Below are 72,089 nucleotides of genomic sequence, written 5' to 3' on the forward strand. Positions count from 1 at the left end.
TAATCGCGATATCGCATGTGACTTTACTTATTACAATTTAGCCAATAACAATCAGGCCTTTAGCACGTGCCATATATTCCCTCCACACCAGAGGATAATTACAATGTTGTGCGATCCATGGACGATCAGAAAGCGCCCGCGATAACTCGCCCACGTGCCGGCCACAAACACGCCGTGAAATTCAAAAGCGGCCGTTCACGTGGGCCACGTGGTGTGTGTGTCGTGTCTGCCTCTCACGCTTTCACGATGTGTAACCGCCTTGACACAGCGGGTCATCGCCCTCTCGGTATCGTCGTGTATGCAGGTTGTGTAACGCGAACCCAAACAATATGTAGGTCGTGCCTATTTCTCTTGCTTTTGCCCGCCTCGGTTCACCTCCCCCGATTACGTCAACGATCGGCGCAGTCTGTTGACCGAATAAAAAAAATGTCGCGCACAAGATAGTCTCCTCTTTTATGGTTACGACTTTACTTAATTGGACGCTTCCTGTGTTCGCGTTCTAATTCTTCCGCTCTTAAACGCTTGACTGACAATATCAACGATTACGCTGGCAAATTAGGTTAAAATGTGTACAGTTGTCGAGTTACATAATTTTTGTACCAAATATAACAAAACTATTTTTTCTTTTATTGACATTGATCAATACTCGAGATAAGATATCGATATCTAACAATCAGTATCCATATTTAAACAAAATAATACATATTCATATATATGTATATATATATATATATAATAAAATTTATTATATATAGCCCAAAGGCGGTGGTGCTATTTTTAACTTTATAATCACAATCCAACTATAATTATACATACAATCTCTGTTAATTATATTGCTCCAATAATATGGTTGTAATATGGTATCTATTCCACAAATATCGTTTTCAATTAATACGATGAAATCCGTGCATATATATGGCACGTCGATACAAATAACGTCAAAAGATAAAGGCTTGACCTTGTCAGGCACAAAATTGATAAGAGTTGTAATTCACAATCGTAACCTTGGACTACGTGTGTACAACTCGTACATATGTATATGTACCACCGTTAATTGATTAATTTGAAATAAATTTGTCGAAATAACCTTGAGATTAATTTTAAAATATTCAGTCACGGAATAGGTATTAGACGATATCAAAATTTCGCAAGATTCAAACTTCAATGATTCGCGATATCATAATTAACTTTAGCGCTTCTCGGTTAAAGTGAAAAAAATTTAAACTAAAACAATTATAAGATAAACTATTATAAAATGATATCTGAAATGCGAAAAATAATGATAAAAATATTGTTGCAATTTCATTGAAGTTAGGAATATTGTTAACATTTATCAGAAATCGTTATTAACCAGGCAGATATGTACCATTTAATCTCTCTGTATACATATATGTATAGATAAACAACATGCATATGTATATGTATACGTGTACGGATATATATATATATATATATATATATATATATATAATATTAAAGTAAATTTAACTCACTAGTACAATGCGCAGCAGCCAAGTTGTCGTAACAATGTTGATCTGTGAAATAAAAATAAATTCAAACTTTATATAAAGCAAATAATGTAACACGTGATAGTTAGAAAAACACATTGTTCAAAAGTAATTAATCTCTCAAAGGATAATTATTACGTACAATTTTTTATTCGTTGCTTAAATAGATATTTAATTATAAAATTGTATATTATTATCAAAAAATAAATTTTTGGGTATATAAACTTTATATAAAATGTTACAGACAAAAATTAATTTTTATATTAAACCATAAGGTTATTATAATAATAATATAATAATCATAATAATAATAATAAATAATATTGTACTTATACATCTAGTAAAAAAATCAAATTTTACTATACTTTATATAAATTTTATGTTTACATAGAAGAATATTAGTTATTAAAAATATTTTACTAAAATTTTTAAGTATTTTAAAATAAAATAAATCTAAAGTATTTATATATACATATATATATTCTTGAATATAATAAATATTATGTATTATGTCATATATATTATTTCACAATAATGGATCATCGTCATGGTAATAAGTGAGCAATTACTTTCGTAAGAGTAGCAAATATTAAATAAATTATAAGTTGCTCCGCTGTCGCGCCTGACTTTCTCGAGCTTCTCCTCTCTTCTTCATCCTTTGTTGCTTCAAGGCATTCACGGCGAAAATACAGATAATAAGTCGATAAGTCACGCATGAACTAAGAATGGGATCATCGCGCAATATTTTACATACCATTCCTGAAGCTAATCGCATTACGCACATTTTATTATATTATGAAAAAATAATGTGAAAACACACGAAGCTTAATTATTGTTCACTCAAAAATCGCGCGGGCAGGCAGATGCTCGTTGTGTCAGTGCTACTTTCATTATTAACAAATAGAGAGTTTTAGAATAATTTTATTATCGCACGTTATGTGACATAAGTAATAATAAATACATAATTAAAAAAAGAGTATTATTTCTTATTATTTCTTGAATTATTCGCGGTGACTGTTTTTTCAAAATACTAGAGGACGCCAAACGTGATCATTTTCTATGAACAATTAAAGATTATCTGCTCACGCAATTAATTAACTCCCGCGATTAATCCTTTGTAAGCCGAGATATCTATACAGCGGATATTTATTAATTATCAAAGAATATTTTTTGCGCGCATATTGCGATCTTTATAACCAATAAATAATTTTTTCGACAGTATAGAGTTTCTTTAATGATATTATTATTTTTTAGATTAATGGCATGAAAATATGAATCGCAAGAATGATTAAATTAAAGTAAAAAAAGATACAAAACCGTTTAGTAGATAATTTAAAATTCAAAATAAATGTAAAATATTTTCTACTCTTAAATGGAATTAGTATATTATCAATGATAATCAGTGGTTTTTATTATATAAAACAAACACACACAGACACACACACACACACACACACACACACACACACATAATATTCACTGAAAAATCAGCCCTTATCAGTAATTAATTTTTCTTAGTAAGATTTCACTGCTCACAGAGTGCTATATTTATATATTATTCAACATAGTGCATTTAAATATAGCACAAAGTGCTTTATTTATATATGTGAAATCTTACTGAGAAAAATCAATTACTGATAATGGCTGATTTTTCAATGAAATCTTGCTACCATAATCAATAGAACATAAAATGAGAATACAAAACACGAGTGTTTTCAGAAGATCAATGAAATACTCACTAATCTTTCGTGAAATCTTATCACTGCTTTAATATATGACAATTTTCCTTGGTTGAAGACGCCACGTCATTTTATTATGTTTCATAAATGACATCTTGATATGAAGTTAATGGCTAATTAAAACATTATATTTTCATTAAACCATCCGAGAATATATTTTAAAAAAATCATCAATAGAAGCATATTTTATATTTAACCCAAAAATCCTGTGAAATATACGTATTATTAATGAATAATCAATATTATATTATAATTTTTTATCACCTGAACCAAACGACCTTATCGCCGTACAATACATACTTTTGTGTGACATTTATCATAGAAACTAATTAATTGCGTGGGATGATAATTGCTAATTCTAATAATTGCTAGAAATACTCTTTTAATACGAAGATATACGCAGCGACTCATGCTGCTGCCTACCCGCTCGAGTGTCGTCGTACGAATGCCAACAAGGCCATGGTATGTAAACAATAGCGCGCTATACGTCACAAAAACAAGTTGAACGCTATGTGAAGGCTTGTTTGTATTTCGTTGATAATATAAAATATTTAACGAATTACAAAATTAAATTCACATAAAATCTTCTACTGATTGAATTTCAAATTAATTATATTATGTTAATAAATTTTACATCTTATTACTTTAAGCGCTTCATCTTATGATTCATATGTGTTAATTAATGTTGTGTTAATTAATTATACATTAATACATTATTATTATTATTATTATTATTATTACTTTATGATTTTAATCTAAGAATGTAAGAAATATAGAATACGCAGCGTGAATTTATTTTGTAATTCGTTAAATATATATTTCATATCGATAACCAAATAACTATATTATATAGTCTTTTTGTTTAAGACAATTTATTATAGAGCGTTAAGATATTATTATTATTATATTAACGATTATTTTGTTGTCATTTATACGTTCAAGCAGGTAGTGATATTGCTCCGCATATATCTACGTACTATCTTAATTAAACATACTGACATTTGCTTGTATATTTTCGGTTGTTTTTTAATTGCCCATCATTTCAATTCACATAACTTCGCGCGGTCTAAATGTCATATTACGTCTTTTACTATTCAATTTTGCGATTTGTATATTTCGAGTTTTCAATCCAAAACTGACGAGCAAAATTAAATTGATGACAAATTCAAAGCGCAAGATGAAATATATTCGTTTTTAATAGAAATATTTAAAAAATTACATTGTTAAAGAATATATTATTTATTATTTAGATAAAGATAGTAATACAATGATAATTTATAATTATTATTCTTATCGCTTCGATTCTTCAAATGTATAAATTGCGTAAAATAGCCGTTACTGCTATATGGTTATCTATCTGGTCTTATGAGTCAATCGCGGGAGTTAATTGATCGTATGATAATTTCTATGGCTGATAATCTCTAGTTTGTAAAAATCTATCGCATTTAACGTCCTAATATTATAAAATGATAAAGCTCTACTCTTTCATCAAATTATGTATTTATTTATATAACGTGTGATAATAAAACTGCTCTAAAATGTGTATTATTTGTTAACAATCAAAGTAGCATTGCCGCAGCGAGTGACACGAACCTGTTCCCGCGATTTTTAAAGTGAATAGTTTAAGCTTAGTGTAAGTTTTTTGCGTCGTTTTTTTTGTAATATATATAATAAAATGTGTGTGTATGCGATTATCATCAAAAGTGCCGTGTAAAATACGATGATCGCCATGTGAAATATGATGATGTATAAAAGTGCGAGGATCACATTCTGTTAATAAGCGCGCGGTTTATGGTTTATTATCCGAATTTTCGCGAGTGTCATAAAGCTGGATGAAGAAGAAAGAAGAAGCTAAAGGAAGCATTCACGCAAGCGAAACAACCATGTGAGGTAAGTAATTTATAACTTATTTAATTTATTATTTGCTACTTGTAAAAGTTAATTATTATTATTTATTTCTATGATGACAATCCATTTTCTATCATTTTTTGAAATATATATATATATATATATATATATATATATATATATATATATAGAATACCTTCAATTTCTTTTATTTTAAAATACTTAAAGTATTTTAGTAATATTTCTATATAGAAATATTTATAAAATATGGTAACATTTTAATCTAAATTTATAATTATTTAAATTATCATTACACACACAGAACTATGTAAGAGTTAAATTTTTATTAATATTATATAGAGTAATATATATTAAATTGCCAGAAACTGATTAGCGTAGTGTAGAAAAATAATTGAATTTAACATTTGCATTAAAATAATGAATTAAATAATTTTTTCCAAAAGAAGATAATTTCTAAAGAATGCATCTAATATGTAAAACTATCAAAAATTCGTTGTGCATATTACGGCTATAAAAATTTCTAATAATTGTCCTCGCATTTTGTACAAAAAACTGTGAGTATTATAATTTTAAAAATATTTTAGGGTGAAAATTTTATCAAAAAAAAATTTGCTAAAGTATTTGTAAGAAGCTTTGTTTTGCTTAAAATATTTGTACGTTGTTAAAGAAAAATATTAAAAATAAGCTATTTTTGACCTAATGGTGGAGCCTACATTAATTATTGAAAATTGTTTGTAAGATTTTATAGAAACAGCAAATAACAATTATTTCTTCTTCTAAGGTCAGAGAAAGTTATGAAAATCGGAATTGAAGAAGTAGTATGAAATCGTATGAAGTCATATGAAGTGTTTTTAAGCTTTGTATCAAGGAAAGTTTGAAAATCAGGATTTATTATTGATTGTTGAAGTAGTATGAAGTCATATGATGAAGTCATATAAAGTGTTTTTTAAGCTTTACCCTTGATATGTCATTAAAATAAAATTAATTGTCAGGGTGTCCACTCAAATTTTGTAAAAAAATTCTCTGAAAATTCCCTGATTTTCTAAGTATTTTTGTTTAAAATTCCAAGTAAAAAAAATATTTCCAAAACTTTTTAATACTTTCTCTAAAATAAATTTTTTTATTACATGCATTTTCTAATCTTTTAAATTTCAATGTTAGATTTATAAATGTTATATGTACTAAAAAAGTGAATAACTTTCATAAGATAATTTTTCATTTATATAAAATCATTAAAATGTTATGTCTATAAATCATGAGTATGTCTCAACATAAATGTATTGATATGTGCATAAATTCATTTATAAAGGCATTAATAACGCTTTCTGTACATATATGCACAATTAATTTATTATAGACGAGCGAAGATATGAGCGTCTCAATACTTATATGTCCGGTATCTCGAACAATTTAATTGTTTAATTAATATTCTAATAATTTTTATATATAGAACTTTTTGCAAAACTATCATAGAATTTTCAAGCGCTTAATTTAAACGTTTCCTAGTTAAAGTCTTTTTTAAACTTGTTACTCGTTATTAATTTCAAACAAATGTTTCAGACAAAAAGTTGTTTATTAAAATAGGAAAATCCTCGTATATATCGCACTCGCGTAACAAGAAACAGCAAGTTTAAAAAATAGAAACGTTTAACTAAAATTTGGCTGATAGAAATAATGCGATTATTCTCTTCTCTTTACAATTTTGCCCTCAACCGTCAATCCGAACTGCCGACTTAGCTGTTTTAATTGTGATCAAAGGGGAATTATTTTTCCTCTGTCAATTCGACTGATATCTCTTGCAAAAGCATACAACTTTTGTCTGAAACATTTTTTTCTAAAACCTTGTAATATATTTGAGTGTCAAAATGGGACATCTTATATATTATGGGAACTAAAAAGTCATATTCTCTACTACTCACTTCTCAACGCATAAATGTGCGATTAATTTTATTTTAAAAACATATCAAGCATACAAAGCTTAAAAAACATTTCATATAAAATTACTTCTACAATATTTTAAAATAATAAATCAATAATAAATCCTAGTGTTCATAACTTTCCCCGAATCAGAGGATATATTATATAATAATTGTGATTTTCTGTTTTCAATTGATTTAAGCTCCGCCGTTTAAGCTAAAAGTGGCCAATTTTTAACATATTCTCTATTCTTAAAAATGTATTATTTTTCTTGCGTTTTATACAAAAATATTTGTAAAAGAATTTTATTCCGCATTTATGTGTGAAAATAGCAATATAATTTACTCAAATATGTATTTAATAAAAATTATTTAATAAAAAATGATTTAGCGGAAAGTTTTTGCAGTCTAAACATATAAAGAATGTTACAAGCGCGTGACGTTTATAAAATCGTGCAAAATAAAAGCCTGTGTAGAATGAGTATATGTGAGAGACTTGCATATTTATTGCTTTATTATTTTATCTATGAAGCAAACGTCTTAGTTTACGAAACTTGTTGATGCAATCGTAACAAACCATAAGTTATGCAAAGAGCACACTTTCCGAGATATTTCTGTGCCGATCAAGAACATCCTTGACGTCGAAATTTAGAGAGATGAAAACATCACGTAAGGTTTCACGAATCGTCTTTACTCATTGACCATTAGGTCAATCGGTTATCCACGTCTCGATCATTTATGTTCTATCGAAATAAACAACTTAATCAAATCGAGAGAAAGAAAGAGAATGGAAGAAAAAGAATTCTGTAATTCTGATAACGAGATATATTATAAAATCGTGCACTTTCTCTCTCTCTCTCTCTCTCTCTCTTTCTCTCTTTGTCTGTCTCTTTCTCTCTCTATTTCAAATATCGTTAAGTCAAGTCAATAGTAACTGATTTACAAAATTTTTTTACCATTGCGTTTGTAAAAAATACAATTTTTGATAAATATTATACAACAATAATATTATAGAACAATAAAATCTATATTTACAACGTGATGCAATGCGCCACTGCTGTTATTGCAACCAGGAAATGAATCAGATAAAATTGAAAATTTCTCGCGATCGTGACTATTGCAAATACGCCAAGTTATAAATGAGAAAAGGGCAAAACTGACTGATGAAGTAGATACAATCGAACACGAATCTTTACGAATGCTAAAAGGTTGAATACTTTACGCGACTCATAATTAATGAGTTATGTAAATTCATTAAAATTTCATAATTAATTTAATAATTATATAATTAAATTATCTACTTACTTAATTAACATATTTTAAATACTTTTGATCTCCTTTATTTCGTAAGTTCTTTAATATAATTTGTAAATTGTCTTTTTATAAAAGTATCCTTTTATATATATATTTATATAAAATAATCATGTTTAATAATGTATAAATAATCAAGTCCTAAAACAGGTAAAAAACAGAGCTGCAAAAGATGCAACGAGCGTGTTACTTTCTCTCTAGTAAAAGTAAAAGTTGCGATATCACCAACGACAAATGTAATTCAACGAGTTCAGCATTTTACTTATTCAGAGTGCTTTCTCTTATGCATGGCTATAAATTGACTAAACTAATAGTCATATCGTCTTTAGAGATTATTTAGAAATTTTCGCTGTAATCGATAAGTATTTCGTATAATACAAATGCATATAAAATTAATCATTAAAATAATCAAAATGCGCTATTATTCATTTTATTGACGCATTGCCAACTTGTTATATAAAATATGTAAAAGAATATTTCTGCATTTATGTTTTATTAATTATTATTATAATTTTCAATTATAATTATCATCATATATGACGCCTACAATTGACGCACACGGGATTTTTCGGTTTGATGCCGAGCGGAAATAGCTTGTAGTCTAAAAAAAAATTGTATATATGTATATATATATATATGTATAAACATATGTATATTTGCAAAAGTTCAGAATATCAAAAAGATTGTTTCCGCCCGGGATCGAACCGGGGACCTTGTGCGTGTGAAGCACACGTGATAACCACTACACTACGGAAACGTTATACTTCTGACTCTGTTTCGAGAGCATGAATATTGAGACAAATATAGTCCTCGGTTAAAACTTAATAAAACATCGTATCTTTTTCGCTTAACCCTTTGAGTTACGAATTTTTCTAATTGTCAGTATTTTATAAAATTTGGTATGTAAGGGTTTTTGGGGTCGCTGATTACGAATCCGTTGTCAGATTTTCAAAATTCAAGATGGCGGAAAATTTTTCTTTTTTTTCAAAATTTTACTTTCGCTATATTAAATTTTGGAAATCAAATTTTTTTTTCTTTAGATTCAGCGATCTAAAAAAACCTTCAGAGAAAAACTTTAAAAAAGAATACAACTGTTGCTTTCAATTTAAAACAGAAAATATTGTTTTTTATATATTTTTTATCAAAAAAAGGAGGATTTAACAAAAACAACACGGTGGAAAATTCTAGAAAAATTATGAAAAATACTTTAGAGTGTACTAAGATTATAAAAAAATTGCTGTATTTATTGTCATAATAGATTAGTAGAAAATGCATTTTTTCGTAAAAAAAAAGTACTAATTTTCACTGTTTGTTTATATATAGTATTTTTGCAATTAACAATTAATGACTGTTCATATTTTTTTTACACTTATTGATGTTCTAGAGATTCTGTAGAAACAAAAAATCCGGTATTTGTTGTTAAAAAAAGTAGTTAAAACAATAAAAAAAAACTGGGAAAAAAAGGTGGGTCTCTGGGTGACCCGTCTGTGACTCAAAGGGTTAATATTAAAAAATGTTTTCAATATTTATAAATTTTATGCTGGTACTTATCAAATATATATGTAGAGATTCTGCCACCAGCTATTCTCTTGGAAATATGCGAGTTTCGTTATTTACTGACGGTGTAGACGTGAGATTTTATTGGTAAACTTTCGCACAAAGACGAAAGTGGAAGGTGGAAGCTGGATTTAGGAAACGTCGATCTTTGTGTGCGCGAGAAATTTCATATGATGGTATGGGAAGGCCGGATCGCCGGGATAGGGCAGGTCGAGCCGTCTCAAGGCCAGTTAGGCACAAGGGCAGCTTCAGTCTAGTGTGAACTCGACCGCGCCCTTCGAGGTCGTGCCATCCCATTCTTGCACACGCATCTTTATTTTTCCTTCGACAAGTCAACGCGACCAAAGTTTGCTCAGTCTTTGTGTTTCAAGAGACGGCGAGATGAATGAGAATGAATCAATCCAGAAAGATCGATGAGGCGAATGAATTTAATTAAATTATTATTTAATATTTGCCATTTATCAATCATCATTATTTATCTATCATTATTATATTGATACCTATCGTTTTTTTATACGATTGCATGATCATCGTATAAAAAAAAGATATCGATACTACAGTGGATGATAAATAATGATGATTAACGTATGATAAGTAATGATTTAATTAACCTAATTATACAAAAAAATTACCGATTTCTGAATTGACTTCTTTTCATTCATTTCGTCTTGTAAAAACAATGCAGTTGAATATAATTCCAGTTGAATCTCCTATTAAATTGTAATATGAATAAATTTCTTATTCCAACGTGATAAAAAAAAAAAAAAAAAAAAAAAAAAAATCAGTTTATCAATTGTCACAATATGGCAGTCTTAATCATGCCAAAAAGACTCTTTCTCACTGAATCAAAAGGTCAATCTTGATTAGTATGAGAAGCTCAACGAGCATTGTCATTGAATTAATTGCTCGTTGGGTACGACAGATAAGCCAATAGACGTATCTCTCTTCGCTCCCCACGTTCCCCAGAAGTACCGAATCATAATTGAACGTCACGCGATAGGGAACGAGGAACAGATCAAGGTTTTGTCGATGAAAGAAACAAGATTATTTCGTCGAACAACTTGACCTATTTCGAATTTATGTGAGCAGAATAAATAATCGATTACAATGGAGCCCATTTTTTTCAGATTACAAGAAAGGAAAACTCTGATAAAAACTTGATGTTTTCAACGTGCAACAACTGCAGAATAAAAATTTGGCCACTATTGTTACTACGCGTAAATGAAATTATAATCGATTTTTGAACAAACAAAATTTGATTAAATAATTCTTTCGATTTTTTCTAATTTAATTAATAATACATCTTTGAAAGAAAGAAAAAACCGTAGTGAAAAAGAAGGTACCATAATACAAATATTGCCTTTGTCTGGAGGCCATAATATAAATACGAGGCAGAAAATTTCGAGAGTTCGCGCAAAGGGATGGAGATAACAGATTCCCGACGCAAACATGGCTGAACCGAACCTTGACTGAGCAAAGAAGCAGCAGGATAGAAAAAAGGGCGGCGCAGTTCAGCGAGAGAAGGAGGGAAAGGGAGACAAAGAACCAAAGGAGCCCTCATTCCTTTAGCACGCTGCACGCCACGCTCGTTCTCAGCTCCCGGGGTTAACGCACTACGGTAGACACAAAAATCCCCCCAAGGTCGGTGCATCCCTGTTTGTCGGTTTGTCCGCTCCACATCGGTTGACCGTCCCCTACCCCACCCCTCGGACAACCCCCTCGGCACTCAGCGCCCCTCCAACAGGGCAGACTCACCCACGCGACCGATCTGATTCGACTCCAGGGCCGTGCGAACGAAGAGAAATCGTGTTTCGACAAATCGTGTAAAAGCATCGATCGAGTTAAATTAATTTTCTAAATGTGCAAGACAAGTGTGTGAGACATTACAGAACTTTTATATAAAATAGGGAGTTTGCATGATTTTGAAAAACAATTGCATTTTATAATTTATATATTATTAGTTTTAAATGTAATTATTTTTTTCGCAATTTTTTAATGCAAATTAAGCGAGAAAATCAATAATCAAAATTACATTATTTGAAATTGTCGAGTACGATCCGGAAACGACCGAGTCCTTTCAAACGCGATGTGACGTCACAGTGCAATATCTACATTCGGGGAGACGCTAATAGCGTCTCCTCAAATCTAACCAATATATACAGTGACAACACACTATTTTTATTTATTAAAATATCCAGTTATTGTGAAAATGGGCAAAGGTAACACGTACAAAACCTGTTTTGTACCTCTATGTAAAAGTACAACAATTAAAACATCCAATAAATTGTTTTCCTTCGTACCTCGAGATCAAGAATGACCGAATATCGCAATACAGAATACAGAAAACAAACATTTGAAACTATTGCCCTGTGACGTCACGCACTCCAACCAATCAAAATCGTTTTCTTACAATTTAAATTTTATTAAATTTTTTAATACTTTTCTATTGATTAAAATTTAAAATTTTCTTATAAATAAATTTATAATAGTATATATTTAAATTACATATATAAAAAAATGTATTTTTTTTCAATGCAAACTGCCTATTCACGATTAAAGTTTTTATTGTCGGAAATAAAATTCGACTTGAAGGGAGCATGATTTGTATGATATCGTAAGAGAAAAATTACTCATATCGAGTAAAATAATCTCAAAGAGATATTTAGAATGAAGAAACTGTTGTTAAGATTGAAAATTTGTGAATGCGAAATTGTCGCTTTATCAATCGCGAATGTTGCATCGTGAACGCCGTAGAAGTAAAACGCAGAGAAGGAAAGAAGAGGAAGGAGAGAAGAGAAATAATCGAGAGCAAGGATTGCGAGCGTATGGATTGGCGTGAAGCGACGAGTGCATCGGGTGAACGGCCGGCCGTGCATCCAGACTGCAGACGTCCAATAAAAATATCTTACGTTAGTCTTTCTCTCTCCTGACCATCGTCTACCCCCTCATTCATCGCTAAATTATTTTTATTACCAAATAACCGTACGCTGCTTCTTAGCAAACATCATTGCCCAGCTGATGCTTTTTTATCGAACAAAAGTGATAATTTTCATTATGCGGAAATATTGTGAAAAATGATTTAGATGATAGGAAAGATGATTCGTGACAAATACCCGTAGCATTTTCATGCAAGAATAATTTGGAAAATCCCTATATCGTTCTATATTATAGTGAGATGTATATAATTAAAATCTGTAAACAATTAAAAAAAATTTTTTGCTTATGATTTAATAATTTATTTTAACAGCCATGTTTGGTGCTAAATATTGTGGTAAGGGCCAATGATCTAGATGGACTTTCGCTCTGCCAAGTTGAGCCGAGCGCATTATCTCCTCGTTATTGATACGACCGTAGGACAATGCACTCATTCGCTGCGGACGTATAAATAAGTACACGAAAAGACGACAATCGAAGTTTTTAACTCGCATGTCGGGATCTATGATTCGCTTCTGTAGATAAATTCTTTCCATCTCTTCTCGCTAACGCAAAAGGCTTCTGATTCATTCTAAATTATTACAAGCCAGCCGAAGAACGGTGTATTCTGGTCGAACAGTATATTGTTTCCTTGCGACGCGACGTCGATCGCAGATCTTTAAAACGGTTCAACGTTAATCCCGCGTCCCGACTTGATCCTAAAAATATCGGAAAAAGCACAGTCGATGTGTCCCGCTAATAATGCTGATGCGCAAATAAATATCTTAAATATTTTCTACGAGATAAATTTGCAAAAGATTCAAATTGGTACTATCTTTAATACAATACAAATCAACATGAGGAAAAAAACATTTCTGATCGCGAAGATATTTCTTTTTTATGTTCGATCATAAATTTTTGAACAAATTTTAACTTGACATTTTCTTAAGGAAATCTTTCAAGTACAACTATTTAATTATTAATTATGATAATCTATTCTCTACTAAGTAATTTAAATATTGTATAAATAGATTTGTTAAAGCTGTGATTTTGATCCGTTTTGGCATGATCGTATATTGCTCGGTCGCGACTGTCGAGACGATTCACGACATGAGTCACTGAAAATATAATCCGAATATACGACCAGCTATGACGCACAAGGTCAAGGTCTCAAATGGTTATCGAGAAATAAATTAAAGTACGTCCTCTTATATCGCCTATGGCATCTAACCAACGTGACGAGCGAATTAAAGATAACAATGACTCTATAGCTAAAAGTGTGCACAAAAAATTGCATCAAATTATTTTTCGATTATTTTCAATATATGCAAAAAAAAACAAATTTACTTACACGTTCGCTATGAATAATTCTTCCTAGATATCTAAATTTAACACATTTATTAGACTTATAAAAATATATTAATCGAATATAACAGTACTGTTGAGAACCATTTTCAAAGTTGATATTTATAACAACTATTTATTTTGTTCTAGGCAGCGTAAATTGATTAGAAGCAGTATAGTTTAAGTTGAACTGTATTAATCCTTTGAGTCACAAATTTTTCTAATTGTCAGTATTTTATAAAATTTGGTATATAAAGGTTTTTGAAGTCGCTGATTACGAATCCGTTGTCAGATTTTCAAAATTCAAGATGGCGGAAAATTTTTCTTTTTTTTCAAAATTTTACTTCTACCATATTGAATCCCTATATTAAATTTTGGAAATTAACTTATTGATGGAAATCACTTATTAATGTTCTCAGAACCTCTGTAGAAACAAAAAATCCGGTATTTGTTGATAAAAAAGTAGTTAAAACAATAAAAAAGTAGGAAAAAAAAGGTGGGTCTCTGGGTGACCCGTTGTGACTCAAAGGATTAATCACGCCCAAATTTAGAAAGTTTCCTCGCATCGAGTATAATTTGCCGCGCTAATCTAATTAACGACTCAATCTGGCGAATCTATTACACGGAACGATATAACAACATTCTAGTGTCGTGCCCGTTTGTATCTTGGTAAACATCGTCCTGGGGTCGATCGCCATTCTGAGGTGATTCCCTTAACAGAGAAGGTAAATCACTCCGGGTGACCTCCGATTAAACAGCGTCAGTAAAACGATCACGGTGACCCTCAACTTGCTCTTACTTCGTTGAAGAACAAATCGATGCCTCGACCAGTGTCAATGTCAGCCGTAGGGCAGATGCGACCGGCGCGGCGCCGGGAAAGCAGCAGCAGTCTTTGGCATTGCGTCATCGTGACGTCAGTTAACAACCCCTTCGCCGCTAGACTTGCTCTCGCTTGCCCTACGAACGATCGACCCTCCATCCTGCCCTAGATTCTCCAACCTGCGGTGTGGACGCACCTTCGCGTCAGTCCAACCTGTTGATCTAGCTGAGAATAAACTCGATCTCCCCCCCCCCCTCCCTCTCTCATTATGGAAAATGCCGAGATCTTGAAATAAACGTTCTCAAGTATCGATTTACATTCGTCATCGAGAATGAAAAAATAATAAGGCGTATCGTTCATTTCGATTCATAGAAGGTCAATCTCATTCTCATTTCTCTGACAGACTATAAATCTGTGGGAATCAGATAATTTAGCAATGAAAAATTTATGAAACTATATACGTTACGTTTATGTTATAATATAAAGTGAAAAACTGAAATATTATTTTTTTGCCGAAGGCTATCGTAACAATATAATTATTAAATTCCAAGTATCAATTCTTCGGAGAGCACTTCTTCCGACAACTTTGTTCACATTGGTTTATAGATCGTTCCATCGATTCTCAGAATGACAATTAAAGCACGATGGAACAAGATTACGAACAGGACGCCGAGAAGACAGAATAAATAAAAGGAAAGATGGAGAGAGATGCAGAGAGATGAAGACACATGTAAAACAACAAGAAGGATATTGTACCAAGGACTCTCAAGAACATTTTTCCTACAGTCGAAAAGCATGCTTTTTCCCATTCAATGACAAAGCTCTTTTGCAAAGAACACCATAACATACAGTATATCAAGTACCACATGGTACTTTGGTTTTACTAGACAGAGGGTTTTCGGGTGGTCGAGGTGATCGAAAAAAAAGCTGCATGCGAAAAAACTCACGATCGAACTCAATCCAAGCTGCCAAGGTGGCTCTCGAGTTTTTTTTTTTTTTTTTTTTTTTTTTTCGTTTTGCGAATCATATTTGCGAGCACCTGTCCAAATTCGAAGGCTCTCCGCTTCTGGCTTGAAAGTAATATAAAGCTGAATTAATTCCAAGCGATAAGAAATAAAACTCTGCTCTCCAACGAAAAATCAAAAAGATGAATGTTACGTAGCGTTTAATCTTGACTGCGAGATTAAATTCTATTCGTTTAACAAAATATCAGGATGCCGCAAACCGCAGACGGCGAGCAAAGGTGGCAAATATACGGTTCTTCCTTTTCGAGGTCATCCATCGCTCGTGCCGCATCACCTGCCTGTTGATACAGCCGAGCTTGCACACTTCTTCCATCTTAATGTTTATTTTGTAACGGGAGATAATGACTTTTATGTAAGATAAAATATAAATGACACTCCTTGATAAAAGGGAGATATAAATCATGGATTAATTCAATATTAATTACATAATAAATAATAATTAATTTGCATCAATATATCGAAGATTTGTGAGCATACATAAATAATACGACTAAAACGACTAGTAAAAAAACAATAACCCGTTTATTTTGGCGCCGCATTGGAAGCAGGAAATGCAAGAAGGCAAATTCAAATGTGACAATTTAAATATTATTTTAATAAAATGGGGTCATAACGATCCCCCGAGACCGATTACAAACCACATGCAACCGTCTGTCGAGGGTCACGTAAACGCGGGTGCGCCGAGAGCCAGGTGTTCCAAGGCGTACGCCGATTTTGTAGGTCGTCATGGCACACAGACACCCCGAGTCCTGCGTTTGGCATATGACTGGCGGCACATGTTTGCCCCGTTTATGTAGGTCGCAAACTATGCATGGGGTTATAACATTTCAGGGCCGTACGAATTGAAACAGCCGTCCCTCCTCCCCCCCCTTCCCCGAGCTACTTCGCTATATATTGTCTGATATATCCAGAAAATGAAACTTTGAATACGCTTCCCTCGATAGATTTCCGTCAAAGACAGATGGTTATATTAAGAAAATTCTGAAGCAAAATTCAAACCATCTGGGATACAGACAAGAGATAATTTATCTTTAAAGTGATACTACTATTAAATAAAAAATTACTTAAAAAATTAAATTCTATAAAAAGCAATCGATAAAAATATTTGACGACAGTTCTATGAAAGTGTTTTCAAGTTTTTGTTTGTAACGAATCGCACAAAATAAAAGTCTCAATCTGAAAGAAAATTCTATGAAGAAATTTCATCATCGCGAGCACGAGCCTGATGTAACGAAATGCGGTTTATTCGAGCAGGTGTTACAAGTAACGAAGCACCCGTTGTCGAAAGAACCGAACCACCTGTCCATTTTTATCAAGTATATTACACACATTACATTCACACTTCGGAGCAGCGTGCCCGCTCCTCCACGTGCAGTAGGAAATGAGGTAGCTGCAGTCCACATGCTCGGAAGCAGACCGATCTCTTTGTATATGTCCTTTATTTACCGATCTTTTTAACGAGGTTAAGGAAACTATTAATTATATTATAATACAATATATATTATATAAGACACAATGAGTGACGTATATACAAATGAACGATATATACAAGATACAAGTCAATAATTTTTAATTACGACTAATGAAAAAAATATTATTCACATAGATTAAAGTAAATTTTTTTTTATTTATTCCTTAATTTTATCAATATATATTATAATTAATTTTATTTTAATTTTTCGCGTTACTCAACTAACTCCTTTTAGGAAATTTTACGGAATCAGATTGAGTATCTTAATTTGAAAACAAAGAGTATCTTCAAAATAATAATAAATCGATTGCATGCAGGTGTGACCTTTTCATTAAGTTTTTTCTGTTTTTTTTTTTTTTCCGTTCTGAATTCTCAAGGTAAACTAAAAAAGAGAAATCGTCCTTCGTTTTTGAAATTAATCATCAGCTCCATTGATGAAATAGCCTTCCGATCCTTTAATCGACAGATGTTCCCTTTTCTATAATCATAAAGTTGTGAAGTACAAGCTAAAGATGGACGAAAGATGACGATTGAATGACAAAGAGCCAGACTTTAAGACGTGATTATTACGTTTATTGTTAGAAAGGACCTTGAATAATGCGTAACGCAGTTGTTCGTTGTATACCTCCTAAGGACACAAAGCGACTTGACTCCTTAGAAACTTTGTTGCCATTGAAAGGCTGATTATGAGACAGGTCAATCTATTGACCGTATATATATATCTCGTTTGCACATACTAATATAAGAAGTATATAGAGTACATATACTGCTACCCGGATCGTTTAATTTAATTAGCTGCTGACAATTATCATCATTAAAATTATCTACGATTAAGAATCGCAATTTCTCAGATTATAACCTTGTTGGTATCCTTGCCAGTGAAAAATCGTGTCAAGGTTTCTTATAATATATATTATGTGTATACATCACATTAGTCGCATGCAATGTCGATATAGATAATAGTTCCATTTCAATTCTCCCGAAGTAATTACTTTAAAAAGAAAAAAAAGTAAAACGTGACAAGGACAAAAGACGTGCATCTTTGTCCGTGAATTTATGTTTAACTTTACGGACTTGTTAGATCAATAAGATCGTAAACAAATATTAATATATTTTTATTTTTTTTTTTTCATTGTCAATATATTCTTAAATTAAAAGTAAGAGAGAGAGGTAAACTGTATCTTTGATTAATTTGGACTACCGGAAATTGAATATTGACCTCGCTTAACATCGATCTGGCTATTTTGCAACGTCCTGAATGATGCTATGAGTAATACGAGTGACTAAGATCTCTTCTTCCTACTTCCACATCGCTCTTCGGATGATTTCATCGCAATGCTGCTCTAGATAACGGTTGAATTTCATATAACATTAAATTAGTTCCTCGAATAATTTATAAATAATCTTTAATATATATAACACAATATAATAATAGATATGATGGTACTATAATATTAGGCGGTAACTATTCACCAGAATTTGCGATCCAAGCATTCGATTAACGCGATTATTATTACTACAAGTACTTGCACTACAACCTTGCTCGTTATGCTTTGATGTTTGATGTGTTACACAGCTTTTTCCTTATCCTATCTTATTCTCTCTCTCTCTCAGCATAAGTGCTTTCGCTTAAAAGCTCATTTGCGATCAAAAGATATTGCTATCATCGAGATTCTATTACGAGTGACCAAAAACGAAATTAAATGATAAAAGGGACCGATCACTACCTTCCCACAATACGTGTGTATTTCATATTATTGAATATTTTATTAAATTATATTATCAATAATCTCTGAAATTAACTTATTAAATTATATATAGCATTCGAATGAGACATTCAATACGTAAATTAAGCTAATATAAATCAACTTTAGATATTAATCATTTATAGTCCAATATTGTTCATCATTCATTAAACAAATTAATTGTCACTTATGTAGTTTGCATCAAATGTTGTGGATGTTTGACGATGTAAATGTACTTTAATATCACATTCATAAAATGTAAAGTGTAAGATGCACCGTTAAGGTTCTTCCGCGACCTACAAGGACGCGTGAGGTCAGTATGCGTGGGTTGTTGCACCGGGTAGGGTTGGATCGATACAGCTTGCACCGGGGTGCACAACCCGGCTAGCAACGACCCACCTCCTCATCCATAGCAACAGGCAGCTATTTATGCGTGTCGAGTTAACCCCTTACGCGCGTGTCACTTTCTGATTAAATGATGACAGTGCAGTCAACATTTCGTATTCTTAGAAACGTAGAAGCCTGTATTACGATCAGCAGGAAAATTACAATTAAATAGACCGTTAAACTATTTTAGAAATTAAAAAGTTATTTTTTTAAATAACCGTTTTAAAAATAAAAATTTAAAACAACGTTTATATAACGTGTGTATTCAACTGATCAAATCCTTGTATCATCATTGAATAAATTGTTTAGGGTAATTTATGTAAAAAAAAAAAAAAAAAATAAGATATAATTTATATTTAAGAATAAATTATGATAAATACATAGTTGGAAAACTTTTTCTCTCGGAGAGTTTTATAAAAAAGGAAGAAGAAAAAGTGAATGAAAAACAATTTTTGACAGGAGGAAAAGACATCTTCTGTTGATTAAAATGTAATCAACAAAACAGTTGGTGCCGCGCCAAGTACCCGGAAATCTCTGTTGGGTAGAGCTACAATTTGACCTTTCGAGAAACTCAGTTAACTAAAGCCAGGTTCAAAGTGGGTGTCATTGTAGATGGAAACGCAACCGGGAAATGGGTTGAAGGTCAAAGGTAAAAGGACATGATACAGCAAGGGCTCTCATCTCTCATGCTATCCTGTTCAGTCTCACCTTTTTACTATCGAATGTGTTCTTTAAAAACCGATCCAAAAGCAACATCAAATATTTGTTTTCCTTTTAGTAATTTTTAAATTTTAATTTTTGTAATATCTTTATTTTTACTCAAGATTAAACTGTACAAGCAACTGTATAATTTATTGTAATCTTTTAGCGTTTATAATAAATATGCTTGAATAGAATACAAAAATAAAACGAAAATATCAACGATGATGAAAATAAAACGAATTAGAATTAGCCTTGAATGGAGAGCCAAAGTTTTCCAAGAGGGCGGCGAGATCCTTAATGGTATACAAGTAGGGAGAGAAGCGGAGATAATGCGAATGTGTATCAGAGGGTGGGGTCATTTTCATAGCTAGTGACCTCCAAATTCCCCAAGAGCGCGCACGTGCCTACAATACCTTTTCGTCTGTTCCTTATCAAGGACAAAATATTTTTGTCATTCTGGCTACTACTATTTTACAAAAAAAGAAATCTTTTAAACGTAACTATCTTTCTCACTGATTTCGAGAATAAATTAAGATTGTGCAAAAAATGCAATTACTTAGAAATGATCGTATTACAACATGCATATGTATATATATATACACACTTACACAGCTTACACATTATTTTGATCAAAAGCAACATTTTCAATAATTAAAGAGTAAAGTGATGTATGATTTCTCTTCTCTCTTCTCTTTCTTACTTATATGTTTTTCCCTGGTAAAAGCACTTTTCCTGGGAGACTGTGGGGTCATATATTACGACGACATATTACTACGTCTAGTATCAGTATGGCAGTGAGACTGGTCGGAGGCCAAGGCCGAGTAAAGTTCGCCCTGGGAGTGCCTCTATCCATTCAAAAGCTTTTATACGGTTTCTCGGCTCGACACTCGACACTCATCATACAAAGTTTTATGACAATCATAACAATTAAACTGCGTAATTTTTCTTCACCTTAATGTAATGTTTAGAAAAAAAAAAGATTAACAGATATTTTCTTGTTGTTAAAATATATCTTACATTTCTAATTTCGTATATTTATTAATTAATATTTATTAATATTTATATTTAATATTTATATTTATATATAATATTTATATTTATTAATTCGATTATTCTTCGCGATACATATGAAACAATATTCTTCCAATACTTGACCCTTTTATATTGAAATGACCCTTATATTAAAATTAAAGAATCAATAAATAAAAAATCTCTCTCTCTTTGCTTTGTCAAAGCTAAATTATGCGCATTACGTCATAATCTATTCATAAAAGCGATCATTCTTTCGTCTATGAATTATCGAAAATGACGATACTCGCGGCACGAGGCACGATGTGCTTCGTATGACATAGTTTGCAAAGTTCAAAGCATCTCTAAAATTATAATATAATATATCCATATTTTAGATAAAAAGTATTTTTAAAATTCAGCAAAGATTTTCAAAATTTCAATACATTTACACATACATATACATATATAACGTTATGGTATGAATTTCTATAAGGAAATAAATGTACAACAAATTCAATTGGACTGTACTAGGTGTACACAAAGATTAGATGACAAATTTACATTGGCATAATGATTAAAAAAATAAAATAATGAATATTAAAAGCTATTATTATTATTCAATACAAATAATGATAATAATAATTTATATTATTATAATTATCTTGTTTTAATCATTCATGTTTATATTGTAAATTTGTATACAATAACCTTTAATGTGCGCCAGTGCGCACTAGTGCGCCAATTGAATGCGCTATTAAACGATAAATAATTGCCTCATCAACAAACTTTTTCCTTCCTGTAGATGTTTATCATTTCGAGAATATAATATTATAATATTACATTTTAAGCAAAATCACTGCAAGGTCGTAATATGCATCGTATCGACGCGTGATTCGAAAATCACGACCATGAACTGACAATGAGTCAGGAAGAGCAAAGGAGAAAATGCGCACCGGTGACAATCGGATCTTATCAGTCGCGTGGTACAAATAAGAACAGGCTGAATGCGAAGAAGCTCATATAGAGGAGAAGAGCGGGAACGCGGGAAAACAGCACGATGCCAAGTTCAAGGACGCAGGACACGTGACTCCCCTATCTCTTTGGTATGCGCTACCGAAAGAGATATGTATTAATCGAAAAAACGCATACGTGGCGCTTTAAAATATTAAAACTCGCATTAATGTTAAAATGAGCAATATATATATTATATATATACTGTTAGAGAAGAGCTCTTTGACATGAGACTTGTACAATATTATGTACAATTTAACAAATATATTTTAATGCAATGACGTAAGAAGTTGGAACATCTTTAATATACGAGGCAAATATAATTCTCAGAAGCTAAGAAAGCGCGTGTAAAAATCTCAACGTTTCTGAAAAGTAGAGCTCTTTCGCATGATAAAGGATCACCTTGGATAGACAGGTGCATCTTACCTCCGCACGTGGCGATCCATTCACCATTATATGTATATATATATGTGTGCGTGTGTGTGTGTGTGCATTCATCATCGGTCTACTCACACGTATTTTATTCTACTAAAGAGATTACGCAACATTTTTACGCGAACGCGTAATAAATGTATAACAGATTTATCTATTACAAATATATAGAGCGTGTTGGAGACAAATAGAAATAGAAAAATGACCAAACGACATTTCCCAGGTAGGGAACACACGACATTTTGACGTCAAAATATGGTCAGTTCGAACCAAATATGACGTGATGTAATGACGTAAAAATGATTGAGAAATGACGGACTAATGTCACAGGCCGATGACGACATTTCAAGACGTTAAAAAGACGTGATTTGATGACCATTTTAGACCTATTAGTGACGTTTTAATGACATATTTGATCATGAATCTGTTTAAAAGAACGTCATAATATCATGATTCTTAAGTCATTATTATAAATTGCCCACGTATTACTATATTTTAACTTTTCACTTTTCACGAGTTTACACTAGAGGAAACGATTCATGATCAAATGTCACGATCAAGTCTCAGATTAGAGAGGAAATTCATGTTAGGGCCCTTATAGAGAATTGTGAATATCAAAATTATACAGAAAATTGTTTGAATAATTTAAGATATTATAAAAAATTAAATGAGTTTTTAGTTAAAAAAAATAGTAATACTTGGGCGATTTATAATAATGACTTAAGAATCACGATATTATGACGTTCTTTTACAACATCATCAAGACGTTTTAAATTAGACATTATTTGGCCACGTGACGTCATTGAAGCAGAAATGATGAGTTTTCGACGTGAAAATGACATGTGCCTGCTACCTGGGTTAGCGCGATCAAGAAGCGGGAAAGAAGAAAATATGTACTTTCCAAGTTTGAGAGCGGAGCTTACAACGCGAACATTTACGGGTTAACGGCGCGGCACGTTGAAGGTTAAACTCCTCGACCTTCGACGATACGTCGATTACTTGAAAATAGCCGTTGTTGTTGGAGCACGGCGCGCGACACACGATGTCCTACGCACACTCGTCTCATCAGAGACGTCCTTCGCAGCCGTTCTTTTAGCGACGCGCGCACGCATACTATCAGCCACATGCGTTCCGGCACTGGCATTCACGTGACCGAGATTGCACATGAATAGCGCACTTGCAAAACTTTTCAATCGTAGTAAATTAGAAATCGCAGAAAAACGGTTAGGTTGCGTACGGGTTAACTTTTCACCTGTTATACAACAAATGCAAAGTATTTTTGCCTGACAGATACTTGTTTCTATTTTTAGTTGTCATAATCATTTCTTGTGCTAACCGTGATTTTACTATCGTACGTTTATTTGTGCGCATAATCAATTGAAGCGTTATATCGTTTGTCTGTAGTCAGTATTGCTCCTTCTCGCGATTAAAGCGACCAAAGTCCAAACGCGACCTTTGTCAGAGGACGATATCCTATTGATAGGTACAGAATAAAATGCTGCCCTCTCAGTGTTTTATCAGGAATGTTTCAATGACAACAACGTGACGAAGCAGTATTGATTCTCGAATCATCACTTGAATATTTTAAAAATAGAATACATAAAATTCTTCAAGTTTCCTCAACAGCCCTTTAAATATATTTTCGTTTATAAAATTTTCAAAACTTTCTTACAAAATTGTTCGTGATATTTAGAATGTTTGTCTTTAACTTTAAAGGAATTTATGTTCATATTAAATTTTAAAAAAATTATAATCAAACTTTTTTATATCTTTTTTTAATACTTTTTTTTATATTCAATAATTTAAGCTAAGGATAATTTATAAAATAAAAACATTAGTTTTGACTGATGTGTATTTTCTTTTAAGTTTAATTAAGATAAAAATATTCTTTTATAATATTATAATTCCGCGTTTCAAAGGGTTATCAATTTCGCTAAACACAAGAAGAACAGTCAAGGTCGCGAACCTCTCGTTTTGAATATAAATTGCACAAATTAGACTCACCTTTATTGCCGCCGCGTCTGTTTGTTCGCTGATTGGTCGAGATTATGGTACTGCTATCGCGCTTTAACTTCCGACGCTCAATTCCGTCGCAAGGTCAAAAGAAGAAGCGTTCGCTCTTCTTCTTATTTGAGCAAAAACAACGGCGACGGAAGTAAAACTCTGTTGGAAGAAGAGAAAACAGTACATTTATTCTTTCCTCTGAATTTATGTATTTACGTACTTTTAAAATATTTTACTCTCTTTTCTATATACAACAAATATTAAAAGCGGTGTTTACAAAAAAATAATTACATTTTCATTTAAAAACTACGCTAAATTGTATTTTGAGCATTTTCACAAAGTTTTCGAACTTTTCAAATATTTTTTTTATAAATTGATTTGACATGGAATTAATGTTCTAAAACGAGCGTGTATTTGATGTTGCGAAAGAAAAGTAAATATATTCCCGAATTAGCGAACTGTACAAGGAAATTGCGGTTTCTGCGTGATCGTCGTTCCCACAATCATGGGTACATTGCAAACGCAAGATCATCGCCGATCTTGAAACATGACACAGGATGTTGTGGCAAAGAGCTATCTCATTTTTTACCCGACGCTTCCGTTCACATATGTAACGTTTTACGAGATTAATGTTACAACGAATTAAAGCGTTGACGTGATAACCCTTGACGTGATAACTACAATTTATTAAACAGCAATACATTTTTTTCCAACACTAAGAAAACTTGGCACATTTCCAAAATTAAATTTTTCCAATTAATTATATAGTATAGACTGCGATCTCGTATGACGAACGATACTCTAGTTGTCAACATGACAATCGTTATAATATCGATCGCGCGTAATACACGATTTCAGAATATCGATTGTAAAATCCTGCATGTCTCGCGCATCGTTCAAGATTTAAATAAAGATAGATAAGTATTGTAAAATACTTCCGACAAAAATAGGCGTTGTTACTGAATCGTAAACCTACTTTCTCGGGAAACACAAACGCGAATATACGCACAATGCCCTTTTCTCCTCCGCACATGCTCGTAATCGCGGAGAAAGTCGCAAACATATTAAAATGCAAAGAAGTTTGTTTGCGTTAAAGTTACAGAATTTGCATTTATTTGATCCACACGATTCTGCAGATTTAATGTTCATTAACGCGCTGTAAAATGATATTGTTATCATCGGAATAATATGTCGATTAGAATGTTTAGATCGTATATACTACAGGAAGATTCGCAGTGACCTCCAAAAGAATGATCAAGCGACATTGCTGTTAAAAGAAGAATAACAGCACTTCAATATTAACGAAGGACACCTTTCAAGTGAGAGGATAGCGGTACTCGAAACTATTTGAAAAAAATACATACCGGATCGATGGTTCATAAAAAAAAGATAATTGATAAAAATTAACTAACAATAAAAGAAATCAACTGACGTTCTCGATTCACTCTTAAGGATGTTTAGTAGGTACCTATTTTTAAAAATATAGGAATTTAATAAAATTTGCACAAATTGTTCTGATACATGTTCAGAAACTTATAAAAAAAACCTAGAGTTGATTCACTGCACAGCAATCAAAAGTTATAGGAATTTTAATTTGCAATGAATTTACCCGTCGATATTATTATAAATATAATTATTTTGTGGATCTAATTATAAGTAAAAGTATTAATATAATTATAAATATAATTATTTATATAAATAAGTATAAATATAATTATTTCTGTCCTTTTTAGCCCTTAAATTGATACGATTACAAATTTTCTATCTTATAAAAAACCTATGATTGTGTTGATTTAAGAGCTAAAATAGATAGAAATAATAATAGGAATTTATTCAAAATTTGCAAAAGTATAATTTAAATATAGAGGAAATATTTGATCACATAATTTTGGTCAAGTACTAACTAGTTCCAAAGATATTGAATATGATTTTCTCAATTTCGTCCTATTATCCGAGACGACATATTATTTATTGTGAAAACGTGGCAACATAGCATTCAGCTGAGTCTTTTTTCGACATTTTAAATAACCTATCTTTTCATCTGAAGAAGCCTCTATATACAAACGTGTAAGCGAGAAGCGACTAGGCCTCATATGTCAATTTGCAATTTGACCAAGAGAAATGACAAATTATTAAATTTATCAAATAAATAGTTAAAAAATCTTCTATATTTTGTCATTATTCACTATTATAATTTTTAGTCTGATATTTTAAATTACTCTGTACGAGTAAATTCTTTTATTTTTATAATTCAAATTTTATGCTGTAATGTTGAAATCGAGGTACCGTCAATGATAAAAGTTTCTCATTATAATTTAAGAAACACGAAAATTCTCCGAAAAAAAGCAACACAAGTTCGAAAATACATTTCTACACTCTAGCTATGAATAAATAATAAGATTTTATGCAATCTTTATAATAGTCATATATTAAGATATATGAGAAAAGTATATATTTGTCAATTTCGACTACTTTTTGCTCCGATTGTAGGTGCTAAACATCCTTAACACTTTACATATTTAGTTTAAGACTTTCAAAGAATTTTGGGGAAATTTTTTCAAAAATACCTTCGCAATGTTTTGACGGAATAATATTACATTGCGAGATTGAAGAGTCGCGGAAAGTTGTTCGAAGACACATGCTATAAAAGCCGGGAAAAAGGGAGGGAAAAGGGAAATGATCGCGCGCATTTTTCATTCACGCCTGCAACGGCATATAACGGATTCGCGAGATTATTTATGCGATCTCACAATGGCAGTTACGTAAGACACACCGCGTGGAACTGGAATAGCGGGAACTGGTCTCGAGCCAATAATTGCTGCGTCTTAATCGGTCGACGTCCTTCGGGGAAAGTGGTCTGAAAGAGAAACCTGGGAGCAATCTTTGTCAGAGACGTTCTTTATTTATCCGCGTAAGTCGAACGCTTCCGGCCTTCGGTCGGAATTTTTTTCTAAATCGTCGTCGCGACTACCTACCACATGGAAAAGATAATTAGGCGCAGGAACATCGGTGTAGAAATTGTTAAGTATTGTATATCTCATGCATTCAACGACGCGAAACATCATCAATGAACTTAACGTACTAATGTATTACATCTAATAATTACGGGCAATCTGTTTTTTTTTTTGTTTTTTTTTTCAATTTAGCTACAATAATAATTTTAACGAATTACTGATTAATTGAGTTCAAGGTCGACGGATTGTGCGTAAAGGCTAAACCAGACATCATGCGTACATCTCCCCCTTGTGTAACGAAGCGGTTCGGGCATTGTGTCAGACAAAAGCATCATAGAACCTTCATCGACACAAACGAACGGATGCTGTCCTTCTTGAACGCAAATTACCTTCGTCCTAATTCCGAGCTGCAATGGCATTTCAAAAGTACCATTAATTATAGATCTAAATTCATTAGCAAGATCGATTATATATATTCAAATCTAGGACGAACATTTCATATCTAATTTCTATCAAAATTTTCAAAATTTCAATATAATGATGATTAATTTCTAACCATGTAAATATATCTAGATTGCTTGTGTCACTCGAATAAACGATTCGCGCGCCAAACTGGAATGTGTAACTTGACTGTATGCATGTTTGCGCGAACAATGGGACGTAAACTAACTTCAAAGTGGGTGAACAGGTCACAATGATTCGCAGTGGAAGCGGAGTACTATATCTCCGCGCTCTTTCTTCGCGCGACCAGAAAGGCCCGAGCATATCGAAAGTCGGAGGTATATGTGAGAAAGCCACAGCAACGATACACTATTGAAATTCGTCGCTTTCGCCACACGTACAGCCGCACAGTTGGCCACATTTATTTGTAATCCATGTTTCAAGCTGACTTTTATGAGATACAAATTTAATTCTCTTCTGTATAATTGATTACCTTGTCACGACATGTTTTTCTATTAACCCTTTGAGTCACAGCAAGTCACCCAGAGACCCACTTTTTTTCGTAGTTTTTTTATTGTTTTAACTACTTTTTTATCAACAAATACCGGATTTTTTGTTTCTACAGAGTCTATAGAACATCAATAAGTGTAAAAAAAATATAAACAGTCATTAATTGTTAATTGCAAAAATACCATATATAAACAAATAGTCCAAATTAGAACTTTTTTTACGAAAAAATGCATTTTCTACTAATCTATTCTGACAATAAATACGGCAATTTTTTTTATAATCTTAGTACACTCTAAAGTATTTTTCAGAATTTTTTTAGAATTTTCCACCGTGTTGTTTTTGTTAAATCCTCCTTCTTTTGATCAAAAATATATAAAACACAATATTTTCTGTTCTAAATTGAAAGTAACAGACGTATTCTTTTTTAAATTTTTCTCTGAAGGTTTTTTTAAATCGCAGAATCTGCTGAATCTGAAGGAAAAAAAATTTAATATAGGGATCCAATATGGCGGAAGTAAAATTTCGTCTGCCATATTGGATCCGCCATCTTGAATTTTGAAAGTCTAACCCCAAAACCCCTTACATACCGAATTTTATAAAATACTGAAAATTAGAAAAATTTGTGACTCAAAGGGTTAAACAAATTCATCTGAAGAACGACGTTTCAGAAAATATATATGTTACGTATATCATATATTGCAACATAAATAACATCGTAAAATTCACGAGATGGAATAATGAGTTCCGCGTTAAATATCAAAATCTCGGAAGACTCATCGCATCGCTTTTGATCTGGCGATGCTTCATCGTTTAACACCTTTCACTTTAACACGTTGAGATATCAAGAGATCCTGACGCGAGTGCGATTATTTAAATAACAGCTGCATCACACGATCGAGTGGCGCTTGATTGTACTCTCACTTTCTCTGCGATATTGCCGTCGACCTGATTTTCGACGACACAATTCGCTCCGGCAAATGGGAAAGTGAACGTCGTTACTTTTATCTTTGTCTGTGCGAGAGAAATTCTTTCCAAAGGAGTGGCAGTATTTCGTATACCACAATGTGAATATTAATTGTACGTAGAAATTAACACAGTAGCGTTACTAATCCTTCCTAATAATACTCTTACAATTTTTGGTATTTTTGATTTTGAAATCAGTTTGGCTTTTCATAAAGAGTCGAAATTATAGAAAAAGGAAAAGTAATATTTCGCCGCACTATTTGAAATTATGGAAACTCTCTTGGCCCGCAAAGAAACTCAGGAAAGCAAATCGATAGACCTCGGAGACAACTTTGTATAACAATTCATGTGTTGACGAAAGCGTTATGATGTTTCCGCTTTTACGAGGTCACGAACGTGGCCCTCGCGTGCCACTTTGCGCACGCTCTTGACAGGTTCATACATTTATGATTATTGATATAACGTCACCAAATGGCATCACACACATGATTATCGGCAATAATTACAAGTGACTGATAATAACACGACTATACATAGACTCTTGGTTTCATACAGGCTCTTAATAAAACATATTTATTACTTTTGTTCTTCATGAAAAAGAAAAAATTAAAAATTAAAATTTTTTTGTTTACATTGTACTTGATGTTTGCGACAAGACTTTTAAAGATAATATTGATGCTTCTCGACAGTATTTTTATTTATAATCTAATCTAAATAAATAATAATTAGTGTCTTAAATATAAGACAATATAATTAATAATTAATTGCGATAAATGCTATCATTAACCGTGTGTTGCTCGTATTAATAGTCGGTACTATAAATCTCGTAAACCAAATGTATTTTCTAACAATTCCTTCTCGATCGAATCTAAAGAAAGTTTTAGGCGACCGGTAATCGCTATAATCGAACAATCATTAATATCAGTCCACCTTCGCATCATTTTACGTCCGTTACCGCGGCGTTTACTATACCCCCGGAAATATAGCTTTCACTTTCTCCTCACCGCTTCGACCGGTTAACTTTCCCTGCCGTTGATATCGGTCGCTACCAACGAGTCCGGATACACGCACGTATATTCTCGCAGATCGGGAAAGGGGCGAGGGGGAAGAGAGGGAAAGAATCGGGTTTCTGGGTCGTCCGATGGAACAAAAAGCCTAACCGTTTCTCTTGTATTCACGATGATTCGTGAATTCGTCATAAACCCGAGAGAATACTCTTCCTGTATCGCTATTGCTATCTCTCTTCTCTCTCAAATGGTATAACGTATAGAAGCTAAACCGCTTTCTATATTCTATTTCGTTGGTATTGTCACGATTGAACGCGAGATATGTTATTGCGTCTCGAGGACGAACGGCAAACGTATACATTTTGAAATTAAAAACTGGAACGCGAGACTGACTTGCAATAATAATGAATTAACAACATATTCTTCGTTTATTTTCTAAGCCTACTTGCCTTTAATCCAGGGGAAAAATCAAATTAATTAACCAATTAAAAGATTACGAGTACAAAAATTAATTATAAAAATTAAATACAAGATTTAATATTTATACATCGCGGAGTTTATGACAAGATGAAACAATACCGAAGATTCCTCAGAGAGAAATGATTTTTTTTTTCGAATTTTCTTCGATCACAACAATACGTTCAAAATATATGTATGTGGCATCGCCCTCTCTCGAAGAGCGAAAGGAGACGAGAAAGTGGAACACGGCCAACGGCCTGCTAACCCGGTGACACACATTTCCTGCTCGCCTCAACGAAAGTGAAAAGAATCGCTCTTTTATTGACGCGCAAGATGATATTTACAAGCGGAGAATACCTGACGAATTGCGTTTCGTAAATTTACCACCTTTTTATACACATGTCTTTTTATACAGATATGTAAAGTCGATGCAACCTACAGAAACGCAAACATAAAAACGTCACTGAATACTGATTAATATTGATTAACGTGAAATTTAATCACGTTATAACCATTAGTTATTAGAAACATAAAGAACTCGTTATTTTCTCAGGTAAACTCGAAAGTTTCAAAAATGTCTTTTCTGTTGGCTAATTTCTAAAGCAACATATGATATTTGAACTGGACTGAAGTGTTTAAAGCGTGCAATTGTAAAGTTTCACCAACTGTATGCACATTGAAAGGACGGTTTCGAAACATCGTCCTTGGATTCTTAAACATCTGTGAAAATGTCTGACTTTTGACCACAATGATAATGAAAGAATTCCTTGAAGAATCGTAAAGAGATTATTATCGTTTCCCATGAAGCAAAGACATTACAAATGTACAGCATCGGTGTGAACGAATTTTCAAAGAAAATACGCGCACCGTCCCAGATAGCAAGCACACGACATTTTGACGTCAAAATATGGTCAGTTCGAACCAAATATCACGTGATGTAATGACGTAAAAATGACTGAAAAATGACGGACTAACGTCACAGATCGATGATGACATTTCAAGACTTCAGGGCCCTGAGGTATAGAGAATTGTGAATATCAAAATTATGCAGAAAATTGTTTAAATAATTTAAGATATTATAAAAAATTAAATGAGTTTTTAGTTAAAATATAGTAATTCTTGGGCAATTTATAATAATGACCTAAGAATCATGACGTATTATGATTCTTATGACGTTCTTTTAAAAAGATTCATGATCAAATATGTCATTAAAACGTCACTAATAGGTCTAAAATGGCCATAAAGTCACGTCTTTCTAAAGTCTTGAAATGTCATCATCGATCTGTGACAAAACATCATTAAGACGTTTTAAATTAGACATTATTTGATCACGTGACGTCATTGAACCAGGAATGACCAGTTTCCGACGTCAAAATGACATGTGCTCGCTACCTGGAGTATGTATACACGTACATTGCGCAATAAGTGAAACGTTAGAATACGTTACTTACATAAATAATTTTAGAAATCGCGGCGAGATCCTTGGCGGGCAAAGGGTATAACGCGGTATCGGGCTCGAATCACCCTTTCCTTAATAGAAGTCCCGATATCCTTGATTCCGCTTTTAGCATTAAATGCGGACATAAGTGCACTTTGGCCTCCGCCTTAGATTTACATGTATAGACCATTCTGCCGCAAAGTACACATATGTAAATTTATTCATTCTTCTAAATCATTATTGCCGTGGAAGATGTAATCTCACGTAGTTTCACAAGCATACGAATCACTTTGTAAATATATCCGTACATTAAAAAATAATGGGATTACACAAAGTTAATATATCCAGGAAGAGTTGTTTATATATTCTTTCAATAATGTAATCATCCGCGTAAACTAACTCGACAACATGTCTGATGAAATAAGTTGAAAGGTAAGGCATTTCCGTAAACAGGTTTACATAAATTTGCTCCCGTCTCTTTTGGCACGTGCTGTGTGCCTCTGAAAGCTCGACGCATGCTTTAATTATGTTCCGTGTGGTATGGGGAGTATGCGGTTGCTTGACAAACAACGACGCTGCATTTAGCGCAGCTCGCATTTCTACACACGAGCTTCTAAGAAATTCTCGTTTAATGTGAATGCGCGAATGTCGCCGATCCTTCCGGAATTGTGGGAATTTCCGTTCTGCCTCAACCGCGTGATTTTAGACGATGACGATTACTCTATTAATATAGCGATTCACAATGGGACCTTGAAGTCATATACACGGGGAAAGAAAAATGTAATCATCACGAAATACATACAAATCTTGCAAAGATCACATCGACCGATATGTAACATCAAGAAAATGTTCCGTTTGCACGCCAACTTGAACGAAAATAATATAATGCCATGCACTTTTTCTCTTACAACAACTTATACCTTTTAATACTCTCGATTGTGTGTGATAATATATTTAATATTATTTAAAATATAATAAATCCATTTGTTTATTTTATATATTTTACCTATTGTATGAAAATATAATAAATATATTTTATTCAGAGAGAGAGAGAGAGAGAGAGAGAGAGAGAGAGAGAGAAAGAAACTGTAAATTAATTTATTTTTTTAAAGATCGTAAAGACATTAGTATTACTGGGTAACAAGGGCAGTGACCGTATATCTTTGAAATTATCGTGACGCATCACTGATCTAAACTAAAAGAATCCTAACGACCGTAATATATAACTTGTGTTTGTACTTTGAAAACTTTGCAAAAATTTATGAGAGAACAATTTAGAAAACCTAGTACCCGATTTTCAAGTTTTGCTGAATTGTAATTCTTTAATGTCATAATGTATCTCGGATTGTCAAAAAACGAAAAGGAAGTAACCTTGCTTCATTTTCAAGTTACTATATTTTTCCAAACACACTAAAAAAGTCACAGTTGAACGTCAATAAGTGCTGTCCCACCCGCTAAGATGTCTGTTAAAGTGAATGCGATATTTACGAGCCGTAAAAAAACGGATATGCATGTTCGCATCATTGATAAAATATATTGTCATATTCTCTCACGATCGTAATTAATAACACTTTACAATTTATAATTAATTTTTTTTAAAAATATCTTATTTCCGAGATATCAAGTATAAATACATAGACAGCCCAAGTAACAAGCACATGTCATTTTCACGTCGAAAACTGGTCATTTCTGGTTCAATGACGTCACGTGACCAAATAATGTCTAATTTAAAACGTCTTAATGATGTTGTAAAAGAACGTCATAATATCGTGATTCTTAAGTCATTATTATAAATCACCTAAATATTACTATTTTTTAATTAAAAACTCATTTAATTTTTTATAATATCTTAAATTATTCGAACAATTTTCTATATAATTTTGATATTCACAATTCTCTATACCTCAGGGACCCACATGAATTCCCTCTATAACTTGGGACTTGATCATGACATTTGATCATGAATCTTTTCCTCTAGAGTGAACTCGTGAAAAGTGAAAAGTTTCATTAACGAATTCAATATTTGTGAATAAATTTTTCACTTTTCACGAGTTCACGCTAGAGGAAACGATTCATGATCAAATATGTCATTAAATCGTCACTAATAGGTCTAAAATGGTCATAAAGTCACGTCTTTTTAACGTCTTGAAATGTCATCATCGATCTGTGACGTTAGTCCGTCATTTTTCAGTCATTTTTACGTCATTACATCACGTGATATTTGGTTCGAATTGACCATATTTTGACGTCAAAATGTCGTATGCTTGCTACCTGGGAGATATATAGACAGTATAAATTGGCCAAAAAAAGATAATGCAAGATACACAAGACTAACACTACTTAAGATTAATTTACACTTTAATTTATCGTTAGATAATGTTTTCAAAGGAAATAACTTACATGTACGTTACGAAAACTCTTATCTATATTAACTATGAATTTCTCGTGAGTCTGTAGATAGAAAGTTAAAGTTTGCAAGTTTGACTATACAATTTCTCTCACTAAATGTGCTTCAATAATACTTGAGTTATATTTACAGCGAGATGCACGATTAAATTCAAGCTCTATGAATAGCGCACACAATAAGTCTAATTAGAATAAATCGGTTTTATGTGTCATTTTCGTGTATTGCATCGCAACGATAATATGACTGACATATACGTACGTTGATGCGCCCACGTGGGATAGGTATAGATGTAGCCTCGAGATTTCAGGTCGATAGCCGTGACGTCAGTGGCTCGCGCAGGCGAGAGAGAGAGAGAGAGAGAGAGAGAGAGAGAAACGGATGGAGAGAGATGGAGAGAGAGAGAGAGAGAAGAAGCGAAAGAACTGATGAAGTTCAAGGTTACCGCGCTCGAATGCACGTCCTACGCGGAAAATAGGAAAAGAGGGCGAATGGATTTTCCAGGAAAAACGTCAACGCCTAGAAGAGACGCGCTATATCCGCACTGGAGCTTATTAGAGGTAAGGAATTATGCTTTTAAAGGGGCGCATCTTTTAACGATAAAATAAGATGTTATGCTTGTGTTAGAGATAAAATCAAATGCAGAAAGTTCAGCGTTCGAGAGAATGCATGAATGTGTGAAAATATTATTTTCTAAGAAAATAAATCAAATTAAATAGATTTTTAATCAAAATAGAAAAGAAGCGGTCTCTATTCGTATATATTTATTTATTTATTTATATATATATATATATATTTTTTTTTTCAGAAAGTATTACAAAGATTTTTATTGATGGTAACATTGACTTTTTTACGTTAATTGCGATATGTGTTAATATTTGACGACTTTGCTATTCAGTTTCGTCAGATAATGTTTTGAATGACATCATTGTAACACAATAATTCACTGACTACGCAAAATAATGACGCAGATGGTCACCGACAACACGCGTTATCGGTCGATTGACCGATTATGTTGAAACCTTTATCGCATTCGTAACATCGTAACATGAATATACGACGCAATTGACATAAAATTGTTTCATTGTTCGTCCAAGTATTTTAAGTCACTATATTAATCGAGTAAAGTTTTCATTAAATTTCTCATAATATTTTTGCCGAAAAAGCGTGACGTATGTAAGACCGTTACTCATATGTCAGTATAATTCGGAGATAGCAATTAATGCGAAAATATTCTCTAATCAATTCACTAGTTCAAGACTGAAATCTGTTGTCTGGATACTCGAGTGTCCTCGAAATGAAATCGTATTTGCGTTGGCACGCCCGGACGTGGCCCGGACTGAGCAGCCTTGAACTTGCTCTCACCCTCGAACAATTCACCCTCAGCTTCCGACCTTCCACCGCCTCTTCTATCTCGTATCAAAGGCACATATATATATTTGGTGGAACGCAATAAGTATACTCTTGACAAGCAATAAAAAAAAAAAAACAGATCGATATTGTGGAATACACGGAGTTACGTGGTGAAATGTGAGAATGGGGCGAGTAAAAAATGTTGATCGACGTTATACCGCGTAAATGCGATGTCATTTACAAGATTCGTTTTGTCCGCCCGCCCACGTTCCTATATTCCGCGTGACAAAAAGTCGTCCTACCATGCCAAGGGTTAATAGCGGTGTCCTACCTACCTACTCGCCCCCAGGACGAGCCGACCTCGCGCCTCGCGCCGCTCTCGGTGAGCAACCGCGTATAACGGGTTTGCCCGTGACCAACGGGGACCTTGACAATGGCTCACGGCGACGGAGGAGCGCGGCGGCCGGCAGGGCCGTCGGCGTCGCGACGCAGACGCCGAATGCGCGCGCAGTTCGCTCGATGCATCCGGAGGTCGCGCTCGCGCGCGCCGGGAGCGATAACCTTGACCTTATACGCGCGGCCCGGTGGCGAACAAGGTCCATCCACTCCTGAACGGTTGAAGGCCTGCGTTGCCCGTGGCCGGGGGAGGGGTGGGGTGGGGGGGAAGAGGGGAGGAAGAAGACGAGGGTGAAAGCGGAGAGGGAGGGAAGGAGGGACCTAGCAAAATCTAGCCACTCGCTCGATCTCCCTCGAGGACGCGTTAACGATCCTCAATTACCGCACCCTCGTCAATTCTCTCGCTTATTCTCCGCGTCCTTCTCTCTCTCTCTCTCTCTCTCTCTCTCTCTCTCTCTCAATCTTTTTCCCGCGCTGTCTCTAGGTATCTTTCTCTTTTCCTCGCTCTCGTTACGGATTATACCCGTTCTTTCTTCTCGCTCTCTTTCTCTTTCCCCCACGCGGGAGGATTTTTATCTTCTATAAAAAAAAAAAACTTGGAGGCTATAAAAGGGAACGTCGAGTATATAGCCGCGTAGGTCGTGTCTTGCGAGAAATGAAGAGCACCCGCGCGATAAACTTTCTCACCGCTCTCTCCCTCGTCTCGGATTTTCGTTGTCTTTTAACCCACGATTTATCTAACCTTAATTCATGGTCGTGTATCAAGGACGACGGGTAACTAATGAAATGATTGTTGATAAATAAATAATCTGCAGTCAATGTAATGATAAAATATAATGAATTAATTATTTATTCACTCACCATCCGCTCGACGCCGTCTTTTCTCGTCAGGTTATCCTCTCTCTCGATACGTTGACGCCCGCCGTTGATCCCTCCATTGTATCGAACACTCATTTGCACACTCGTATATCACCCTCGAATACCTGTTCACTCGCGATACGTATACATTCGTGTCGAGCGGTAAAGTCGCGACTATGACGTGAAAAACGTGTTACCGCGACTCACGTTTTCACTCATGCACCGGCCTATTATTACGCTCTCTCGCCACGTGATCAATTATTGCGAACAACTCATTCACTCGCGAATACGACTCGAATTCATACGACAATTAATATGCTCGTCACTTTCCACGACAATCCGACGAATGTCGAATGAATACTCGCACCCGCGATACACATATCGTACGCGATAAATCACACGAAACAGGACGATCCATGTAATCTCCGATGTAACGCCATGTAATACAACAAGCGGTTTGAAAAATTCGGTTATGCGACAATTTCGTGCCGGTGTCTGATAGACAGATACCCAGGTAGCAAGCACATGTCATTTTCACGTCGAAAACTGGTCATTCCTGGTTCAATGACGTCACGTGACCAAATAATGTCTAATTTAAAACGTCTTAATGATGTTGTAAAAGAACGTCATAATATCATGATTCTTAAGTCATTATTATAAATTGCCCAAGTATTACTATATTTTAACTAAAAACTCATTTAATTTTTTATAATATCTTAAATTATTCAAACGATTTTCTGTAATAATTTTGATATTCACAATTCTCTATACCTCAGGGCCCCAACATGAATTTCCTCTATAACCTGGGACTTGATCGTGACATTTGATCATGAATCTTTTCCTCTAGCGTAAACTCGTGAAAAGTGAAAAGTTTCATTAACGAATTCAATATTTGTAAATAAATTTTTCACTTTTCACGAGCTCACGCTAGAGGAAAAGATTCATGATCAAATATGTCATTAAATCGTCACTAATAGGTCTAAAATGGTCATGTAGTCACGTCTTTTTAACGTCTTGAAATGTCGTCATCGGTCTGTGACATTAGTCCGTCATTTTTCAGCCATTTTTACGTCATTACATCACGTGATATTTGGTTCGAATTGACCATATTTTGACGTCAAAAGTCGTGTGCTTGCTACCTGGGTAGTAGCGTCACCTATTGTCACTTAGCTCGCGACACGAGGGATACCCACCGTTCGTGAATGTGCTCCGAAATTTTTTATCACAAAGTTGCCATTATATATTTTACAAAGTTTTCCGCAAACCACGACGCGTCTAATGCCGCACACGCATTGGCTCATATCTTCTTCTAGAGATCATTTTTTTTTTATGGATTCATCCGTCTTTTTCTCGAGATTAAACAGCTGGGTTGGACGACTCGCGAGAGCATATGAGACGATTATGCCAGTTCTAGAATTCTTTAGTTACTTTGCAATGCTCATTTATTCGTAATATATATGCGTCGATTGAAAAAGAACGTGACCAATTATCGACATTACTTACCGATGGCATCTGTCCCCCTCTCCCTTGTTTCCGATAATTCACTCGCTCGCGAATACAAATTAATGCAATCACCCGTCGCTTTGTACAATATCACTGACGTTAAATAAATCGTGCGAAATTCACGACCGTTTGTTGTAACACGCGCGTTACTTTTCTTTGATTTTCTTGTGAAAAATTAGTAATACATCACAGCTTTAACGTTGATGCCTGAATTGTAGCGTCACTCGACTCGCGACACGTGGGATACTAACCATGAGCGACTCCGTCTAATCATACATTAACATTTTTCGTAAATCATAGTCATAGAAACCGTTGCTCTTATTCAATCCGCAAAAGTACAAATTATTCATTTGTGTGAAAGGAATAGAGCTCGCTGTCCTTTTTTGGATGAGTGTAGCCTACTTTTGACGGAAAGCAAAAGACAACACTTAAGTATGTCACTATCTTTCTTGCTGCTTTCCAATTAGAATTACGTCATAATATAATGAAATTTTATTTGTATCAAAATTTCACAAGAGAAAAAAATAATATGTGCAATTTCAGGCTGTGTTCTTATTCTTTACGTTCGATTAATCAATCAAGACAAGGAGAAGTCTTCGACGATTAAAACACAAGTAGCGCAAATTAATAAAAAAATCGCAAATGGATCGTAAATTGAGAGTATTACATAACTCTGATTAGATCTAATCTGTACAATAGTTACCCAAGTAGCAAGCACACAACATGGTCAGTTCGAATCAAATATGACGTGATGTAATGACGTAAAAATGACTGAAAAATGACGGACTAATGTCACAGACCGATGACGACATTTCAAGACGTTAAAAAGACGTGACTTTATGGCCATTTTAGACCTATTAATGACGTTTTAATGACATATTTGATCATGAATCTTTTCCTCTAGCGTGAACTCGTGAAACGTGAAAAATTCATTCACAAATATTGAATTCGTTTATGAAATTTTACGAGTTTTCACAAGTTCACGTTAGAGGAAAAGATTCATGATCAAGTCCCAGGTTATAGAGGAAATTCATGTTAGGGTCCTGAGGTATAGAGAATTGTGAATATCAAAATTATACAGAAAATTGTTTGAATAATTTAAGATATTATAAAAAATTAAATGAGTTTTTAGTTAAAAAATAGTAATACTTGGGCGATTTATAATAATGACTTAAGAATCACGATATTATGACGTTCTTTTACAACATTATTAAGACGTTTTAAATTAGACATTATTTGGTCACGTGACGTCGTTGAAGCAGAAATGATGAGTTTTCGACGTGAAAATGACATGTGCTCGCTACCTGGATAATGTCGAATGAACGAGGTCATCGCAATAATCAGTCACGTCTTTTTGATTAATTAGTGAATATTTGGAACAAAAGAGGTGGATACCAACAATAGTATAACAAGAGTCGTTATCCATTAAAACAAACATGTAAGGAGCGCTATCCTTTTCCAACAAATATTTGTCGCTCATGATCGAAATTTCATAAAGACAGTCTACCTATATATTTTCTATGTCTATGACTGATTTACGAAAGAAAGAGAGTCGATATAACTGACGGCAACTTCGTAACAAAAAACTTGCTATTAAGTCGTTGGTACTTCTCGCGAATGAAGTTAGATCACGTTACGATCCACCTATCACGCATCGGTGCGAAATTGTCGCGCAAGTCGAAATTTTCAAACCGATTGTTGGATCGTGTAACGGGTAACCGACGTGTCGGGCGTATCGTGCGACGTGATGTTTTGCTGCTTTTCGTCGTGATTTATCCGCGCCCGATGTGCATCGCGAATACAGCGAGCGTCAGGAGTGTCAAGTAGCGGCCGATTATCGTGTCCCGTTAATTCGATCCGCGAGTGAATGAACTCAGAACGGAAGGAACAAAGGAAGAGGCAAAAGGGCGGTCGCATCGGCCCCTCGAGTCGAGTGAAATCACGGTGCTTTTAACGTTTTTGCTTAACAAATTCACGGTTGCTTATTAGCCTGTTTCTTTCTTACGCGATCGCGATAATTAGTGACATTTTACCGCGTCACGCCGGATGAGTGAGTAAGTGATTAAGGTTTGTGATGTATACATATATATTTACGTGTGCATGTGTGTGTATGTGTGTGTGGCTGCTTCAAGTATCAACGGAGCAACGAGCGGTGACACCGGCGACATCGAGAGAGGATAGGAGATAATAGAGGATTACGACGATAAAAAAGGCAGCGGTATCGGCGGGTGGTGAGTGAAATTTTATTATACTCGCATGATTAACTATAATTATTCCTTTGTTTCGTTCGAGACGATTTGATGCCGTTACGTCGACCAGGATGATCTGGATGATTCGCGATAGCGTTGCCGGTGAGGCGGAAAATGCGCATTTTCCGAATCGAATCGCGTGGAGATAGCGTCGTCTAGATTCGTTAAATAAACCCGGGCTAAAAATAAAGACAGGGCGTCTAAAATTTCGAGATGTAGGTACATTAGGCGGGATATATACGCGGGTGGCAAAGTCGCCCTAAAGTCGTGCTTACGAATTAAAGTCGCATGATCGAACAAAATAGTTGTCTCGGACCGATCCTCGCGCAGATTAGAGACGGTGGAAAGTCGAGGTCGCCCTTGACGTAAGCGCCTACCACGTGTAGATACACAAATACACTGACGCTACTTTTTTCATATATCTCATTCTGAGAAATACGAAACGTCGTCGTCGGATATTACGGCGACGTGAGGCATAGGAAGTATGGAGAGATGTGTCAGTTTGAATTATTAATATAATCCCTGTCTAAACTTAATGAAACCGTTTATCTGTTGCTCAGTAAAGCTTACGAAATTTAGTAGCAGCGTCAATCATGACACGATCGCGCTCTTTCATACAAAGATATTTGGCGCCGCATGCAAAAAGCTGCTTCTCAAATGCTGCAAAACAAATAAATGTTATTGCGTTTGCGATATTTTATTTTAGCTTCTTAATGCTAAAGTTGATGCGCGAACTTTACTAAATTTAGCCATTTATCGTAATTTGCATGACACAATTGTAACGCTAAATATACGTATATCGCACATATATGTATATCGACTCTAACTGCGTCGACATCAAATATCAGTCTTTTTTTCTATGCATTATTATGCAGGAAATATAAATCCACCTGTCTGTGATATAAATCCGCATATCTACTTCAGTGAAATGTGCTATTTAAAATCGAATATCTTTTCTCAATAACGGAGTAGCTCTGTGTCAATTTGGGGTTGCAATAAGTAGTCTCTACATCTATTGGCCTTGACATCGACCGTTGCAGCTACGCAGTTGCCACAAAGTGCATCGCCGATATCTGCCAACTGTTAGAACGACTACGAAAACACGATCATAAATTTAACGGCATTTAAACGGTTCTAATGTAAAAGTTTACATAATAATTTGCTCTCAATTCATTAGAATGTCACTGTAATATGTTCCGCGCGTCAGAAATGTAACGGGATATTATAATTTTTCTTTTTTTTTTTTTTTCGAATAACATTGCGTGTAGCTATTGGCAAAGGGGACATGCCCGTGTAATTTATATTTCACGCAAATATTTTCCGCGGCCGATGACGAATCTTGGCGCCCGCACCCCGAGCGCGGAAATCGGTTCGAAGCTACTTTCGCAAGTGACGGTGCATCGACGCCGACGCGAGGCGTTTTTATAGATGCCATCGGCCTTGTCCTTGACATCGACCGCAGTGTCCTGCCGCTACGCAGGCGGCACGTAGTTACATCGAGATATCCGATATGCGGTACGAGTTCGTAGAGTTTACGATAGGAAGGGGGGGGGAGGTGGCGGGGATTTAAAGGGGGATATATATATATATATATACACATACATATATATATATATATATATATATATATATATATATATAAGGGACGCGAGTCACATATCGGAATCAAATGGGCGGTCGAAGATTTATTCACCAACCGTAGGATATTTCATAAGATTACGTGAAATTTAAGAAAGTGTTCGTCCGGTACGAAAGACGTGAAACACGACGTTTGTTTGTACAATGTAAACGATTATTTTTTTTTCTTTCTGATTTCTTTACATAAAGAGCGCGGTTTATAATTTGCAACTGTGTAACTACTCGTTCAGTCCGTTTTATTATGGATGAAGGAGCTTCAAGTTATTTCCGTGTATATTGACATTATGCACAAAGCAGAATTGCTTGAAATAAAACAAGGACAAGTTAGAACTAATCGCAAATAAGATGGTACTAAACTATTTATTAACACAGTATATTCTGCGCTCGCACTGCATAGGATTGGACGTTTATATATAAACAATATCTAAGTGTAAATTTTACGATCTAGATATGTCGCTATTAATTTTTATGCACTTTTCACATAAATATTTATTACGCAACACCTTTCTGTTAATCATAAAGAATTCGGAATTGGCATGATATTTAAAACTAGAAAAAAAAATCTAGAGCTTGTGAAATGAAAACATTTATTTACATATACCACAATTAATTATGCAAATAACGCATAGCAAGATATTCTTGTAACAAAATTGTTAAATATTATTTCTTATAAATGTAAGAATTATTTACTTTTCCTCTTCATAGTTTTAGGTTTTCCCTTCGGTCTGTTACCGCCTCGCTTTTTCGTTCCTCGTCCTTTAGTTTTTTCTTTAGCTTTAGCTGCGCGTAAGTCCTTCTTCATTCTCGGATCGACTACCTTATATCGACCTTTCACACCAGGAGGCCGAACGGCCCGCTTCTGCGCGCTATGTTTCTTTGCTACGATATACTTAACTTCCTTTTTAGGCTCTTTCTTGGCCTTCTTGTACAATCTACGATAAATAAAAAATCTCGTATTAAAATGATGCACATTATACATTAAATTAGATATTAAAAAAAAATTGTACTTACGTTTTAATTTGTCTGGCCTTCTCCACGTCACTAATATCCGCGTTATCCATCAACACTTCCACCTTCTTCTTGGCCTTATCAAGTTTGCGCATTGCACGTCTCTTTTTTCTCGCCTTAGCTTCCATGACTTTTTTAATCGGTCTAACATTTAAGTCTTTGACTCTGTTTTGATATTCTTCGACAAGCTCCTTAGGTACAGGAGCTTCCTTCTTCATATGTTTTTCCTCATCCTTTATAAACCAATCAGGTAATTTTTCATCGTTAAACGCATATCTGTTCCAACCAGCATCAATCAAATCCCTTCGAGATTTTTTACGAAGCAACAAAGATCCAAGTGCTAAATCTTCCGGAGTCAACTTCCTCTTCTTCAATTTTTTATCCGTTTTATCTGTTTAATCATAAAGGAATGTATTTAAGAGTTGACAAGATTAACAGCTGCCAGTAATCATTAGTGGTCTCGGTCGGTAAAATTTCTGACAAAGCTTTTACTTACCAGTTTCTTGTGATACTATTTCAAAGCCATCTTTTCCGCCGATTTTCTTTACTTTTTTATTAGGTGCCATCATTTCTTCTACGTCATAATCTGAATTTCCATCGTCGCTTTCACTAATTTTCCGTTTCTTTTCCTTATTAATTTTTTTCTCTATCTTCTTTTCTTCCCCAAGAACATGTCCACCCTTTCTCTTGTATTGTTCGATCATTTTGTCTAATTCGTAATCTGCATCATCTTCGTTCTCTAAATTTTTAAATGCATCTTTCTCGAACCAAAGTTCAGCTTTATGAATCTTTTTAGTCTTTTTGTCGCGGAAATCTAAATCAGTTAGCAAAGGATTGTTAGAATTGTCAGAATCCTTAGATTGTCGCTTCTTTTTTTGCACTTTATTTGTACTTTCGTCTTCTGAATCCTCCAGACCTATTTTGTAATATAATAATTTTAAATGTATATATATATATATATAAAATTTTGTAATATAAATAATTTTAATATATATTAATTTTTGTTAATTTTATAAATTTTAAAGAATATGTAAATGAGAAATAGAATATACAAAAGAGTATACAAATCTTTTAAATTTACTTGAAAGGAAATATTTAAAATTAGTACTTTAATATTTAAAGTGTAATGTATACCTAGTCCAGACTTTTCACTATCTGTATCCTCATCTGATGCAACATCGGAATTATTTTCCTCGCTATCATCATCTGACTTATAGTATAAGCCCTTGCTGTCTAAATGACCTGTATCTTTCTCATAACTAACCATCTTTGGTTTGATTTCCTCTTCGTCCGAATCTGCATCACTCTCTGCTAAAACGTCAGGTGTTTGATCTGTAATTTGTTCTAATTGCTGATAAGTTTGAATCTGATTTAATTTAAACATGTCGTCTCCTTCTAATTTAGGTCCCTCATCATTTTTATGAATCATTTTCAGATCAAGGCGTTTATTCAATTTATTTCTATCTTTGTTAGCTTTCTTCTTCTTGCGCTTTAATTCTTTAGCTTCCTCTTCCCTGAGCTCAGCGATTTGTTTTTCAATTGCCATATCTTCTAAATCTTCCTGCTCTTCGAGACTAGTAGTTTTAGATGCTGTTGTAATTTCATTTTCTACTACTTCTTCTTTCTCTTTTGTTTCTGCTTGTGTCTCTTTTAATGACTTCCACCAATTAAGCAACAGTTTCAAGTCTTTTCGACCAAGTACTTTAATATCCTTGCAACATTCTCTAACTTCTTTAGTCGTTTTCTCATGATTGTTGATAATTTCATCATCTATTACTATTTCAGAAGCATTCTGCAAAGCCTCTATTGCATTTTCACAAGCAATAAACTCTTTTGCAGATAATTTGTGATATAAAGTATAATCATTCTCAGGATATCCTTCTGGTTTCTGTTTCTTCTGTTTGTCCAGAGGAAGAAAGTTTGATTTGTTTGTAGATTCTACTTCTAATTCAGAAAATACATACTTGGAATCAAAGAACTTGGAATCTAATTTATCAGGAGCAATATAATATTGACACACTACAAAGATTTCTGCAGATTCATTACGCGATGCTTGAGGTTTAGTAGCATGTACCTATAATATAATAATGTGATAATTAAAGGATAGACAATCATTAGTGAAACATTTAACATTTCTCTTAGATAATATTAATAATATTAATACCTTTTTAAATAATTGCTTTAATACCCAGATCAATGGATGGTAATCTTTAGATCGAAATATTTTTGTTACAAACCAACCACCAGCTTTTAAAAATTGAGTAGCTAATTTAAGAGCTGATAACGTTAACACCGCTTGTTGATACGCATCGTGCAGCCAATTTTTTCCTACATTGGGAGCACCGTCGTTTAAAACAACATCAGCCTTCCATGTCTTCAATTCATGCGAGATAGCCACTCTACACTTATCTGTTGTAATATCTTCCGTAAGACTGATACATCCTGGTATAGGCTTTATCGGAAACAGGTCTACACCTATAACTATAGATGATACTGGCATATTTTGCCTGGCAACCTGCATCCAGCCGCCAGGTGCTGCACATAAGTCGATGCATACTCTGGACTTTTGCAAAAATTCAAACTTGCGATTCAATTGAATTAATTTAAAAGCAGCACGTGATCTGTAACCTGAACAAAAAATTCAAATTCTTAATTATTATTTTAATGACAAGTATTAAATTGTTTGACGGATATATCGCGGCATGTCCAGCTATATTAACAATTACATGTTAATGATTAGCATTACCTGCTTCTTTAGCTAATTGGTAATATTTATCTTTTCTCTGCTTTCCAATCTTCGTTTTCTTTCCCATTTTAAAAAATTAATGTTAGCTTTTCACAGATAAATATACACGCATAAAGTGCATAATATTCACCATCTATACGGCGTGGTTTCCTCACCGTTTGTGCGATATAGGTTAGAAATTATTATTTCACATGTATATACACATACACACACAATTGATGTAACCAGTAAATACTACCAATAGAGTCACAAAAACTTTTACTATTTTTCATGAGCAGGAATATATAAGGCGCGTTCCGATATTCACTGCCAGTACTGAAAATCTATAATTTACGTCACGTACACTATAGATTTTCAGTACTGGCAGTGAATATCGGAACGCGCCTATAGGCTGCGTTCGTTTTGGGCGCTCGCACACTGTAAGCGTCATTTTATCTCTGTTACTCATTGTATGTCAAAAAGAGATAGAATGACGCTTACAGCGTGCGAGCGGCTAAACGAACGCAGCCATAGAAATAAAATATTCCAATTGGTGCTCGAATAGGGAATTTTTAAATCTTGTCAACGCAGCAATATGTGTAAATAGGTCTACTTTATATTAAAATAATACCAACCTGCTCTATAAATTTATTGCAATCTGTGCAAATTTAGTGCATTCTGCATTCGCTCTTAACGTAGTGTAAATGCAATTTTGTAGAGAGCGCGTTGATTTATCTCGATTTAATAATAGCAATTTTTATCTTTCTAATCTAATTGCGTCGTTTTCCTAATAAAAAAAAGGAGAGGAAGGAAGGAAGGAAATGTGGAAGGTCGTATTTCGTGGAATTCGAGAGACGTTGGAGCGACGTGTTTGTCGCACCAACGTTTACTCGCAATCGTCGCAGGATAACGCGAAGAACGAAGTCAAAACAAGCTTGACGTGCCAGCAAAAATTTCTTCCGCCAATTTTCATTACTTGTGATAAGGGTTTTTGCGGATCGGTTAAAAGCGCCGACGCTAAAAACAAGAAACAAGAATGGAATACAAAACACAATTGGCCAGAGGCTGTTGGTTGGGTAAATATTTTTTTAAGACAAATATTATTTGTCGAAATGCATCATAGCAATATGAAAGAAACTATCGAATCATTAACGTAACTTTTATTTTATTTAGTCTAGTATACTGGCAACTGGATGGGTTGTATGCCAGATGCTCTGCTTCCGCAAAAGAACCTTTGATCGAGACAATAAGGAGACCTTAAAAAGCAAATTATACGATTACTCTGGAGTTTCATTTATACTCACACAAATATTGAATTTTAAACCAAAGAATATTCTGCCAATTACTAACTGTGTCGGTGATAGTAATAAAAAGCCCAAGAGGCAAGATGCAGAATCACAATGGAGCGCAGCCAAACCGTTTGGTCCTCTTACCGTTGAAGAGGTGAGGATGTTATTTTGTAGAAGTTATACTCTGTAATAACATGCTAGAAATATATAAGTAAATTAATATGAAAGTAATATCTTTCATGATGCTAGGTAAATTTATCACAAAAAAAGAATTATATATATATATATATATATATACATAATCTGTATATTTTACAGTTATATTAAATAATAAGTGCGCAGAACAGATATATCTGTAGGCATTCTTTATTTAGTTATATATTTTCTGACAATTTGAAAATATTTTTTCTCCAATAGCAAGAAATTTTTTTCTCTTATTTACTTGATTTCAATACTTGTAGTATTGTAATATTTTATCTTTGGAAATTTATATAAATTATATATATATAAGTAATTTACGCTTGTCAGTTTCTTATTTTGTGTCAATAAAATGTGTATTTTAGAGTTTTGAAATTAAATTTTGTGATTAACAAAATGCATTAATTAAAAATATTGCAGAATAAACCAGAACTTGTATCTATTTATTTTTTTATTTTAAATACTTTTCTAAAATTGATTACCTTACTTTCTGTGTGTGTGTGTGTGTGTGTGTGTATATATATATATATATATATATATATATATATATATATATATAGGAATAAATATGTATAAAATGTCATATTCCTATGAATATTTTTATATCCCTAGGCACTTAAAGAGGCTGCCGAAGAATTTAAAAATACTCATGAACTAGTGGTAGGAGAATATGAACTTCGTTATGGTATAGAAGCATTAGAGGAAAAACGCTACAAAGATGCTTTGATGCATTTTTCCGCGGGCGCTAATCTATCATCTCCCGGAAGTATGTTTAATTTAGGTCTATGTTACGAGTTAGGCATTGGAACTTTAGCTGATCAAAAGAAGGTACGCTCTAATATTTAAATTATTTCCAGAGAGTTGCAAAAACTAACTCTAAATTATTCAATTTACTTGCAAAAACTTTTCCGATCTGTACATAAAGATATTACTAAGAAACGTAAGAGATTTAAACTGTAAAGATTAAAAAAAAAAAACTGCGAAAACAATTAGTTCTTAAAAAGATATACAAAACTACAATATAATTTTCCTTCAGGCTGTAAAATATTACAACGATGCCGCGGCCCATGATCATGCTGATGCATTATATAATCTAGGAGTTTTCCATGCTCAAGGAAGGGGCGGTTTATCGATTGACATTGATCTCGCGCGCACTTATTTTGTCAAAGCAGCCAAGCTGGGCCAGGTACAAGCGCAACGTGCACTTGATTTAGAGAAAACTGAGATTTTGAAGAAAAATAACAATAATACCTCCATCATACCAAACAGATGCTTAACAATTGAGAAAAATTTAGAAAAGAATCAGGCAAATGATACATGCATAAAATTAAATGATTACAAGTTGAATACAAAGGTTGATAAAATATTAAGTACAAATTTCATCGCAAAATGTACGCTCGAGTCACCAGAATATGAGGAAATAATCGAAAATCACACTCAAGTATTTTTAGATTTTCTTGGTTTAAGAGAATCTAGTCAAGCACCTATTATGATAACTACTAACGATTGTCACGTGCCATGTTAAAAAAAGATACTTTTCTTGTATCAACGTAAGACCGAGCAGAATCGAATAGACAGTACAAATTTATTAATTCAGTTCTATTTTTTGTGTATTTTTTTTGTGCCTAGTATTTATACGTAGAAATACGTATTATATGTATAAGAGAGTGATATATTCATGCAAATATTTGCTCAGTTTATAATGTCATAAATCAGGCTTGTAGTTTAAGTCTACTTTTAGGAACAATCTCGCCATTTGTAACATTCATTATTTTTACATTTCATTATTTTCATATTTTTCATTTATGTTTGTTTCATATTTTTCGTTTATGTTACAAAACAAGTTTATTACATACACACATACGCGCGCGCGCGTGTGTGTGTGTGTGTGTGTGTGTGTGTGTGTGTGTGCACATATAACGTTTGAAAATTCTTTGTATTCATTTTGTTAAAACTATATATATATATAATTTCATTGTATACATTTCACTGTGTATTATATGATGCAAACATTGAAATATGTGTAATTTAAGCGGAAATTTTAAAACTATTTATATTTTATTATATTTATATACATTTAATGTTACTTAACTCGTGGTTGAGTTGGAACATAACTGTGATGCGCGATAAAAAAAAATCATATGAAAGTATGCATGATGTGACATAATTACAATTGAAAAACTTCCGAATCCTAAAATTGTAATATTTGATATATTACAGTATTGATAATTTTGTTAAATGTAGATATTTTATCGATACATTGAAAAATCTTATTTTATTCAAGATATTATACATTAGATTTAACATTTTATAATATAGTTTGACATAAATGACAGGAATGACGTTTAATGAAATATTGTACTTATACACCATAGAGAGAAATAAATTTTTTTAACAATGATATCCTCTTCTCTCAAAACGTAATCATAATTGTAGAATATCCGCTTCACCAATGCGCGTTACGTTGTAACACAGTTTTTTTTATAAATTCGCTATGATTGGCGTATAAATTTATTTGGCGATTCACATCCATCCATCTTACATTACGCGCGTCGTCCCCAGCCTTTAGCGCGAGTTTCCCGACGACACTACTGTCCTCGTCGTGGAAATTTATAGCCACCGTCTCCATCCAAGCGTTATCTGTATTTCGTGGATCGTCCACATATCCTTTGTAGATCTCGTCGCCTTTTGCGAAGAATTCCGTTATAGAATCTTGAAGCGTCCTTCTTTCACCGTCATTCTTTTCCAAAAAGTTTAACGCTTCCTCCATGAATTCTCTCATTAAGGTGGTGGAGACCGTTTCATCTGGATCAACCATACCTCCCGGTATAGCCCATTCCCCGGAATCTCGCCTTTGTATCGCGACGAACTGTAATACGGGTTTCCCCGTGTGTTCGTCTACCTTTACAGCTTTCGCACTATCGCGTTTCCATCGTGTAACAATCGGATCAGCAGCGTGATTCGGTCCCCATCGGCCTAGAAGTCCTCGTCCAATAATACCGGTTCGTCCCACAGGATTTAAAGGGTAACCATCCGCATTTATAACATAGTTACCAGTAAAACTCTTTCGATTTATCTTGTCTGTGAAGAATTGTATTTCAAATGTAGCGCGACAACAGCTTGCGCGTTTCGCATGCGCAATATTGCTCTAATTTATGGTGCAGTGAATTTTGTTAACCTCATAAATACGACATTCTTTCTGTATTTTTTTCCCTCAGTTATTTATGTCATGACAATTATTCTGAATTTAAGGGGATACCGATGTACCGACCGAGTTCTAACCTAACAAAACAATATATTTACTTAATATAAAAGTTGCAATTTATATACATAAAATAAAATAGGTTTTTCCTTCTCAGAATTGCATGAAAGAATATTTGTGAACTTTTAGAAATATTTTTTTCTAGGCTTCTAAGCTCATTCTTTCATGCAATTCTGAGAGAGAAAAACTTATTTTATTTTATGTATATAAATTGCAACTTTTATATTAAGTAAATATATTGTTTTGTTAGGTTAGAACTCGGTCGGTACTTCGGTATTCCCTTAAACAAAAAAAAACAAAAAAAAAAAAAAAAAAAAAATATCAAGGGAGGTAGTTACCATCTATCGCATTCCATTTTGGTTTGAAAGTAGGGTCGTTGATGTCCGGATCTGCCCAAGGTTTACCCTGGAGAACGGCAGCGGTATACGCGACCGGTTTATATTCGGGATATTCAACTGTCCATAGAAGTTTTTCCACCGGTACTGCAAATCTCTTTATATTACTGGACGGATACAAGCCTTGCGTACATTTTTGGTGAAGCATTCTCGTGCATCTAATATTCATTTGACAACTATTGGAAAAATCGATGCGATAAACACATGACAAGACATTATATATACATATATATATATAGACTTGATAGTATTAATGACGTGTAATCATTGAAATATACCATACTGAATGAGCACTGCCATACCCCACCACAGTTACCACGGCCACTAAGAGATAGCTGAATTAGGAAGTTTCTTTCTCTTTTTACCGTGTACTATCATGCCTGAAAATATATACTTCAATAGTCTACACTGTAAAAAAATTCTAAAAAAATTCTGTAAAAAATTTAAAAAAAAATTTATTTTAAATTATATATGGAAACGTTATGCTTATATGCAAATAAATTTAAATAATTTTAAATAATTTTTATATTAACTTTTAATTTCTTTACTCATGTTTTTGAAAATATATTATTTAATTAAAAATAAAATTTAATAAATTAAACTCCAGAATTATGTTACAGATGATATCTTTCTTAATCTTTCTTAAAGATCAATGTTTTTAGAATGAGTAGTACAGAGAGTCACGTGGTTGCCTTAGTTAGTCAGATAAAGACAACAACGTCCTAATTCAACTATCGCAGTCGCACAATCTTGGCCGCCAATCAGAAGCGCAGTTCTCATTCCAGTATGGTATATATTTCAATGCGTATAGTCGAAAGAAGAGAGAGAGAGAGAGATATGATAAAACTGAAAGAGTCCATCTCTCTCCAACAAAAAATTGCGCAGACATTAATGAGAGAAAAAAAGATATCCTTTTTATCGTATTTTGTTTCTTTTAGTATATAAATTTAATATTTTCACCAGCAAAATTTATATAGAACTTTTGCTCACGCGCGATTTACATCTAATATCTATAATAAGTTTTCTTATTATTTGTGTCTAGTGACTGTTACTAATGATTTGCAGGTTTCATATCGCGTATTGTGATCTCAAATAAAATTGAAGAAAATAGGACGATACACTGAGTTTTTTTGTCCATAAATTATATATTTTTGAATTTAATTAAAAAATTTACATTAGGACAAACAGGATGCAAGGAAAAAAATGGAAAATATTTCTATATCGATTTAATCTGTACTTTATATAATCTTAGATTTAAAAGTGCAGTAGACTTTATTAGCATCCTCGAGTTATATACATATAACATTGTACTATATCGGATTATTATAATTGTTGCACATGTATTTTACATAATCTTTTAAACACAAGTTTTATATGACATAGATGATAAAAGATTCTGACATGTAATATTTTTAAAATCCGTGCAAGTCAAACTGCATATTTATTTAAATATGTGCGATATTATTACAATAATATAATCAGTTTTCAAAATGAGATATTGATTTTTTTTATAATATTTATTTCGTAAAAATAAGTTGCAGCTTATATAAGACACGCATGGACTTTATAAAATTGTAAAAAGTCTTATTCCATTTAATCCTTGGCATACATGTATGGCATGATATTAAAGTATGAATTTTATGCATCATAATATTATCATAAAAATAATGACGCAATTACATATTTACAAATATTGGGTTGTATCCTCCAGTTCTTGAACGCATATAGATTTTTGCAAAGTATTGTTTTTTTATTATAATTCAGTTAATTCCGCTTAACTTTTCACAAATCTTGTATTTATACGCTGGAAGACTAGATTAGAAGTATCTATAAAATTTAACAACTCTAATAACACTTATCTACTTACATTGGTAAGAGTCCGTTTATAGTTAATCTGGATGTTAATGAATAATACTTGCGCATGATGTACTATTAATGCCCATTACTTCAAATATGTCAAATATAGTTCAGTACTTGAAGTGACATTAAGAAGAGCCCGTCGAAAATAAGAATTATGTCTTTGAAAAGATATAAAATATTTTCATTCAATAAGATTAAAATTTTAAAGTTTCTCTGTTGGCGTCTTTTATTATTCTTTAATTATTTATTTTATTAAAAATATATACGCTCTCTATACAATTATTTTTACTATTTATAAAATTTTTATTTTTCCAAGTCAAGATGTAAAAATAAATAATTTAATAATTTTGAAAAAACATTATTTATATAAATATATGAAAAGTTATTTTAATTTTTACACATTTCAATTACTGAAACGATTGAAGTAATTTCTCAAATATCTTATATTTATCGAGATCCATTCTGCAAAGTGCAGATGAATCAAAGAACCTCATTTTGTCAAAATTATTGTTTTATTATATATTTCTTTTCTTATATCTTGAATTCTATTCTATTTCTATCTTTTTATATCTTGAAATCAAGATTAACAAAATGAATTATTGTCAATTATTTTCTTGCAGATTTCTTTCAAGATTATGGATAAGCGTATGGCATTTTTGACAAAATAATTTAAGGTTCAGATACCCTCTCCAAAAATATCAACTAGACTACGACAACTAGTTTTAATGCATCATTGCATGAAAATAATTGTTTAAAGTCCAAATTATTTTGTTTGAACTTTTAAATTTTAAATTTACAATTCAATTAAAATATTCAATAGTGAATTAAAATATCTCTTACTTCGATCATATAACGAGTTTACATATTTCTAATTTGCGTTCAATTGCTTCATTTATTTTTTATAGAAGCAGATCAATCTTTACACCGCTTGTTCTTATTTTCCCAAGTCAACGTGTTCGTTGATCACTCTCATGGATATTATATGTGGAAATGCACTTTAATATCAGGAATATTACCTAATATGAAAAAGTTTTCTATTAAAAAGTATTGAAACACGTTTCCAAGATATATTAAATAAAATAATCGTACGTTATTCATATCTTGTATTTCAAGTCGTAATAATTTATTGTTTTTAATTGTAATTGCTTTTCATTTTAGGCATAATTCCTTATGAAATAACCTTATAAAATAAAGACCAGAAATCGTTATATTTTCATTTGTTATCCAGTCAGAGAATTCGACTCTATCATTAATCCGCTTTACTTATAAATAAGTTTTTTATCAAACGCCGTGATCAAATTCGTGATATCCTTCTGCTCCGGTAAATACAACATCGACCCAAATACGCATAGCTTCGGGGCTGGGTGCCATAAGATGATAAAGTCTAGATGAAGTCTTGACGATGAAAGTAAGAGAAGGTTGCGGGGATCGAACGGTGTTCATATGGTCCACATAGACTTCCTCGATCGACTACAATACGTTAATATTAATATTTGAATACTTATTGTTAGAGAATTTTTAGAGAAATCTTCTGAGGGAGGGAAGCGCTTACCTGGAAGTAAATTACGCCGCGAGCTTTTCTAGATGCGTTGTCACTGTAGTAAGACAGCGTTTTCCGCTTACGATCGAATACAAACCATCGCTTGTTCCAATGATGAAACTTTTTACTCATTTTTGATAAATAGCCACTGCAGCTTGTCGTGTCGACCGTGACATCATAAATCAGAGGTAACTGATGCCCGGCAGTCTCTATGTGATGCCTTAAATCTAGAGATTCCGACTTGATGGGAAGATATCTTGTAAGTGGCCTCTGTAAAATTCGTCATTCGTTGAATTTTAATTTATTTTTATATAATTTATGTAATAAATCAAGCAATTTATTCTACACAGAGAGAATATAAAATATAATATAAAACAGAATTTTATTTAATATTTAAAAATTATTATAATAATATTTAAAAAATTATTACAAGTCGACTTATAGTTTCTTGGAATAAAAGGATTTCTCGATTTCAAATATCTTTTTTAGCAATTGCTACACCGTTGTCTATATCATCTTTTATAGATTTATTATGAATTAATACTTTGAATCACGAATTTTTCTAATTGTCAGTATTTTATAAAATTTGGTACATAAGGGTTTTTGGGGTCGCTGATTACGAATCCGTTGTCAGATTTTCAAAATTCAAGCTGGCGGATCCAATATGGCAGACGAAATTTTACTTCCGCCGTATTGGATCCCTATATTAAATTTTGGAAATTAAATTTTTTTTCCTTTAGATTCAGATTCTGCGATCTAAAAAAACCTTCAGAGAAAAAATTTAAAAAAGAATACAACTGTTACTTTCATTTTAGAACAGAAAATATTGCTTTATATATTTTTTATCAAAAAAGGAGGATTTAACAAAAACAACACGGTGGAAAATTGTAAAAAAATTTTGAAAAATACTTTAGAGTGTACTAAAATTATAAAAAAATTGCCGTATTTATTGTCATAATAGAATAGTAGAAAATGCATTTTTTCGTAAAAAAAGTACTAATTTTGACTGTTTGTTTATATATGGTATTTTTGCAATTAACAATTAATGACTGTTCATATTTTTTTTACATTTATTGATGTCTAGAGACTCTGTAGAAACAAAAAATCCGGTATTTGTTGATAAAAAAGTAGTTAAAACAATAAAAAACTAGGAAAAAAAGGTGGGTCTCTGGGGGTGACCCGCTGTGACTCAAAGGGTTAAGCAAACGATTTTAGGAAGAAATTACCTGAAGTTTTGCCTTTTCACGATGTTTGACAGGCTGCAGTGGGCTAAGGGTGTCCATCTCGCTAGATGTCTGAGAAAGGGGGCGACTTCCGTTTCCGTCAATAATCCCTCCGCCGCCGCTACCGCCTCCGCTATTATCGCTCAGCCTCTCACCTTCCATCGATGTTCTCCTGTCGTCTCTCATCTGAAAATAATCCACGAACTCTCGTTATTTCGTTTTATAATAATTCTCATTACTTTTACCAATCGCGTTTAGTCGCTAATATTATCAAAAAAAAAAAGTAAGAAAAAACAATTTCTTTAAATTTTGTTTTAATAGTGCCAAAAATATTTGATCTTTCAAAATCAATTAATATCTTGCATTAAATTTCTCTGCATACATGTTTACAAATTTCACGTCTTCGTCTGATGTAGCGTTTCTTTGTTCTGCCTTTTACATAATTTATCCACATAAGTGACATCGTATTATAATTCAAAAAATTCGTCCGTATGATTTTACAAAAACGATAGCTAATATGCCAAGACGTCTCGTTTCGTTTACACAGATCCGAACAGATGACGGGAGAAGACTGATGCTAGTGGCTGAGTGGTCCAACGGTATAATTCCCGCCGTGAAATGTGACTGTGCACTCCCACCCACTTATTCGATGAATACCGTGAGGACCAAATTCGCCCGCGCAATAAATTTTGATTATTCATTCATAAAACATCATATCACGTGATATACATACGAACATACGTATGTCGAGTGACACAGACCACTAAAATACACGAAGAGCGATATTGTTCTCTTTACATATAATATTTTTTATATCTAATTACAGTTGTATGTTGGCTATTAGAAATGGATAGATAAATACTGACAATAATAAATCACAATTTAATATTTGATACAAATTAATGACGATAGATTAACTAAGTTATTATTATCGACAAAATTGTTTTACATTAATTTAAATAAATAAAACAATACTATAATGATATTATATACAATATATATATATATATAAAAACATTAAAAATTTCTTCAAATAATTACTCTCTTAGAGTAGTTAAATGGCCCAAACGAGATGAGAAATTCCGTCAGCTCGGCAAACGCTGGGTGACTCATGACAAATACCAATTTACAGTCGACATTTCGCCTCAGCTTAACTCTATATTAAGTAAAGTGGTAGAAATATAAGGGAAATATATTATAGTGAACATTTTTTTTTTTTCGAAGAAATATTTAGGCGTATTAAAAAATTAATTTGTTTAGAAGCTTATTTTTGACACAATGATAAAAAAATTATATTTAATTAAATATTTAATTAAATATCTGAAAAATGACACAAGACAGAGAGAGAGAGAGAGAGAGAGAGAGAGAGAGAGAGAGATTTATCTTACACTTATAAATATACAAGAAAGAGGTCAATTGCAAAAGAGGCTAATGAATCCAATGTCATCAATTCTGTCATTATAAATTATCATTGCAAGCTTAATCAAGATATAACAAAAGCTCATTTATCTAAGTATAAACTATTCTCTGAATTCTGTCCAACGCTCGGAATTCGCGCACCGCGGTCCAGATGCGTGCTGTACACCGGGAAAACCACGTGCGCAATGACGAAAACACTTGCTCCAGAATGCAAATGGATATACTTGCGAAATGTCAGTGTTGAAAAACATACGTCTCCACGACGCGCAAATACATGACGGTTCAAGTCGACGCGTAGACTTCCGGCGACAACAACGCGATGTTTTCGATGTACGCAAAAATGTACTCTAAGATGATATCTTTCAATTGCCAAAACATGTTTGCGAAAAAAATGAACGCAATACAAAAGAAAAGTGTGTATCTTGTCGCGTTTAGAATAGTTGGCATATATATATATATATTATATGGTAAAATTATCTTATAACAAAGAATGTCTTTCTTGTGTTATTTTCTCTGAACGTCTAAAGTTATTTTTTTAAGTATTTGAAATATTAACTGCACATTTATTTCGAATATTTCGGTTAATTCATACATTTTTAGTGAATTTTTTTACATGAACTTATCGATTTGTAGGAAAATTGTATACGACTGTCCTATATATATAGCTATGTCAAAATAAAAGGTTTTTTTATATTAATAAATATTCGAGATAAATAGAATAGAGATAAAGTAAATTTATGATATTTATGGTATTTACTTTATTGCTAAAGAAGAATTTCAACATAGATCGTAAAATGAAAAAATTGGAAGGAAAGAAAAAGATAAAAAAAGAGACAAGTGGAAAAAAAGAAAAATTAATTATTTATATTCTGCAGTATTCTTATTGTATACGTGTGTGTGTGTGTGTGTGTGTGTGTGTGTGTGTGTGTGTGTGTGTGTGTGTGTGTGTGTGTGTGTGTGTGTGTGTGTATGTATAGTCTTTTATATAAGAGAACATACCAGTAATTAAAAACATTACATAAAAGAAAAGTTACAAATGTCACGATTTCAGCAAATTATATACAAAATAAATTTTTACGTGTTAAGAGGTCAAGTTTACGAGATGTTTGCAATATATAAATCCGCGACATAAATGCGTCTCGAGGCAAGAGAAATCATGCTTGCGTGAACACTGAAAAATTTTGAGACGAGGAGACTGTCGAGAGACATTTCTTTGAACAGGTGTGCGATAAAATCCACATGAGCAGAAATAGATTGGAAGAAAGATAGATTTTCGCGTTTACTCAAGAGACGTAACATTTTGCAACATATATACACTAGTAACCATGTTTAGTAATATTTGATTGAATAAAAGTATCTTTTTAAATTAAAATATAGATTACTTTTTGTACAAAAAATTATATATTTAAAAAATTTATTTCATAAATGATTGCAAAATATTTTCAAATAAATGTATGAGAAGCATTTATTTAAAGCTATATATGTGAAATACGCATGTTTTACTTTTAATAAATTAAATATATATTTCCATACAGAAAATGATAGCATTTCATATTAGCAGTTATTTGTAGCAATAATTTTATTTATATTTTTGAAGCCATAAAAAATATAACATTTAGAAAAAAATAACTCACCCGATTTTGAATAAAATTGTTAATATATCTTGATTTAAAATTGTTTGTAGTTGTTTGTAATAATTTTTATATCTTTTGTATATATAATTGATCCGTTTAAAAATTATAGTACCTATATGTTTATAGTTGATAAAAAACACAACTTTCAATTTTAATGATATATGAAAGTTACTTGCGCTATGTTTATTAGAATTAAAATAAAATAAAATAAAATTTGTCATTTCCAAACAAATTCAAGAACAATGCCAATAAAAATTTTTGAGTGCATCGATACACGTGCTATAAAGTACTAACACCTCTCTCTCCGTAGGAGGTTGATCCCTACATAAATATTTTATAACACATGCCTATATATACACGTATAAAAAACTATATTAGCCTTGTCATCATTACACGGATTTTTTAGAATTATTTGTAGTGTTTTTCTTTCTGCTTATAGTTGTATTAGTATAGTTCAATTATGAATATATTTACTTACTATAACTTTTAAAATTTATATAAACGAAAAAAATCAATACAAACAATTATAAACATTTTTAAGTCAAGATATATCAACAATTTTTTTATTTTAAAATTAGATAACAGTTATTTTTTTAAGACGTATGTTTTTTTTATAAGTTTGAAATTAAAAATCAATGTTATTATTACAACAAACAACTAAAAGCAAAATATTATATCATATCCTGTATTCAAAATGTATTATATTAAAAATAGAGTGCCAATTTATAAGTTTTAAATATATAAGTTAACGTACGTGCTGTATACTCACGTTATCATTTTGAAGCAAAGTATAAGAATTATTCGACGGTCCTGGACTGGGAGAAGTAAGCTCTGAAAGCTTACTAGGAGACAATTTTTCACTGTTTCCGCCTTCCGCACCGTCGCTACTTCCGCTACCACTGAAAATGAATTGATAATAATTAATTAGCTTTACATCATAAATATATATGAATAATCTGTTTTAATTGCAACAAAATTTTTAATTATAAATTATTAAAACCAGATATATAAAATTACATTTCGTCATTATCTTTTGCATTTTGCATAATTATATAATATAGATTAATTCTCGATTAAAGTGTTAATATAATAAATTAATTAAAAATAATATGAATATATAAGCATATAGGCAATGAATAATTTGATTGTTGTGAGATTATTATAATAATATCGTCATCGTATTTCGATATCGTCGAATCGTGTTTACACTTTTCTTACGTTTCAAATGAAACTTGTCACTGACTGATTTAGCAGGTGCTATTATTAACTGAAGCGTGAACTTTGATTTTCGCGAATTAAATTTTCAGCTTTTTGGACACTTTCATCTAATAAATACCGTACACTTTGAAAATCACATTCCTAGCTTCTGACCATCGCGAGACTGAGGAGAGCAGACGAGACCTATAGTCGACTATAGCGCGAAAGGCATCAGGTATTATTAAAACCTAACAAGTACAAAGTGACTCGGTAGACCGGTTCGACGATACCACCGGCATAGCATTTAATTCTTCTACAATGTTAAATGCAGCGCGAACGATACCCGAACATTCCAATCTCGTTGCTATGCCAACCTCGACCTTGGTTGACTAAGAACATTCTCTTGTTCCCGATAACTGATCTTTCTGATTTTGATAGTCTTTGCGGCTTTAGAACTCTTATCAAGCTTTCCATTCAGTAGCGGTTCTAAAGCTGTCACAGTCTCACGTGGCATACACGTTACCTAAATGTTACATTCCAAGAGTTCTAGTTCGAAGAGTTTAGTTTTAAATTAGATTTCGCCACAAGAGATCATTCATCTACACCGTGTATACATTGTTGTAGATTAACTTTAAACAATCCAATACGCCCGGTAGATAAATTAATCTTTCGAAAAAATTTTATAGTGACTACGTTACGTTATTAGGTAAATTGTTTATCGTAATCGGATAAATATATAATGTAATGTAAACCCAGGTAGCAGGCACATGTCATTTTCACGTCGAAAACTCATCATTTCTGGTTCAATGACGTCACGTGACCAAATAATGTCCGAGGGGTTAGTCACTGAGGTAATTTTTGTACAAGGGCTAGGTAATTCAGCGGCAATTCCAGCAAAATTTTGGGTAATCCAAGGTTACTTTTGGTAAATCTAAATAATCTTTAGCGTTAAAATAATTTAAAGTAAAATTTCTTTTTCAAAATTTACTTTTAATTTGAAATACTATTAGGTAATCTTAAGTAATCTGAGGTATAATTTAAGTGTAATCTGTATCAAAGGGTAATTTTTGTACATTATAACTATTAGTGACTAACTCGATAATGTCTAATTTAAAACGTCTTTTTTGTGACGTCTTAATGATGTTATAAAAGAACGTCATAATATCGTGATTCTTAAGTCATTATTATAAATCGCCTAAGTATTACTATTTTTTAACTAAAAACTCATTTAATTTTTTATAATATCTTAAATTATTCAAACAATTTTTTATATAATTTTGATATTCACAATTCTCTATACCTCAGGGCCCTAACATGAATTTCCTCTATAACCTGGGACTTGATCGTGACATTTGATCATGAATCTTTTCCTCTAGCGTGAAAAGTGAAAAGTTTCATTAACGAATATTTGTGAATAAATTTTTCACTTTTCACGAGTTCACGATCAAATATGTCATTGAAACGTCACTAATAGGTCTAAAATGGTCATAAAGTCACGTCTTTTTAACGTCTTGAAATATCGTCATCGGTCTGTGACATTAGTCCGTCATTTTTCAGTCATTACATCACGTCATATTTGGTTCGAACTGACCATATTTTGACGTCAAAATGTCGTGTGCTTGCTACTTGGGAATAAGATTATTGGCATAAATATTGATCGTACGAGGATCTAAAATGTGCGAAATACAGTGAAAAAGGTGATATAGTAAAAATTATATATATTTAATGAATGTGTATAACCTCGATTAAAAGATTTTAATAAAAAATAACGTAAAAATATAAACAGGAAAGTTCTGAACATATTATTATGATAACTGTCTTCTTCATTTTTTATATGTTAATAGTAAATACATTAAATGCATAGATAATGACATACTTTTACATGCAGCTGTGTCTGTGCATCGTGCGCGTAGATATATTGCAACAAGAGGTCGGAAAGTGAACATTGCTCTACTTTTTGCAACGTGTCTTATTAGTCTTATCTCATCTTCACTCTAAATGTGCGTGAAACACACATACATATGTATAATTTTTTATTGCCATAATAATAAATATGATGTTTTATTTTGATTGTTTTATTTAGTTGCTTTTACTTAATTATTTTATTTTTGGCCTATTAGATAATTTACGCTTTTAATAATCTATTTTTTGCAAAAAATATATTAAGGACGATTGATTAATTAATTAAACTTAGAGTTTTAAAATTGAAATTTTTTTCTTAACTGCCAGTTAAAAGAAATCGATTTCAAATTGTCTCATAAATTACTAACTGAAATATTGTCTTTTAATAGAAAAAAAAAAAAAAAAGGATTTTTGTTTTAAATCCACTCACAAATAACGTTGATGAATATCACGCGTTTGAGTTTCCAGAGGACGATAACAGTTGTCGCAGATCCAATCTTTGACGCAAATGTAACAACGATTACTAGTGAGTAAGGTGATCAGATTGCATCCTGTAATTCTCGCCTCGTCCAGCACCATCCCGCCTATTTCTCTGAGGTCCATTTCGCAGCATTATTGACGACAGATACCGAATATACATGTTAATCCTTCTCGTTGTTAGCGAATCACTGTCCGACCACATTTATCACATCGTAACGTTTCGAACATTCTCGTGTTTTCCCTCCATTTCCCCTGATTTTACACGACACTTTAACACGAGTATAGCCACGAAAAGACCTACAGCTATACACAGATATCGTATCGCGCGATAACGCCCCGCCTACCTTACACCACGAGAGAACGAAGACTCGAGAGCCGAGTGCTGATCAAACCGACGCGATATGCGGCCCTCGCACGCGATTAGTAATTGCTCTTAATAGTATCTTGGATATTGACAATAACATTATTAGCGAGTAATGCGTAGGCTTTTTTAAATTTCGAGAAATGCACGAGTCTCTCAATTTTTTTAAATACATATACAGTACCGGCCAAAAATGTATCATCCTTTAGTACCTTTAGTATTTTTCAGTATGATTTTATTCAGTATGATTAAGAAAAATCCTAAAGGTGATATATTTTTGACCGGTATTGTATATAATATTTTTTCTTTCTTTACGATAAAAAAAAAATTGCTTTTCGGAAAAATAAAAATTGAGAAAGAGTATATTTATAATCAGCGAATATCTGGGGTGCTCGCTTATTTATCTATCTTACATCCTGCATCGATATCGTTGGATTTTATATCGGACATGTAGAGTACACTCAAACTGTCATACGTTAGTGCACACATGAGGCGCGTCCATGAGGAAGGTTTCGTAATAAGCCCAATCAACGATGAAAAGGCTGTCATGATTAACTACGATATTGCGCGATAAATCAAGCACCTTGTACTCCACATACTTTCATGATATAAATAGTGTATGTTTTTGCATTATTTTTAACATGACATAATATAATAATGACCTTCATTTTTTAACATAAAATTCCTCATGCAAATATAAAATGCATATTCATGATATATTTAAACATCGTAAAAAATTATTAATGAACACTCTCTATATCGTGTTATACAATTGTTTATCTATTCATAAAGAGATGAAAATATAAAAAAATATAATAATTATTATAAATAATTAATAATATTTTAATCATTAGCTATAAAGTGTGTAAAACCTACATCTATTCGACTTACCTTTCTGTTGGTCCAGTGGAATAACTCGAAGATTCTTCGCCAGATTCAACGCTGTTAAAAGACGCGCAATTCATTTTTCTTTCTTCCCATTGCGAGCGAACCTCGTCCTGTACGCGCCTCTTTAATTCTTCGACTCTTCGTCTTTCCTCCGAGATTACTTGACTCCCTAGACAGACATTAATATTTCCATTTTTTTCTTCTTTGGCCTCTACACGTGTTACCAAATTTGTAAATCGAAATTGTTTTTGTACCTTGCTTAGCTAAATGAAGCTGCCGATTTCTTTCGATTTCTTTCAGCGACTCGATTGTTTTTCTCCCTAAGCTGCCTTGATTGTTAACGATAGGAGAATCATTTGTCACTCTGGAGATTCTGTCAAAGTCTTCCCTACTTGGAGAGCGTTTTTCCTCAGAATATTCAGCAGAGTTTTGGGCAAGATAATCGAGTTCCTCGTTTATTTCTCGTACACGATTTCGAGCCTATGATAATCGCAATCGTTTATCAGTTCAGTAATTTGCAATTAACGATACAATACATTAACCTACTAAAATATATTTAGTAATTAAATGTAATTTAACAATTTTGACATTGCAAAAAAAAAAAAAAAAAAAAAAAAAAAACAGACAGAGTTATACTTGTGGCTTATTCTTGAATTTATTCTACATGGACTTTAGTAGGTTAATGTTTTTCATAATCATTGTTATACTGACTTCTTCCAATCGCTTCAAATGCCCTAATTTTTGTCTCTCGAGACATCTAGCCTCTTTAGTCGCCGTACTCTTTACTTCGGATCGTTGCGATTCCAAGTGATTCAGTTGCGATTTTCTGCCTTCGATCTTGTTTGTAAGCTCGCTTAAATATCTGAAAAAACGTAAAGTGAAATATCAATTTGAAGAAAATGTACACGAAATGTACAAACATCTCTCAAAAATATATACGAAATATCGATCTTACGGAAATCTGTCGAGAAAACTTATGTAGAATGCATTTCATGAGATGCAAATATCTGATGCAGATTTTTCGCGATATTTCACGATTTTCGTTTTCTTAAAAAAATATAGATTTCGATTTATATATTTTTTTCAATTTAAATATACCTCTGCAGCTCTTCTCTCGTAGCCAGTTTGCTTGCCTCTTCCTCGAGATGATGAAACTCCAAGTCTTCGAAAGCTTTCCTTTCGCTTTCGAGAATGTCTTGCTGCATTGCTAACTTGTCAGAAATATTCTGTTGTGTAACTTCATCCGCGCAACTGATTAATTGTTCATCTAGTCGAGCGCAAACTATCTGTGCTTTTTGAACGCGTTGTTTCGCTTCAGCTTGTAAATTCGAATGAGTCGCATTATCCTCTGCCATTTCTCTTTCTAATTCGTTTATTCGCATTTGCACCTTAATTTTCTCTCCTTCATCCTGCGTAAGCTTTAAAGATTCCGATTCATATTCCGCGGATAAAAGCGCCTTCTCCAATTCGAGCTGTCAAAAATAAATAACGTATTAATTTTTAATAACTTTTGAACAATTCTTCAGGGAAATGTGTATAAGTCCGAAATTATCGGAAAAATAAAATATTGACAAGATAATTGCTTTTTAAATGTATCATTTATCATTCATAGATTCCGTACAATAACGCGCGGCAATAAAGATAATATTTTATCGATAAAAATCTGTATAAAGTTAATTTATCTGCTATTTAATCTATTATTGTATAATATATTTTCTAATAGATTTTTTTTTCTACAATAAATTTTCCATTTTAACTTTTTATCGCATTTTATTTTTTAAGGATGTTTAGCACCTACAGTCGGAGCAAAAAGTAGTCGAAATTGACGAATATATACTTTTCTCATGTATCTTAATATATGATTATTATAAAGATTGCATAAAATCTTATTATTTATTCATAGTTAGAGTGTAGAAATGTATTTTCGAACTTGTGTTGCTTTTTCTCGGAGAATTTTCGTGTTTCTTAAATTATAATGAGAAACTTTTATCATTGACGGTACCTCAATTTCAACATTACAGCACAAAATTTGAATTATAAAAATAAAAAAGAATTTACTCGTACAGAGTAATTTAAAATGTCAGAATAAAAATTATAATAGTGAATAATGACAAAATATAGAAGATTTTTAACTATTTCTTTGATAAATTTAATAATTTGTTATTTCTCCGAGAAGAAAGAAATGTGGCAACAAGATAATTTTTCATAAGTTGGTCAAATTGCAAATTGACATATGAGGCCTAGTCGCTTCTCGCTTACACGTTTGTATATAGAGGCTTCTTCAGATGAAAAGATAGGTTATTTAAAATGTCAAAAAAAACCCAGCTGAATGCTACTATGTTGCCACGTTTTCACAATAAATAATATGTCATCTCGGATAATAGGACGAAATTGAGAAAATTATATTCAATATCTTTTGAACTAGTCAGTATTTGACCAAAATTATGTGATCAAATATTTCCTCTATATTTAAACTATACTTTTGTAAATTTTGAATAAATTCCTATTATATTTCTATCTATTTTAGCTCTTAAATCAACACGATCACAGGTTTTTTATAAGATAGAAAATTTGTAATCGTATCAATTTAAGGGCTAAAAAGGACAGAAATAATTATATTTATACTTATTTATATAAATAATTATATTTATAATTATATTAATACTTTTACTTATATAATTAGATCCACAAAATAATTATATTTATAATAATATCGACGGGTAAATTCATTGGAAATTAAAATCCCTATAACTTTTGATTGCTTCATATTGAATCAACTCTAGGTTTTTTTATAAGTCTCTGAACATGTATCAGAACAATCTGTGCAAATTTTATTAAATTCCTATATTTTTAAAAATAGGTACTAAACATCCTTAATTCATTTTCCATGAGAAAAGTTACTCTATCCACAGTGTCATCGCTATTACTGTACTCCGTATACAAACATTTCGCACTGAAGATTAGCAAAGACTAGAAACCGCAAGACAGATATAAAAAGATTCTACAGGAAAACGTGAGCATCTAAATATTAACTCGAGACGTTTAAACGGTTCTAAAGATAATAATGGAGATCCGGATTTATAGAATTTGTCACCAATTATTGTATCATTAATTAGAAATATCTGTGTTATCTAACAGGACAGATACTTACAATTGGACGTCTTAGCATTCCATGCCCAGAAAGAGACAAAGAGAAAAAATAAACAACTTATTTAATATACACTATACGAAACGTATATATATACGAGATGACAGTGATGCACAATTGCGAATTTATCTATTAAATATTATTTAGAAAGCAGCGTGAGAATGAAATTTTACCTCTCTATTGATTTCTTCCTCTTGAATCTCAATTTCAGCGACGCTCCTTTTCAGAACATCCATATTGCCAAGAATGTGCAATTTCTCGTTTTGCAAGAATTCTATGTATTTTTTCCTGTCTTCCTCTTCCAGCTGCTTTCTCTCTTTGTCAGCTTTCGCCTCGTTAGACTTTGCATTGTCTTTTTCGGAATTGTTTCGCTTAGGAGTGACGCAAATTTCTTTGGGTTTGGAGAGCATAGATAACTGCTCGATTGCCTCGAGGAGATCGTCGTTCGATATCGCTAGCTTGTTCTCTATCATTTCGCACGAATTCGATAATTGGCCGTTTTTCTTTGGCATGGAATGATTCTGATTATTATTCCGCGTCGGAGGTAGCACGATGTTCTCGTAAAGATTTGCATTTCCATTTTGCATCGCTAGTTGCAATTCGATTTTCGCTTCGTTCGGTCGAATCGTTTCACACATGGACGGTGAACCTTTGGTATCGTCATTAGCCTTTATGTAATTATCGGTGCCATCGGTGTAACTATTTCTATTATTGCCGATGGTAACGTTTTCGTAATTGCTGCCGCGGGAAACCGAGCCTGAGAAATTATAGTTGCCATTTGGATTGTGAACATTAGAGTACTTTGCCGCTTGATTGCTGCTCGATATAGTTGAATGTGGAGATCCTACGAGAACGTCACACGAATAATTTTCAGCTTGAGTAGATTGTTCCTTATGATTGGCAGGCAAATTGCCATTTTGGAAAATAACTTTTGAATTTTGCACGAATATGTTTTCATATGACGAAGTACCCAAACTGGTTTGCTTGCCGGTATCGAAGGAAAAATGTGGCTGATTTTTCGACGGACTTTTCGGACTGTCAAAAGGTGAAGCATAGCCGAGTCTCTTATCACGCGGAAGAGATCCATTTGTTATGATCCTGCAAAGTATTTTATTATGTAATTATACTAATACAATTTTTTTTTTCATTTATCTCTCTCTGATAAAACGTAAAAAAAGCTAAAAAAAAAAATATCTGGAAATTAAATTTCACAAAATAAATTTCTACAAAGTTTTTCAAATTGTTTATTTTTGCAAAGCAGAAAATTATGAAAAATTCAAGAAAATAAAATTAAATTGAATTATACAAAGTGTGATAATTACCGATTAGGCTGCCTCGGTTTTTCGACAGTGCTCTGTCTTTCATACTCGGCACACATTGCTAAGATTTCCTCGAGTCTCATTTTCTCTTGCCTCTCGACCTCTTGCTCCCTTAACCTCTCTTCCTGCGCTTTTTTCCGCTTGGTCTCCGCCTCTCTGCGTTTATTCTCCGCGTCGGCTTGCCTCTCCCGCAATTCCTCGAGGGAGCAGCTGCTGCCGACACTGGGAGTAGGACTCTTGACCCTTGCGTAAATTCTCTTTTGCTCGGTATAGCGCGGATTCCGATTGAATGCCGGACTCGGTGGCTGAATTCGTTTAATGTTCGGATTCGAGCCGAAACCATGAGCAGTGGATGGTCTCCAAATCGCGGGATTAGAATCTCCGTCGATATTGCTATTGCAGATACTCGGATTCGATCCGTATTTCTCCAATTGTAAAAACTCCGTGGTAGTTGTTTTCGTAACAATGAGACTCTGGCTCATGTTGAAGTCTCTATCGGCGAGATGATCGAGTTCGTTCGAGTTCTGGCAAGTCATACTTCGAGACATCAAGTCACCACTTCGGGCAGTGACGATTTTTGGCGCTGTCATTCCGAGAGACGGCGATCGTACATTCTTGCTGTTACTCTCGCGGTAATATGGCTTGCACGTCTTCAGGTATGTTTCTGCCGAGTACATTCTGACTTGATTGTGATTCTGGCACTGCAAGTTTGTTGTTGTGTTCGATCGAGTCGGCGTGCCGACTCGCGAGTCCGATCGCTGACGAGCCTCGTCGTGATAACTGATTGAATTCTGCGAGGATGAGTCGAGATTACCATTCACCGCAGATTTAGTCAAAGACACGAGGCTCGATGATCTCGAGTGACCGAGGATTTGATCGGCCGGCACATTTGTCGTGAGAGCACCAGCAGGGAAGACTTTTGGCGAGACGCAATTGGTTCTGTTTTGCTTCGACAGCATCTCGAATTTGCTCAGCTTGCCCAGAAAACCGATTTCGTCGTCGGAGTAAGAGTTCCTGGGAGATTTTCGCGGCGCGACTGGTGGCTTTCGCTCCAAATGATGATTCTCTTGCGGCTGGCTGTCGGACGAGGCGAAACTTATTGGCGCCATTGAAATTCTCGAGTGAGGAAGAACGGATCGTAGATGCTTAGCCTCAGCTGGATGATTGAAACGCATATAGTTTGATCGGCCTATCGATAGCATGCAGCCTGAAACATTTAGCGCACATTGTTCTCTTTATTCTGATAATTATTTTATTTTGTTTTATTTATTAAATAAATAAAGGCTATAGCCGGATAAGCTACTACTAAAAAGGCCCCCGACGCAAAATAGAAATATTTTTTATGCAAGAACAATTTTCACAAATACAACTTTTAAATAAACTTTTAAATAGTTTTTGCATAAAAAATATTTCTATCCTCCAATATAATTATAACTATTACAATTATTATAATTACTATTATAATTATTACAAAAAAACAAATAAATCGAGCTTTTATTCGAGATTAATGAAAAAATATTTTTTTGTGTCTTTTTTGTTGATAAATATTCAGAAAAAATCGATATATCATCTCAAATATTTACAGAAAAGAAAAATGAAAATTGAAAATGACATTTTTCTCGATAACTCAGGAAATAATAAAGTTAAGGAGGTGAAATTTTGAGGAAACTTTTTTTTACAATGAGGAAATGACAGGCCAAGTATTATTTGAAAACTCGTCGGGGGTACTTTTTGTATGCTTATCCGGCTATAGCCTTTCGTAAATAAATACGTAATAATGCCATATCAATAAATATCAAGACATTTTTAGTTTGTAATATTATTTTTCCAAATACAAAAAACCTTGCTTGTGTTGTCCTTTTTAAGATGACAATTGTATGCATTAGCTTCGATTATTCGTATTTAGGCCAAGGTCTCTTACCTTGCGCAAGTCTCACTGGCGAATTTATCGGTACACCATCGACAAACGTATTTCCGTTTATGGGGTGAAGAGTGACCACACCGTTATTGTTTTCGATTGCGCAATGTACGGGCTCGACGCCGGTGCCGGCCACCAAAATATCCGCATCTCGGTTTGATCCCAGGGTGATCTTACCTGTTAGAGAAATTAAAGAGAAAAAGGATAAATTTATTTGTGAAAAAAATCGAGAGAACGAAAAAAATTGAGCGCTGCAGAGAGATTTCTTAATATCTTTTTATTTTTAATTTATTAAAGTTACATTTATGAAAAAATCAATTTATATCATTCAAACGTAAGATGCAAGATAAGAAAAAAAAAAAAAAAAAAACATTACAAGGAAGATCGGGAAGCGTGACTAAATCTCTTACGGTTGAATGGAAACCAAGCAAGCGCGCATGCATTCCGATTGAAATTCTCGCGGTCTTAGTAATGCACTTTCCAACATAACATGCTGAGTTACGTTTATTTTGGCAGCGGCTCTCGCGAGTGTATCGGTATAAATGTACATAAATATCGACATGATTAAATTTTCGACTTTATTCGACCGCGGAATTGCCTCGCCGCGCTTTAATTCCAAAAGGCACATAAAGCCCGGCCAGTTTACAATATTAATTTGAGCCTTCTGAGAATGTCAACGACCTAGCGGCCACGAGGCGGATGTATTCTCAGTAAGATACACAACATTTCAGTATATAAGTATACGGAAGTAAGGTTGAAACGAAATGCTGTCGAATTAAAATGCACTTTGAATTAACAAAGAATTATAATTTTATTAATCCTTTGCGTCTTTTAACCCTTTGAGTTACGAATTTTTCTATTTGTCAGTATTTTATAATATTTGGTACATAAGGGTTTTTGGGATTGCTGATTACGAATCCGTTGTCAGGTTTTCAAAATTCAAGATCTCGGATTCAATATGGCAGACGATATTTTACTTCCGCCATATTGGATCCCTATATTAAATTTTGGAAATTACATTTTTTATCAAAAAAAGGAGGATTTAACAAAAACAACACGGTGGAAAATTCTAAAAAAATTCTGAAAAATACTTTAGAGTGTACTAAGATTATAAAAAAATTGCCGTATTTTATTGTCATAATAGATTAGTAGAAAATGTATTTTTTCGTAAAAAAGTACTAATTTTGACTGCGTTTGTTTATATATGGTATTTTTGCAATTAACAATTAATGACTGTTCATATTTTTTGTATACTTGTTGATGTTCTAGAGACTCTGTAGAAACAAAAAATCCGATATTTGTTGATAAAAAAGTAGTTAAAACAATAAAAAACTACGAAAAAAAGGTGAATCTCTGGGTGACCCGCTGTGACTCAAAGGGTGAAA

At 33.1% G+C, this 72,089-nt stretch overlaps 4 protein-coding genes and 1 non-coding gene across 13 annotated transcripts in view; 1 reads left to right on the forward strand and 4 right to left on the reverse strand.

Moving 5' to 3' along the window:
* Nucleotides 1-9,027: 9,027 nt before the first annotated feature.
* Trnav-cac (transfer RNA valine (anticodon CAC)) lies at nt 9,028-9,100 on the reverse strand. Its single transcript has one exon. It is a non-coding gene; the product is annotated as a tRNA-Val (tRNA).
* A 34,202-nt stretch (nt 9,101-43,302) lies between these two features.
* On the reverse strand, nt 43,303-46,891 carry LOC140668157 (pre-rRNA 2'-O-ribose RNA methyltransferase FTSJ3). Its single transcript, XM_072896860.1, has 6 exons — nt 46,693-46,891; nt 46,111-46,574; nt 45,081-46,020; nt 44,443-44,862; nt 43,950-44,337; nt 43,303-43,870 (listed from the first exon to the last, which is right to left on the reverse strand). The coding sequence occupies exons 1-6, from the start codon at nt 46,757-46,759 to the stop codon at nt 43,621-43,623; spliced, it is 2,529 nt and encodes an 842-aa protein (XP_072752961.1). The 5' UTR covers nt 46,760-46,891; the 3' UTR covers nt 43,303-43,620.
* Nucleotides 46,892-47,308: 417 nt separating this feature from the next.
* On the forward strand, nt 47,309-50,318 carry LOC140667833 (uncharacterized). The gene is made up of 4 exons (XM_072896107.1): nt 47,309-47,747; nt 47,845-48,114; nt 48,771-48,986; nt 49,195-50,318. The coding sequence occupies exons 1-4, from the start codon at nt 47,493-47,495 to the stop codon at nt 49,681-49,683; spliced, it is 1,230 nt and encodes a 409-aa protein (XP_072752208.1). The 5' UTR covers nt 47,309-47,492; the 3' UTR covers nt 49,684-50,318.
* An 87-nt stretch (nt 50,319-50,405) lies between these two features.
* On the reverse strand, nt 50,406-52,186 carry LOC140667834 (ADP-ribose pyrophosphatase, mitochondrial). The gene is made up of 3 exons (XM_072896108.1): nt 52,094-52,186; nt 51,759-51,991; nt 50,406-51,239 (listed from the first exon to the last, which is right to left on the reverse strand). Exons 2-3 carry the CDS (start codon nt 51,982-51,984, stop codon nt 50,605-50,607), a joined length of 861 nt encoding a protein of 286 aa, XP_072752209.1. The 5' UTR covers nt 51,985-51,991; nt 52,094-52,186; the 3' UTR covers nt 50,406-50,604.
* An 877-nt stretch (nt 52,187-53,063) lies between these two features.
* The window catches only part of LOC140668019 (uncharacterized), a 31,285-nt gene continuing 12,259 nt past the window's right edge, over nt 53,064-72,089 (reverse strand). For 8 of the 9 annotated variants that reach the window (XM_072896540.1, XM_072896533.1, XM_072896539.1 and 5 more), the window contains 11 exons: nt 70,708-70,881; nt 68,790-69,993; nt 67,641-68,565; nt 65,418-65,791; nt 65,031-65,181; nt 64,574-64,799; nt 64,323-64,488; nt 60,261-60,390; nt 56,442-56,624; nt 55,228-55,485; nt 53,064-55,145 (listed from right to left, as the gene is read on the reverse strand). In XM_072896540.1, the coding sequence (XP_072752641.1) occupies nt 54,957-55,145; nt 55,228-55,485; nt 56,442-56,624; nt 60,261-60,390; nt 64,323-64,488; nt 64,574-64,799; nt 65,031-65,181; nt 65,418-65,791; nt 67,641-68,565; nt 68,790-69,988 (3,801 nt within the window). In that variant the 5' untranslated portion in view covers nt 69,989-69,993; nt 70,708-70,881 and the 3' untranslated portion in view covers nt 53,064-54,956. The remainder of the gene's footprint in view (nt 55,146-55,227; nt 55,486-56,441; nt 56,625-60,260; nt 60,391-64,322; nt 64,489-64,573; nt 64,800-65,030; nt 65,182-65,417; nt 65,792-67,640; nt 68,566-68,789; nt 69,994-70,707; nt 70,882-72,089) is intronic. The other variant, XM_072896536.1, reaches the window with a different exon arrangement.

This window comes from Anoplolepis gracilipes, chromosome 7, assembly GCF_047496725.1.
Source record: "Anoplolepis gracilipes chromosome 7, ASM4749672v1, whole genome shotgun sequence".
Lineage (NCBI taxonomy): Eukaryota > Metazoa > Arthropoda > Insecta > Hymenoptera > Formicidae > Anoplolepis > Anoplolepis gracilipes.

What these genes read in the sequence shown, in the direction of transcription:
- LOC140668157 (XM_072896860.1), bottom strand. Translation starts at nt 46,759, where the DNA reads ATGGGAAAGAAAACGAAGATTGGAAAGCAGAGAAAAGATAAATATTAC. An exon ending in TAAAGCAATTATTTAAAAAG is followed by an intron (nt 46,021 to 46,110) that starts GTATTAATATTA and finishes ATTATATTATAG; the next exon opens with GTACATGCTACTAAACCTCA. An exon ending in AATAGTATCACAAGAAACTG is followed by an intron (nt 44,338 to 44,442) that starts GTAAGTAAAAGC and finishes ATGATTAAACAG; the next exon opens with ATAAAACGGATAAAAAATTG.
- LOC140667833 (XM_072896107.1), top strand. Translation starts at nt 47,493, where the DNA reads ATGTGGAAGGTCGTATTTCGTGGAATTCGAGAGACGTTGGAGCGACGT. An exon ending in GGCCAGAGGCTGTTGGTTGG is followed by an intron (nt 47,748 to 47,844) that starts GTAAATATTTTT and finishes TATTTTATTTAG; the next exon opens with TCTAGTATACTGGCAACTGG. An exon ending in GTCCTCTTACCGTTGAAGAG is followed by an intron (nt 48,115 to 48,770) that starts GTGAGGATGTTA and finishes TTATATCCCTAG; the next exon opens with GCACTTAAAGAGGCTGCCGA.
- LOC140667834 (XM_072896108.1), bottom strand. Translation starts at nt 51,984, where the DNA reads ATGAATATTAGATGCACGAGAATGCTTCACCAAAAATGTACGCAAGGC. An exon ending in AAAATGGAATGCGATAGATG is followed by an intron (nt 51,240 to 51,758) that starts GTAACTACCTCC and finishes AATTCTTCACAG; the next exon opens with ACAAGATAAATCGAAAGAGT.